This window comes from Sceloporus occidentalis, unplaced genomic scaffold (genome assembly GCF_023333645.1).
Source record: "Sceloporus occidentalis isolate IW3139 unplaced genomic scaffold, rSceOcc1.0.p SCAF_131, whole genome shotgun sequence".
Lineage (NCBI taxonomy): Eukaryota > Metazoa > Chordata > Lepidosauria > Squamata > Phrynosomatidae > Sceloporus > Sceloporus occidentalis.
The window spans coordinates 1,348,992-1,404,523 of NW_028317111.1; the positions used below are offsets into that span (position 1 = coordinate 1,348,992).

The 55,532-nt window shown below is 41.2% G+C and overlaps 2 protein-coding genes across 2 annotated transcripts; one reads left to right on the forward strand and one right to left on the reverse strand.

Moving 5' to 3' along the window:
* The first annotated feature begins 11,405 nt into the window (after nucleotides 1–11,405).
* On the forward strand, nucleotides 11,406–20,707 carry LOC149281491 (opsin-5-like). The gene is made up of 4 exons (XM_089499216.1): nucleotides 11,406–11,475; nucleotides 16,014–16,307; nucleotides 18,204–18,535; nucleotides 20,348–20,707. Exons 1-4 carry the CDS (start codon nucleotides 11,406–11,408, stop codon nucleotides 20,705–20,707), a joined length of 1,056 nt encoding a protein of 351 aa, XP_089355342.1.
* Nucleotides 20,708–23,901: 3,194 nt separating this feature from the next.
* Nucleotides 23,902–46,498, reverse strand: LOC149281492 (methylmalonyl-CoA mutase, mitochondrial-like). Its single transcript, XM_089499217.1, is given in 14 exon segments — nucleotides 23,902–24,030; nucleotides 24,572–24,739; nucleotides 27,490–27,637; nucleotides 29,990–30,121; nucleotides 33,079–33,167; nucleotides 33,169–33,195; nucleotides 37,120–37,235; nucleotides 41,295–41,406; nucleotides 41,761–42,009; nucleotides 42,417–42,588; nucleotides 43,217–43,374; nucleotides 43,657–44,024; nucleotides 45,347–45,790; nucleotides 46,492–46,498. Coding segments are annotated over 14 exon segments (2,319 nt in total).
* Between the last annotated feature and the right edge of the window lie 9,034 nt (nucleotides 46,499–55,532).

Here is a 55,532-nt window from a genome sequence, read left to right on the forward strand (position 1 = left end):
TGGATTGAGGGTATGGTCTGAGTTGTGTTTTATGTGGTTCTACATATGTTATCGTGGCTTTTAGGGCTGTAGAACCCTGTGTTACCCTCGTACCCAGCAAACATTCTGACCTCCTAGAAAAGAGGGACCTCGGTTGCAGTCATTGACTTCACTTTATATCATGGAGGCACAACCCGCGTGAGCTTCTGGTTAAAAAAATAGCTCGGATGTCCCTGTATAAAGCATTCTTTTAAAGAGCATCTCATTCATTGAACTATCCATTTTGCAGGGCCATCTTAGACCTTCTTGCAGATGGCCTGGAATTATGGACCTGGAACCCTCCTGCCCCTCCGCTATAATAAGCAAAGCCCAGCGATGGGATTGTGATTACCCGAGGCATTCCACCCATATCCAAATCCAATCCTTTTTCCGCACACACATGGTGTGGTTTAATGATTATCTTATAAATCACATATTGAGTTTTTATGTAGCAAGGTGCGGACTCTTTAATTTATTCAACATATTTAATATACATATATATAGATATACATCAAATGTGAAAAGTTTACTCAATTTTCCAGTTACTAAAGTCAGGTTTTATGTTTTTCTTGTAGAACTTCTCCTTAAACATGTTGCTAGTGTTACATGTATAGGATGTGACCTAAAGAAAATGTACCTTTGTGAATATTTTAATAGATCTCTTTTATTGAGACATAAGGCTAATCCCAGTATACAGACGGGGATGGGAACAGATCAATATAAGGTGAATCATGAGTCGGTGAAGCGTTTTGTCCTGTGTAATGGGTGGAAAGTGGACAAGGCAGCACTTAATGAGATGGAAAAAGTAGGAAAGGTAGCCATGGGTTACCACATCCTTAACCCAAGTCTCAGGAAATTCTCTAGAACAGGGGTGTCCAAGTTTTTTCTGCAGTGGGCCACTTCATCAGAATTGTATACGTGCGCGGGCCGCACTCATTTTTCACTGTGACAAAAAATATGGCCTTTAATAAAATATGCAGATTAAAATAAAGTAAAATGACACAAAACCTTTACTCTTCCTCTCACTGATTTCTGGGCCTTGAAAGTTTTGCGACTACAAATTCAGGATTCCCTAGATTTATTCTAGGGATGAACTAAAATGAAAATTCTGGACCAAAACATTCAGGGTTCACTTAGCCAAAACCGAAAATGACCCCCACCTTTAAAAATAATAATAAAAACTCACATGTTTAATAAAAGTAGGTAACACACAATTGGACAAAATTAGCAATATGACTTGGCATGATAGGAGTGTGATTGCTAACAGCAATCACACTCCTATCATACCCAGGCAACCAGTAAATGCTGGTACCTAGGCATGATGGGACTGTGCTCGCTGTGATTGCTGTTAGCAATCACACTCCTATCATGTCAAGTCAGCCAGTACATGCTGGTACAGGGTGGCTGTAAGTGATGTGCAGACCCCATACTGCTGGCAGCATCAATACACAAGGGGGGCAGCTAGCCAGGTTTCAGCATGTACTGGCTGACTTGGCATGATAGGAGTGTGATTTCTAACAGCAATCACAGTCCCATCATGCCTAGGTTCCAGCACTTACACATCCATCCACTAAATGCTGGAACCTAGGCATTATGGGACTGTGATTGCTGTTAGCAATCACACTCCTATCATGCCAAGTCAGCCAGTGCATGCTGGTACAGGGTGGCTGTAAGTGCAGACCCCATACTGCCGGCAGCATCACTACACAAGGGGGGCAGCTGGCCAGGTTTCAGCATGTACTGGCTGACTTGGCATGATAGGAGTGTGATTGCTAACAGCAATCACAGTCCCATCATGCCTAGGTTCCAGCACTTACACATCCATGCTATCACACACACACACACACACACACACACGGCCGCATGTTGGACGCCCCTGCTCTAGAATATTCTGTTTAATCATTTAAAGCAACTTTAAAACCGTAAGCAAACATATCCAACCCATCTACACCGATACCTCCCAACAGCCCTTATTTTTGTCACTTGTTTTGGCACTTGGGAGCGTGCGCTGGTTGGGAAGACCCTCCAATCCCTTCTGACCGGTCAATGGAGGAGAAAGCTCAAATATGGTCAGTGCTAACGCTCTACTGAATGGGCAAAAATCCCCACAGAAACTCCCCAAATCTTGCGGAAAACCTTCCCAGAAGAGTGGAAGCCGTTATAGCTGCAAAGATATTAATGTCTGTGTATTTAGAATGTGATGTCAACGAAGTCCCTGTTGATGTAATGGACAGGTGTCCCAATACTTTTGTCCATATTGTGTATTTTCCTTGACCATGTTACAGAAATGTTAGAACCAGAAGGGGGTAGGGGCTTACATGGAAGGTAAGGTTTTACTTTAGATAAGAGGAACAGCCTCCCATCAGAAGTTGTAGAAGCTAATACAGTGCGGGAATATAAACATAAATCAGAAGTATGGTGCTGCTCTCTGCAAATGAAAATATTTATTGTAAAAACATCAAAACCCCATTACGGTAGCCGTGTTTTGCCGGGCCAGCGATACAACAAGGCATCGCTCTGACATTCTCTCACCTCCTCTTCACCATTCATTGCCTTCAACATAAGTCAATGCAATCTAAATGCAAGTGAAATGAATATTTTATTATCCTGGATTTATTTACAAGTAAATAAATGTTAAATAAGTTATTGCTACTCCTAATGTGTGCAATTATTTTTGTGCTGTTCTAAATAATAGCAGTAATCAGTGTTATTTATTTATTCATATAACGCCATCATATTCCACGGCGCTGCACAATGGGTAATGACATCACTTTATTCAAAACAATTTCCTTCTTTTCCAAGGTTGTCATCTATATAACATTTCCTGTTTTTCCAAGATGTCACCCCTATGCAGACAACGTTATATGACCGTTAGATGCCCAACACCTGAAGGTGCCAGGGACCCCTCGTTATCCCCCCAGAATGTCCCAGTTTCCCATCATCTGTCCTATCATCATGCCATCCATTCCTATCAGTTTTCTCCCCAACCATGTTCAATAGTCCCTTTTTTCTTCAACCCATTAATCCTTCAAAGCTTTAATTCTGAATTGCATTGTTCCAGAATGGTCAACAGCAAGAAACAGCACCCATATTCTATGTACGTTGCTCTTTCCCTCTTGATTGTATACCCTCTTGATTCCGGACCGCTCGTAATGGTCAAAAGGATCATTAAAGTCCTTCTAAGATAATGAAGCCAAATGCTCTGCATCCTTATCATTAAATGTAATATACAGTGAGTGGGATGGGTATCTTCTTCTATTTCAAGAACCCTTAGTAAAAACTGAAGTGTTGATAATCTTATATTATTTAGCTTATTATAGCTTTCATTATATAGATATTAGCTTATAGAAGAAGTGGTTTATGGAATTCTTATCTTAAAGTAAAAACATTATTATTATTATTATCTATAGGTACATTGTCTCCTTTCATAAAGAAGGATCAAAGTAAAAATGATAATAATAATTCCTTAGATACAAACAATATGTAGGTATGAATGGAACATATTGATGAGGTCTTCTGTGTCCTAAGCCACCTTCTTAGCATTACCTCAGTTGTCCTTGTCATGGTAACGTAATGTTCTATGTACCCTAGTCTTGAATGTTGTTTTTTTCGTTTGTATTGCATTTTTTGTACAATTGAAAAGGACAAAGGAATGTGTATTATAGAGACGGGGATGTGTCAGAATGTTCCGGTCCTGAGAATTCCAGCATCTCAGCGTCTCTCTTGGATCCTGAATGCCCTCTTCAGGGCCAGGGCCATTGGCTACGTAATATCAAGAAACTGGACCATTGTAAATTGAATTTTACTACATAACAAAAAAATATACGTATTAGTAGGATTCTAAAGCAATCTCCTGCTTGGGAAAGAAAATAAAAATTGCGTGAAGGTTGGACTAATCAACTGACTCCATCTTTCTTAACTCTCTTGATGACACACACCCAAATTGGCTCCTAGGCAGCACAAAATAACACTCAAAAGAATAACATTTCTGAATGTAACTGTTGATAAGCCAAAATTCTACGATTCAATCAAATAAAAAAAGGGTGTCCATCAGGCCCGGGGCACAATCCCAAAATGTTGTCGATGTATCGCCACCAATGATGAGCCATCACAAAAAGCGGGTGAGAATAGATCCACTGATCTTCAAAGATCAGCAAATACAAATTGGCATATAAAGAGGCCACACTAGAGCCACATTGTAACCCATGGCCATCCCACAGATCCATAAATAAAACTTGTCTGCAAGCATAAAATTACTATTTTTCAAAACCAAACATTAGGGAATTTAAACATGCATGGGAAAGCCATATGGCTACTGAATCTATGACGAGACCAACGACTGATTAAGGTCTGAGTCTTTATAATAGGAAAAACGCAGAGACTATGTGGGCCTTATCTGCCAACAAATGTGTTTCTGTCATTGGCAGATATGGGGCAATTGTGTTAGTGTGTGTGTCTGGGTATGTTAGTGTATGTGGGGGTATTTTAGTTGTGAACATGTGTCTTCTGGTACGTTAGTGTGTGCATCTAGGTTTTTTAGTGAAAGTGTGTGTTTGTCTGGGTATGTTAGTGTGTGATCATGTCTCTTTGGATATGTTAGCGTGTGTGACTAGGTATGTTAGTGTGTGAACGTGTGTCTTTTGGGTATGATAGTATGTATGTCTTGGTATTTTAGCACGTGAAAATGTGTCTTCGGATATGTTAGCGTCTGGGTATTTTAGCTAAAGTGTGTGTGTCTCTAGATATGTTAGTGTGTTAACATGTGTATTTGGGTATGTTAGTGTGTGCCTGTGTATGTTATTTCATGAACATGTGTCTTTGGGTATTTTAGTGTGTTTGAGGTTATTTGAGTGTCTTTTATTAGAACATGTCTTTGTTCGGGTATGTTAGCATGTGTATGCTTGTGTGTGTTAGTATGTGTGTGTGTGTCTGAGTAGGTTAGTGTGTGAAAATGTGTTTTTGGATATGTTAGTGTGTGTGTTAGTCTCGATGTCTGGGTATGTGTTAGTGTTGAATATATAGTTGTGTTGGTGTGTGAGTGTCTGGGTGTGTAGGTAAGGCTGAGTCTGTGTGCATGTGTGTTAGCGTGCATGTCTGGTTGTGTGTGTTAGTGCAAGTGTCCGTATATGTGTGTGACTGGGAGTGTGTTAGTGTGAGTGCACCTTCAGTGGTCAGGCTCTAGACCTGCCCCTTGTTTCTGTGTTTATATATAATATATATATAAAATATATCCCCACCTTTCCAAAACAAGGCTTCCTGGGTTACTGATAGATGTGTTGGCTGGTAACAGGCATTGTCATCAGCACCAAATGTTCTCCAATTACCAGATCATGAATGGAAACAGATAATCTAAAGAAGAGGACTCTGAAGTTCCCATTTCTATGTTGGCCCAATAAAAGGCTCTGTTGATACAATTACTGAATCGCTACAATAGATCTTTGTGATGGACTATTAGGGTTGTTATTTGAAGAGCCTCGGGGTCAGCTCATTTCACAGCTGTTAAATTACAGAGCAAAGGTAGCAGTTACATGCAATTCACTAACATGTGCCACCATGATGTCCGCGAGGACTCTATACAAAGCCGTCATCATAAAAGAGCACTTTATTTCCCTTCATCTGACATTCCCAGATAACGCATTTATTTAAGTGCAGGTAGGGTCAGGTCTGCAATATTGTGACACTTAAGGGGGACGTCCCACCAAATGTTCCATTCCTATCAGATTATCAGATTAAAAATATGTTTTCAAAAATATGTGCTGTTTCCTTTAAGAAGAAGAAACAGTTCTATTTTTTTCACAATTTAATGGTTTCAGACAGCCGCATATCAGCCATTTGTATTTAGTTCTCGCTCTGTTATCTGACCCCCAATCTACTAACCCCCCCCCCCCCCCCCCCGACTCCTTATCATACTGCCTGTGGGAAATAATAGAATGACTTATTTATCATACCATAAAGCATAAAGGACGGATCCTTTCATGTGTGGCTGTATTTCCCAGTGAATTAAATATTAAAGTGGTATTGTACATATATAAAGAGAGTTACACGTAAATTAGTTACATATAATCACTTTCAGAAACTTACATTTAGTGTTACATTTAGTGTAATTGAAAACATCTCAGAATGCATTGACTCACACTAACACCAAGTTTTTTTAGTTTTTTTTCAGATTTTTCTAAAATGGAGAGATCTATAGGTGAATTTTTGATGGTTTGGACATCTTTAGATGAAGTGCAGGAGAACTGGGACTATTTAAAGGAAAGGGAAAAAAAAGGAAACCACTGTGGTCTCCGCAGACATAGGAAATATACTGAAGGAGAAGAAGCGAGCTTTTAGGAGCCATAAACAGACTCCAAATGAGGAAGATGGGAGTGAATAGGCAAAAAAACAAACTCATGTTGGAAAAATACCCCATTCTAAAACACCCCCATTCGCAGTAAAAACAATGCAATGGGCAGGGCCGGCCCGACAATGGAGCCGAGTTGTCAGTACCCTCTCGACGCCCCTCTCTCTCTCCTCTGCGAGCCCTCTACCTCGGTCTCGGTGCCGGCTTGTAATGCTGAGCGCCGGAAGATGACGTCATTTCCGGCGCTCAGCATTACAAGCCGAGACCGAGCGGGGAGACTCACCGCAGGACTGCTGAAAGGTAAGTACGGGGGGGGGAGGGTAGATAATGGGGGGGTGGCATTTTAAACTTCGCCCCAGGCAGCATTTTGTCTTGGGCCGGCCCTAGCAATGGGCTTATTACCATTACATTTAGCTCCGGCCGCTTTGCCTTCTAAAAAGTGGGAAACCAGGCAATTTCTCTCCACACCAATTAATTCATTTCTCTAATTAACGTGATTCAAACAATGAACAGATTTCTTTACTAAGTCATTTGTATTATACTGAAAATTACACTGACTTGGCGTCCACGGTCGTATTATAAACAGACCCGCGATCAGGCATGTTTTATCGTTTTAACGTTCCAATTCGCAGCAGACAAAATAAGTCAGAATGAATCATTTTGGACAGCCAGTTGGAAACCGTTGCACTGGCGCTGGCGGGATGTTTGTCTCCATCCAAATAATGAGCATGTCTGCGGAATATGTTCCTTGTCCTTGTTAGCTTTTGATATAACTTATTGATTATTTATTGCAAGTGGCACCCTTTGCGTTTCCAGAGGTAGTGGCGCCTGGGAGGGGAAGAGGAGGAGCAGGCGAAAGAATGTGTGTGTGTTAGTGTATATTGTTAGAGTGAGTGGGTGTTAGAGTGAGTGTGCATGTTAGTATGGATGCATATTAGTTACAGGGGTACCAGAAGAAATCGCGCACCCAGGAGCCACTAACCCTAGGTCCGCCCTTGCTCTCATAAGGTGTGCTTCTGGTGAGGACCATAAGGTGAGGAGATGGGTGGAACATGAGTGGAGCAATGAGCAGGACAATGGGATGGACATCGGGCAGGATGGACATGGGGCTGACTTTTGGGACAGGCATGGAGGCTTGTACTGGGCCCCAAGATTTCTGATGGTGGCCCTGGTACCACATACTGTATAACATACAATGGTAGGTGCTGAAAGAGTTTACCATAGTCAATGACATTATAAAAATCCCCTCCAATTTATTGTATTAATACCTCCCTTAAAAATGACATCATTGATACTTTGTCTTATCATTGATATTTGTCTTATTACAAAAACAGATCTCAATAGATAAAAGGTCTCGCTGATTCCTCACCTCTAACCATACCCCTATAACAAAAGTGGCCCTCTTAGGCCCTTTAAATTGTTTGTTAGGATGCGTTATTTCCCCTACTGCCACCGTGTGTGAGAAGAAAAGAGCCTCCAGCAGGTACCCCCTCTGTAATCAGGACCCCAAACCTATTTTTATGAATTATTTAGATATTTTTTCTTTGACAATTTAACGGGACGATTGTGAATTGAATACCAAGGTCTGCCACTCAACCCTTTAGTGGATTTTTAGTGAATATCCTACAATAGAGATGAAAAGGCCCTTCTCCTCATTAGTCTCATTACCATTGTGTATATCCCCATGTTAATTGGCTTGAATTGATTTTGAGCTGGCTCAGAGGGTCTTTAGCCTCCATGAGTTCAATTTCTAGCCATCTCCCTGTGCGTGGCCTTATGGAATGATGGCAAAAAGTCGACTGATTTCGCAAAAGAATCTGTACATTAAAAATAACATCTGCTTTGGACTATCCTCCTGTTGCGTTTAGCTTCTCCCTGTGTTTGTTCTAATATTGGCGTTTCTCATTTTAACCAAAAAAGGGTACGTTTCTGCCCAATAAAATACTGGAACTAAATAACAATATAATGCTAAGCATCTGAATCTCATGTTGTGTTCATACGATAGTCTAAACTTCCCCCATCCAAAATAAGTTGCGTAGTTTCAATGTTATTGGCTTTTGTATTAATATTGGAAAACAAATCTTTTCTGAAAGGTACGGGGACAGACGGGATGGTACACAAGGGGAATAAACATAAATCCTAACAGGAGTGCTAATTAAGGCTGTGTGAGGTCACATCTAAAATGTAATATTTTCTGGGTTGTGCTGACCAAAAGAATTACATTATATAATTATATAATAATATAAATCTATAAGTTATAAATTATAAAACTAAATAAATATAAATCCATAAATTATAATATAAGTATATAGATTCTTAAACTATGTATGCCTTTCCTGAAAGCAGGCAGTTATTTTGAATTCCCTTTAGATTTTTTTTTTTTTGAAAATGAGGTTTAAGTACAGAGATGCGCCTCATTTCCTGTATCTGTTTGGCGATGATGTCATGGTGCATATCAGCCATCCAGCTGATACAGGGCACCGAATAAGCACAGATTAAGGATTTCGGTTGGAAACTGTAGAGGGGTCAGGCCTAGGGCAACCCCCAAAGGTAGATTCATCACCATATCTGGGAACTTTCCAGGTTTTACCTGGAGACTCTGGGTGAAGCTCCACTTCTCAGGTTCTCCGGGACACTATGGGGGAACTCCGGATTGAGGGAGCGGAGTTGGGGCAGCCCCGCTCTCCTGCCACTTCCCGTCCAACAGCGACGTCAGAGGGACCAACGGCAAAGTCAGAGGAACCGTCCTGCGACGGGACATCCTGCAAGCGGGGGGACTTTCTAGTCACCCTGAGAAAGCTGCTTGTAAGTTTTTCAAATTTTGAGGGGACATTGTAAAAAATTCTAACTTCTTAAAAACTAACCCATAAGTTATTTTGAAGTGTTCTGGAACTTTAAATTTTTTACACATTTTCTAGCCTTAGGAAATTTGGCTGCATTGTTTTAATAACGAAAACAGAACTCTGCTGCCCCTACTGGCAGGAAAGGGGTCTCACACTTATGTTATTATGTAAATATTATTTTATATACGATATAAGTGCGTAGTGTAAAATTAATGCACGTTTTTTTCTGAAATACACAATATTCATAGGGAAAATCGACTGATTCACAGCACTAAGCACAGCTAAATCCATTTATGAAAGCTGCCTATAGCGTGTGTTTCTTTGATTGTCCATTGGTGTAATTGTTTTGGAGATATTTAGATCTAAATGTACTATTTTACCCCATGGAAGGTCACGCATTAACGTACAGACAACAAAATTATACAAACACTTAAACAGAGATACATTGACTTATACGCATCCATACTATCACTGACGGCCTCTCATATATATATAATACAAACACATACAAATTGGGTTATTTTGCATCCTTTAGTTACAAAAATGTATCTTCTGCCAATAAAGTGGCCCCAACCCCTCTATACTGATACCTATTAGATAATTTCTCTCCAGGGGCGCTACTGTAGTGATGATTAGAGCTGAAATAGGATGAAATATTGAAAATCAATTCAGCGTTACCCCAATACATTAACCTTTTCCCTTTATTTCTGTGATGTCACTATTAACTGATGCAATGGGTGATTTCCAAAGTGCAGGCTAATAGCCCCAAAGCAAAATATTAGGTCATACCCCCAAACAGTCCCGAGCCCTTTGGTGTATTTATGTCGGGTTCTGCCCCAGTCCTGTCCCAAGGCAGCGCCCCATACCACCTACCACCCATTCTACTGAGAGCCAAGATATGACATCATATCCCAGCACTCTCTGTACAGGAAATGATGCGATGTCTGCATCTGCATATCCCTTTTGTGTAAATGGGGCAGTTGTGACGCTAGGGAGCCTAATTACCCAATAGGGCAACCCCCCCCCCCCAGTTTTCTGGCAGAGGGTGCGTATTATACCCAGGATTTTACAGGAAGCATTACGTTTTTTTTTTCTCGTTTACATCTAAATATTCTTTTAATGATTTTATACTATAGGGGCATCCCCTAAATATCCTTGCTCTGGGTCCCCAAAACTTATCTTGAATATGCACCTGGGGGAGGCAATCACTAAGGATGGGAGTTACTGTATTTTTTACGGTAGCCTTTAATAACAACACAAACTCCAGAGGCGTTAAAAAGTCTGCGCCTCTCTGTCCCCTATTTAAGAAATAAAAACTCTATTTAGGTAAATTTGATTTCAGTAAATATCTTATAGTTAAGGGTAACTCTGGAACTTTAATTAACCTTACACCGTTGCTGTCCTATTAATTTCTTGTTTGAGACGTGCGGTTATCTCATCAGCCCCTAAGGGCAAATTTAGTAAATATGATACTGAATGGTAACAGACGGCAAACTGTCCACACAACCTGAGATGGTGGTAGATCAGTGGAACAGCATCCTGGCAGAAGCGTTAGAGAATACACATATGGCTACCTTAGAGACCAAGGACTGATTAAGGTTTGAGTCTTTACATAAGGAAAGCAGGCAGACTAAATGGGCTGAATGCTTCTTATCTGTTATCACATTATATGTTTTCTATGCAGTCTATTATTATTCACTTTTATGGTATCATCTTTACCAAACTGGCTCTTTTTCTTCCCAACGCATGCACGGATCAATGCTATACCAGCTCCTAAGGCTTAATGCTCTGGATCACTTTTCTCCTTAGTTTAATATTCTCCCTGCAGCGGCTGAACAATCCCCTCCGCTTTGTATTATCTATCAGCCAGAAAACATTTTTCTTGGACTTGTCTATAAAATTACCCCCCTATCTCGTGGAATACCCCTCCTCCTCCTCGTCCTCCTCCTCGTCTCTCTCTCTCCGGGGTTTCGCTTTATATATAGAGTCTGAAGGACTTTCCAATCACCCTGCCTCGCTCTTCTCGTACATATACAGCATCCCCTCCTGCCCGACTGTTCTTTACGTTCATCTTCATACCCCTGATTACAACCAACAGAAAGGAAGAGAAAATATTGCCCTTTTTTTTTTTTTGTTGTTTTTTTGTTTTCCTTCGCATCTTCATGGCTTAAAAAAAAAAAAAAAATTTCATTTTTTGGATAATGGAACAGTATGTTTCCAAACTACATCCTCTTGTGGATTACGCTGCTGGGATATTTTTGCTGATAATAGGTGAGTAAATCTCTTTGTTACCTTTCTTTGGCTATTGTATTTAGTTGTTTCTGTTATGTACTGTCCTGTCTACCCATTGTACAGCGCTACGGAATATGATGGAGTTATATAAAACAATAAATAAATAATAATAATAAAATCTTTAAAAAAATCTGGATAATTCAATGTCCTGATATATTGTGTTCTATACTGTTTCTCGATCTATCTGCGTATCGTCCAGTTTTCCGCACACATATGATTTTATACTCAGGTTTCACAATAAAATGTAACAAAAGTAGGATGCACATTAATCGACTTTCATGTAGTTTGAGTTTTTCATGAACACTGCAAGTAAAATATTCTCTGATTTTAATACCTGTATAAAATAATAAATTCAGATATATACATGGACAGGGCTGGGAAGGGGGAACGGAGAGGCAATAGCCCACTGGGCTGATCAGATTGAAAGATATTTGGTGACCGTCTGAAGCTTTTTGGGTGTTTATCTGTAGTTCCACATACAGCCACCAGGGTGCCTAGAATAACAATATTTTAGGCAGCATTTACACCCTGACTGGATCCTTATCTTTTTTTTGAGATTTTGTTTGTTTGCTGGTTTGTTTGTTTCTTTTCTGATCAACAATAGCGATAACTTTAGCCAGTGGTCTATGACACCATTATAAAGTGGCTGAAAGTCCCTGATGCAACCAGCCATTGCTTTTGCCCCAGCTGTAAACATTTTTATAGGTACCCTAGTCTTAATATTTTATTTACTTTATTTTTCCATACTGTTGAATTATTGCAAAGCAAAATGATTTTTTTTTACTTTTGCTCATTAATAATACAGCGTATGTTGTCAAAAGCGATAAAACAGTGCATTCTCAACATCTTTTTCCGCAGAAGGACTCAAGAGATCAAACACAGTCCCATAAGTATTTATTTGATGGAAGATTATTTTTTTGTGTGTTCTTACAATGAATAACTTTACATTGCACAACTGGCCAATAATTTAACTATAATTGTGGCCCAGTGGTTAACCTCTTGTTTGTGTATGAATGAATGGATGGTGTATGTTGGTGTATGAATGGATGGAAAATGTGCTTCAGAAAATGGAGATCTGGACAACAAATTAACTTTTCTCCCTAAGTGACAGTTTGTAACTTTTCTTCTTGTCTCGAAACCTCCCAAGGTTGATGACAAGCATGAAATTCATGCTTGTACGTGACCAGGGATTGGCGAAGTGTCCGTACCAGGACACCAGTGTCCATGGCAAGATTTGTAAAGGTCCATAGAACATCATTAAATTGTCCACCCCAGACCCCAGTAAACGTCCACCATGAGCAATGTTGGTGCCAACCTCTGAACGTGACAACCCTACTTTCTCATGACAAGAAACATCATGACATACATAATGTAATTGGCCACAAAAACCTTGGGCCAAAATACAGGTTGTTTTGCGAAAGTGTCTGTGGAGTGGAAACACGACATGCCTCATAATTTTTAGACTATGCCCTACTCATTAGCTCTGTCTTGTCTGTCCTACGGTGGGTCCCCACTTAGGAGCATCTCGCATTTCAGTTCTCTAATTTGAGATGCTCACAAGCGGGGAAGGCACTGTAGGACAGGCAATAAAGCAGCTGTCTGTTTTTGGTGAGCATCTCATGTTCTTTTTGTATGGCATTTTACCCTTCAGGGATCTCTTGGGGTTTAGCCAAAGTGTAAAGGTGAGTCCAGACGTGGACCTCCTTCCTCTCCTGTACCCCACCAACGAGGCCAATGAAGGCTGAACGTCATGGGCGTAGGAACCCCTAAAAATCTGAGGGGGACAGCATTTTCCCCCATCAGATCCCCACTTTATCCCCATCTCTCACACTAGAAGTCACACTCCTATCATACCCAGGCAGCCAGTGCATGCTGGTACAGGGTGGTTGTAAATTATGTGCAGACCCCATATTGCTGGCAGCATCAATACACAAGGGAGGCAGCTAGCTAGGTTTCAGCCTGTACTGGCTGACTTGGCATGATAGGAGTGTGATTGCTAACAACAATCACAGTCCCATCATGCCTAGGTTCCAGCACTTACACATCCAACCAGTAAATGCTGGAACCTAGGCATGATGGGACTGTGATTGCTGTTAGCAATCACACTCCTATCATGCCAAGTCAGCCAGTACATGCTGGTACAGGGTGGCTGTAAGTGATGTGCAGACCCCATACTGTTGGCAGCATCAATACACAAGGGGGGCTGCTAGCTAGGTTTCAGCATGTACTGGCTGACTTGGCATGATAGGAGTGTGATTGCTAACAGCAATCATAGTCCCATCATGCCTAGGTTCCAGGACTTACACATCCATGCTATCACACACACACTCATTCATTCATATACTCATTCATTCACAGATGTATTCCCTCAATCACACATACACATTCAAACACCCTCCCCACCCCCTTACCTGCACTGCAGCTCCTCGATGCCGCTCACAGACTTCAGCAGGGGGCGCGGCCTCCCTCTGCGTTCTCTGGTACTGCACAGAGGAAGCAGGATATGACTCTGCTGGGTTCCACTTCCTCTGTGCAGTACAGAAGACCCTCCCACAGGTAAGTAGCAGGGCTCGAGGTGCGGACCGCGTAAGAGCTGTTGCCCTGGCTGCCGATCTTACGCGGGCCGCACCTCGAGGTCTCGCAGGCCGCATTTGCGGCGTTTCTATTGGGGGGGTTCCTACGGCCCTGGGGGGGATTTCTTCATTATCGGTCCCCCTCGCATGAGTTACTGGGGGGGATCTGTCCCCCCTGTCCCCCCCCGGTTCCTACGCCCATGCTGAACGTACGTCTGGGGTTGTTGGTTCCCTTGTGCAGAGTAAATTTGCTTCACGCTTTGGTTCTGGACTGCCCTTTTGGGTGGGATCAGACTGATATGTAGATGGAGATTTTTCTCCTGTAATGACACAAGAGAGCTAAATTTGAGATGCTCCCAAGCGGGGACACGCTGTAGGACATGCTATGGAGCGTCTGTCTGTTCTTGGTGAGTATCTCATCCTCTTTTTATATGGCGTGGTATCATTGGGCCACGACTGCCCTGGGAGAATTGAGGCAGGGCTGGACTGGCAATGGCGAGGCCGACCCGGCACTTGATGACATACACGTAAGTGTGGTCAACGTCTGGATATGCTCACCTAGTAAGGGCTGGAGAGGCAGGTCGGGTGAGTGTGTGGGGCTGTCGGCCAGTAGCCCACCTGGCATATGCCTATATTGAGGTGTTTTTATCTGAGAAACCAAGCAACGTCCTCTAAATGTTACTCTTGTAAAACCGTCCGTAAAAGGAGCCCGGTGGGACCCCGTTGACAATCAGAATGGAATGAGACAAATGTTTTTCCATCGGTTATGTATGGAAACTGCAAAAAAGCAATATGAAGCATTTTACGGTTTAATTAATTAGCGATAATTAGTGGTGTGAAGTTACGTTGCTCGTGTGTATCTTAGTAACAAAACTAATTAAAAACCAACATTAAAAGGCATTGTTTTACTGGAATTTCTTTTTCTTGTAAATAGACGGGTAGGGCGTTCAGGTGAAAGAAAAATGAATTCATGTAATTTGATGGTATGTACTAATTATTGTTGCTGTGATCCCCTTATGTAAAAGGACCAAGATCTAGAGACTTTTTTCTTATTGGATGTCAGTTTCACTTATTTTGTTTGTGTGACAACTAAAAATAGCAAAAAAAATAATTTCTGTGGTTTCTGACATTTGATATGAATGATAATATATAAAAATAGTCTATTTGACTGCCTACTGGCACCCCGATGCCCACGACCTGGTCTGTTCCTGCTGCGCTCCTTTTAAACCTTCTTCAGGGGTGAGCTAAAAAAGGTGAAAAAATTGAGGGAAAAATGTCTGGGAATTTCCATGTTTTTGAAAGAAACAATTTTTCCCCATGTTTCAGAAATCCAGCGCAGACGGGGTTAATGCTGTAAATGACTATTGTAGCTGGAAACGGCAGATTTTTTACGGAATCTCTTCTTAGGCGTAGAGAGGCTCTTCACTCCTTTATCACTCCCATCACTCCTTTATCACTCCCATCACTCCTGTAACTAAAACATTCCAGGTAACCAAGTGACAGCTTTCTATGAGACAACAGATATTCCTTTAGCGATGTCCCAAATAATTGTGTACCAACAGGCATCATTATTGTTTAATCCAATTATATCAATTTATTAACTTTTCAGGATATCTTCCAAATTTTTAAATGGCCACAGAAGGACATTTTGGGAGTGAAGGAACAGGAGACTTTATAGAGGCTTTTTTGGTGGTTTTATGACCTTGATATACCTCAAAAAAGATTTTCCTTAAAAAGTTACCTGCCAAAGACATGGTAGATTTATACCTAAAATAGCTAATCTGTCAAACTTTGAGGATCATGGGAGTTGTAGTTCAATATACACCTCGAGAGCTGTACTTTAACCCTCATATATAGTATACATACATAGTTTATACTAATGTTCTTCGATGTGAATGTATACGATGAGTTGTATTAGTGTTAATCCTTCATTTTATTTTACAGCTATTTTGACTATAGGGGGCAATTTATTCGTATTGATCACCGCAGTGAAGTGTTCCTCTCACCTGAAGCCCCCCGACCTCCTGTCTATCAACTTGGCAGTGACGGACCTCGGCATGGCTATCAGCATGTACCCTCTGGCCATAGCTTCCGCCTGGAACCACGCGTGGCTGGGTGGAGATACGTCCTGCCTTTATTATGCCCTGATGGGCTTTCTCTTCGGAGTCTCCAGTATGATGACCCTGACGGCGATGGCTGTGATTCGGTACCTAGTGACCAGCTCGCCCATATGCAACCGTAAGTGAAGGCAACCAGGAGTCAAGCTTGGCATCACACCATGCGTTGGGGTTTCATAGCATTCAGACATGGGTCATTGGCTGTTTATAATAATAAATGGGAAGACACCCCCATTGTACAGCGCTACAGAATATGATGGCGCTACATAAAAGAATAAATAATAATAAGACACTGGGATTTCTGCCCAATGATGCAGACATACAGTCATACAGTCAAAAGTATATATATATATACTTTTATAAAAAAGGGCCATTCTGGCATAAAGTGCTGAATATGGTGCAGTCACCATAGCAACCACAGAACTGTACTGAACCTAAAGAGCATTCATTGAACGTTTATGTTTTCATTCACATCAGGCCGTATTTGCCACAAACAGGCACTGGAAAAGATTACTAATGACTTGTTAATATCGTACCAGCGCTAAATGCGTCCGTTATTATCATGCCCCGGAGGGGTTATTATTGTCATTCTTTGTAATTATGTCTGTTATATTTATACGTTCAAATTAACAGAGACCTTGCCGCCTCTAATCATCAGATTTCAACAAAATGGCTTAATTAGCGTAATAAAAAGAGAAACTGTCCCTCAGAGCTGATTGTAACAATGAATATAACACAGAAGATGTACTTAGCACCATGTATTTTAACACGGTTATAATAAACTGTTACGTGTGACCTTTCAGTGTCTTGTATGTGACACATGCTTTCGTTCAAAAGTTTGGGGCCACTCAGCTGGATTCATGGAAAACAAAGACATTTCTGGCTGTGACATCACAAAAAGGTTTTCTAACGACCAATCAGCCTTTTAAGCTTAAACTTGGATCAGCTAACACAATGTGCCATTGGAACACAGGAGTGATGGGAGTGATAAAGGAGTGATGGGAGTGATAAAGGGCCTCTGTACGACTAAGAAGAGATTCCATTAAAAATCAGCCGTTTCCAGCTACAATAGTCATTTACAACATTAACCCCATCTGCGTTGTATTTCTGAAACATTTCATGTCATTTTAATGAGGAAAATGTGTTTCTTTCAAAAACATGGACATTTCTAAGTGACCCCAAACTTTTGAACAGTCTTGTAAAAAAGAAGCCATATTAAAATAATGATCTTGAGTGTTGCTAAGCATTGTCTCCAGGGCAAAGTTTCCAAGCACATTTTGCATAATCACATCATAAATCACTATTGTAGGAGCTAAACCATGAATAAATGAATGAATGAATGAGACAACCCCTCAACAATCTGAGATTGTATATCATTTGGCCTTCACCCTTAGAGTCGAAAGAGACATTACAAAATGATGTAGATTTGCTAATGATTTCATATTATATTTATAAGAACACATTTTTGACGTCATAATTATTTTCTATGTATTAGCTTTTAAAGGGGCGGCCATCTTTGCGGGGTGCTTATGTCCAGATAAATACAGACTTTGAATGGTTTCTATTTCTGATATCAAATAGATCAAACTCCCAAGTGTCTCATTTTCATAGGGCAGTCCCAAATTTACTGCACTCTCTCGCTGTCCTGCATAGCTGCCCCGCTATTCTGCTTTTGTGGGCGGTGGGGATCATGGGATGGTTGGAGAGATCCTCTGATCTTCCTCGACCAGCCCAGGGATCTGGAGAGATCCTCTGATCTCCACATGGCCACCTCGCAATGTTCTGCAGCTGACCAACGTAAGGTGGCGCTTTGGGTAAAATGGGCAGGTGGTCGCTCCACTTAACCACTTACCCACCAGGGTCTGACCATGTCCTTCCTGCGTCTAGCCGCACATAATAATAATAATAATAATAAAAATAATATTTTATTATAAATATATATATATATATATTATTTTACTCTAAATCTAAAATTAGAATTCTGCAAATATAATAAATTTTCTCTATTTTTTTACAGGTAACAGAATAAAAAAGAATGCAATGTATATTGTGATAACGTGTATATGGCTTTATTCCTTGCTGTGGGCAGTGTTACCCTTGCTTGGCTGGGGGCATTATGGTCCGGAACCGTTTGGCATTTCCTGCACAATCGCGTGGAATGAATTCCAGAACACTTCCAATGGATTTTCTTTCATTGTGTCCATGTTCGCCTTGTGTACTGTCACACCGGCCATAACCATCATCACATGCTATACCAAGATAGCGTGGAAACTCCATAAAGCTTATCAAGAAATAAAGAACTACGACAAAATCCCCAACGCTGCAAAATTAGAGAAAAAAATCACTCTGGTAAGATATTATTATTGTTTAATCAATTTATTAACTTTTCAGGATATCTTCCAAATTTTTAAATGGCCACAGAAGGACATTTTGGGAGTGAAGGAATAGGAGACTTTATAGGTTTTTTTGGTGGTTTCATGACCTTGATATACCTCAAAAAAGACTTTCCTTAAAAAGTTACCTACCAAAGACATGGTAGATTTATACCTAAAATATGCAAAATTGAGTAACCTATCAAAGAAGTTGGTACTATTTACCAATTATTTGGTAATATTTACCAATTATACCTGGGAACTCTCTGGGTTTCACCCGAAGACCCAGGTAGAAGCGCTGCTTCTCCAGGTCTCTGGGTCGCCACCAGAAAACTCCAGCGAGAGCGGCGTTGTGACCCACCCCACTCACCAGCCATTTACACCCTAAATAGCTGTGTGTCCTGTGATGTCATCGGAAACGCCCTCTGACGTCAGGGGGAATTCCTGACGCATCCCGCAAGCAGGCATTCTGGCAGCCGGAGCCATAAAGTTCCCAGGTATGCGCCCAACATTTCAAATGGACCACTTATGAACCCAGAAGGTTAGGGAATGCTTAGATGAGGATGACTTGATGAAGGTTATGTGGAGTGAAGATCTCGCGTGAAGATCTCGGTGGAGTGAAGATCAAGGGTGAAGATCTCAATGGAGTGTAGATCTCGCGTGAGGATCTCGGTGGAGTGGAGATCTCGGCTACCTGGCCAGGGTTTACTTGTACAAGGTTGGATTCTAGAGAGGTAGTCAAGCCATAGTTTAAGATTCTTTTGGCGCTAGGGGTTGACAGCTGTCTATCGGGCGCCTCATCAGGTTTTTGGGGGGTTTATGTTAAATTATGTTTGTATGACTTGTTAATTAAGATTTAAGTGGCCTTTTGACAAGCAGATAGGGACGCTCAATAAATCAGGCAGCAAAGGTAGGAGTAAGTGGGTTTCAATATTTTAATTAAGAAAAGAAATGATTTTTTTCTTTAAAAGTACAGACAGTCCAGCATCAGAGGAGTCCTTTCTAACGTATGTTTGTATGTGTGGAGTGAAATAGATACAGAACCCTGGGGCCACTGGCTACAAACCCCACACATGCAGATCGCGGCAAAGGCTACCGAGAACAATCAGGAAAACAATATTATGGCCAGATCCCCGAAGAAAGCACAAAAACCTGCCAATCCCAAGAATTGTCATATCATTTGCATATTTAAGTCAAGGTTGGCCTGGAAGGGATATGCTGCGTTGCGCTGAATTTTTAAAAGTGATAATGCTGGACGTACGAGATAATTTTAAAACGTATAATCTAATGACTCTCTTTATCATATTCTCTTCCTCGTTGTTGCCCAGGGTCACCCCTTAAGGTTTTTTTTATATGTTTTTTTTATAGGTGCTATTACAATACATAATTCTAAGAACTCATGAATATTTATAATACATTTAGCTTTAAAGGCTTTCAAAATGGAATTTGTTTGCATTTTGCTCATAAAAAAAAAAAAAAAAAATAGGGTCCAAATCGCTTGTAAATATCTCATAGTTCCAATTATAATAAAAACGACCCTATATTTTTGTTGAATAAATCACGACACGGTGTAATTTGTCGTCTGTTGTAGATCTGAGGTTGTATTTACCTAATTTGTAGACCTGTTAAACCATAGAATTCAAAGAGGGGCTGAGATCTACCAGTTCATTATACCCCATCCCGATCTGCTGGTAAAGTCCCAGTGCAGGCAAAGTATGCGAAAAAGCGGTAACCCTCGCCCAGTTTCCCCGCGAATCCCGCCATAAACCCTATTTTCTTTTTATTTTAGATGGCAGTACTGGTGAGTTTCGGTTTTCTTTTCTCTTGGACACCCTACGCGGCGGTGAGCTTTTGGTCGATGTTCTACACCAGCGAGTACATCCCGCCAGTGGTGACTCTTCTGCCCTGTCTCTTCGCCAAGTCCTCCACCGCCTTCAATCCTATTATTTATTACATGTTCAGCAAGACATTCAGACAAAAAGTTAAGCAGCTGAAATGTTGCTGTGGTTGGAGGATCCATTTCATGCAACAAGAGAACTCGGCAGAGAATCCGGCGGTGTCGGTGATCTGGACGGGAAGAGACAACGTCCAGATGTCCTCTGTCTTAAAAATAAACACGGGAAATTCCGGCTCATTGGTGACGCAATAAAAATTTTAACGAGGTACTTCGACTGAAACATTTACGATACGACACCCTACAACAGGAACACTGAAAACTCAATAAGAAATCTTGTAATTAATGTGCATTTGTAATGTATTTTTAAAAATAAAACCATATGTATATGTGGCATTAGATAGAGACACAAGAATAAACAATTGTTTACACCAATGTTCTTGACTGGGAACTAAGGGGGACATAAAAACAATTGAAAAAAATTAAATTGTGGTCGATGAAACACGGTGGGAACATGTATTCTTTTTGACATTGATTGTGTGATCAGTGCTACGATGAGCAGTCACAGAAAGGTAAATAGATAACGCAATACGGGTTAACCCTATTTGCTATAATGTATAAGTGACTGCCGCATGTGAACGTTATCATTTATTTATTTTATTATTATTTTGGAGATTTTACATGGGGAAAGTTAACAAATATCGTTATTTTTATTAGTTTTCTTTTAATAAAAGTCTACTGTGAATTTTCTCATTTTTGGCATGAATACCACATTTTTATATTTGCCTTGATCAAATGTGATATAAAAGAATCTGCTTTACTTTTGGGGGGGGGGGGGTGGCAGGAGAGTTGTGTTTTTTTAGGGCCAACACCGGCAGGTTTCTCCAGAAAGAAGGGCAGAGCTGACTGTATAATGTATAATTGAATAGGCGAGGAGGCTTTGAAGTACCCTCATTTAATTATACAGCTTCTGTCGATCTCAGAGGTGCCTTCTTCTGCCTTCTTCTCCATCTGAAGAAAAGACCTCTGAGATCCCAAAAGCTTTTGTTACTTGACATATTTTTCTATGCTGGCACAATTAAGGGAATCAGCTTCAACTAAAGACTCCAGCAGACACATACAAATCCTTAATTGCCCTCCCGATTTATAACCACTCTACCACAGGCTACCTGCGCTAAGTCCACAAACATACTCCATCTCTTAAACTTAGTGGCCTTCATTTTCAAGATAGTCTTTTATGGGCTACTAGGATTTATGTATAAAAGGAAAATCGCAGGCCAAAGCTTAACAAGTTATAACTACGGAAACCAATGAAATATTCCCCTTTATTGGAACATTCTAATCAGAATAATCAGAACATTCTAACCAGCATAGAAGACCGGGGTGATGCGGGGGGTGTCTGCCTTTAGCTGGATCTGTTATTAAAAAAAGAAAGTAATCACCCTAGCGTCACTCATTAATAATCCCTTTGCGTAATATAGTAAAATTACTATAAAGTCTATAGTTAAAATATTGTTAAAATACGGGATCACATTATTTCTTCTCTGGAGAACACGCAAGTCCCCGAGTATTAAAAACCGAGCTCCCGAAGAACATTTCGGTGAATGACATCAAAGCCAAGTGCCTAAGTGACATCGTACATTCTGTCACGTTAGACTTTGGTAGAAGGCCCATCCCTTATCCACCAGTTCCGTGTTGGCGTTTCTTGTAGCTTTCTGTTAACTCCCCTGCCTGAAGCACCAAATAATTACATTGAGTATTAGTGAACTTTGCTATCTTGCCACTATGTCTCATAAAAATATGGAAATTCAAGTTCTGGTTACTTAAGCCCCATGTCCAGCAGGGGCGTCCCCTTGAGCACTGGACCCAGGAGTTTGGATCTGTCGGTATATTGTGCATGCACGTTTGCTTTTAGTATACAAACTGGGATTAAGGCTTTCAAAAAGCCTTCCACAGAGGAAGCTCATTACACATTTCAACTCTGCCATTATTTCTCATATTTAGCAGGAAGAATCTAAAAGTAGTCCACTTTACACTTAATTTGCACAAAAAATGGGACAAAATCAGAAATACAGAATATAGGCAAATTCACTTGATGATGATGACAGATCTCCTCTTAACGAGCTAATAAATCGGCAGCATACTTTTTATAACTCTTTTGAAAGCCCTTAATAATGATGCTCACCATCCAGCATGCATCTTTGTTGGCTACAAAAGAATTCAACAATGACCTTTCACAGAGAGCTGTTAAGTGGTTAAGGAATAATGGTATAGGAACTCCAGAAAAGAGCGTACTATTCAGTGGTAATCAGTAACTTCTTTTCGCTAGTATGTTCTATTCATTTTTTTATTGCTATTTATGGAGTAGGTTGAACATTAAGTTACTTAGAAACAGCCCACCATGAAAGGCAATCAACCTCTAAGCTCTGCAGGTAGCCATCAGACAGAATATTACCAATTATGGTAAATTATATTACATTTTCCTAACTTCTTTTTTTTATATTAAAGAGCAGCTGTCACATTTGAGATAAAATGTTGGAGTCTCGCACTAAAAAAATCTATCATATGCTTCTATTTTTTATATTCAGTTATTCTGCAATATGAAAAGTTTTATTAAGTCGTTCTGTCTGTTTCTTTCAAATTCTAAATTTAAGTGGTTCTATGTAAAGGGTTTGCATAGAAACATAGAATTTGATGGCCGACAAGATCCATTTGGCCCATCCAGTCACCCGTTTTTTACTGACCTTAGTCATTGGTCTTGTCTCGGGTGTCATATGTCTATGCCATGCATATTTGAATTCCCTCACCATTAGTCTCTGCCACTTCTGTTGAGAGGCTGTTCCGCTTATCCACCACACTCCCATTCAGGTACAATTGCCCTACATTACAGAATGTAATGTTCTGACAACCTTTAGGAGAAAATATCCTTAAAGAAGACAACACCGCACAAATAACCAGGATATAAAACTGTCCAATGACACCAAAAAGTGTAAGCTGCGAACAGAACCTATAATTCTCATAAAATCTGTAAAATAAAGGCCACAAAGTGCATCATAGACAGCAGCGGTGGCACTACCTGGTCTTCTGATGGACCAAAAGACCCGAGAGTTCTAAAAAGATGGTGGTCCTGCAACGATGCCTACTACGAAAACCTGCTTGGAAAAAAACTATTTTATAAAAAACACAAAATCAATTACTCAGAAATATTTTATTTTGAATGTAATACACAAATATACATAAATTATATTTTATTTCAACTGCCCAATCAAACATCTCAATGCGAAATTCTGAAACAAAAGGCCAATATGAAAGGCAGAAAGAACAGAAGTTACTTTGGTTTTCAGTGTCCTCTCGGAGAATAAAACACAAAGCAGGTATTAAAATAGGCCTCTGAAATACGGCCAATCATGTCATTCCGGGCAGTCACGTGACCCTCGCCTAATTTGACCTCACATTGACTGCTGTCGCTTGTCCAGACTTCTCTCGATGTCGTCGATCACTTGAACAGCAGCTTTTGGTATACGGGTTCCAGGTCCGAAGACGCTGGATACTCCAGCATCATACAAAAATTCATAGTCCTATGAAAAAACACAGAGCCTATTCATTAAAACACCGCATAATCCCCATCCTACTTGGATCTGATAGCCTGCCTAGCTCTATAGTATCCGGGTCTATATATTCTTGACTCAAGAGTCAGTACTGAGAATTACACGGCTCCACCAAGAGGAACATTATTTAGATTGAACACTAAGCAGACTCAGGAACTTGCCATCGTGGGTGGACTAGGACCCATGTCTCAGAAGTTGGTGGACGGTATCATAATCACAGTGATGTTATAAACCATGAAGGTCAACCACAGCGAGGCTTCTCCGACAAGAAGGGCTGAATATTCCCCTGTAGAACGTGAAGTCGTTCCATGAGGTTTCTCAAGGAATCCCACCAACTTACCACAGAACTGAACAGGGCCAGTTGGGCAGAAGAGGTAGAAGTCGGGCCAATCGAGGTTGGAGCTTCATAAAGAATAGTTCACCTGTTACTCAACAATTCTGCACAAAATAGCTCATCCGACTCATCCGAAACACACGAAGCGCTTAAATATTTATTTCTGTGACCTCTTACCTGTGGTGGGATGACGCCTCCACAAACAACAAGGATATCAGGACGTCCAAGTGCGCTCAGCTCTTTGATTAACTCGGGGACAAGAGTTTTGTGGCCAGCGGCTAAGGTGCTGACCCCCACGCAGTGCACATCGGCGTCTACCGCCTGCTGGGCAACTTCACGAGGTGTCTGGCAAAGGCAGAAAAAAAAAAAAAAAAAAAAAGTTTGATCCATGCAACAGTCTCTCGAAAGTCACCGAGTCATCGAAACATTGATCTATACATGTCAGGTGAAAACCAGTACAACAAATACTGGATATGTTCGCATCAGTACGTCAGACGTGTTAATGTCATTGTTAATGTTGTAGGGCTGAAACAACAAATCGATAAAATCGATAATAATCGATAACGGAAATCGTTGTCGACGATTTCCGTTATCGATTAATCGAGTGATCGATTCGTTGTTGGAGCACTCGGCTCCTTTTACTTACCTCCGCGAGCGTTCCCCGCTTCCGCTACACGCTCTGCACTCTCCGCCTTCTTTTAGTTGCGTGACGGATGTGACGCGTTCCGTTCTTCATGTTCCGTTCCGTTCTTCATGTCTGTGCGATTCGCTCTGTGCGAGTGGCTCTGTTCGCACAGAGCGATTCGCGGGGGTGGGGGTGGGGCAGGCCAGGGTAGGAGACTGAGTGCAGGGCAGAGTGGGGGTGGGGATGCAGGGCAGGAGACTGGGTGCAGGGCAGAGTGGGGGTGGGGGTGCAGGGCAGAGTGGGAGACTGGGTGCAGGGCAGAGTGGGGGTGGGGGTGCAGGGCAGAGTGGGGGTGTGGATGCAGGGCAGAGTGGGTGCAGGGTGTGAGTGTGGGGGAAGGGCAGAATGTGGGGGCAGGGCTGGGTGCAGGGAAGAGTTGGAGACTGGGTGCAGGGGCACAGTGCAAAGTGCTGGGTGCAAAGTGCCAGGGCTGGGTGCAAAGTGCTGGGTGCAAAGTCCCAGGGGTGGGGCAAAGTGCTGGGTGCAAAGTGCTGGGTGCAAAGTGCCAGGGCTGGGGCAAAGTTTCTTGAACAGTAATAGTCCACCTCTTTTCAGAATGTTTGGGGTTATTTTGTTTCATAAATATTGTGTTTAGGTTTTTGTACTTTGAAAATATTGTTTTTTATTACATCATAACAAAATAAGAATGTTAATGTAAATTTTAAGTTGTTTTTTTAACATCCAGTTCATTAAATTATTTTAAATAAACAAAAAATTTGCATATTGTTTTTTTTATCCGATTAATCGAAAAAATAATCGGCCAACTAATTGATTATTAAAATAATCGTTAGTTGCAGCCCTATAATGTTGTATATTGGCAATTTTTATTTCTTATTGTAAATGTTTAATTCTCTTTCCATCTATAGCATAGTCTTGCATATTATCTGGTTAACACATTTCCTTCTCAAAATGTCAGCCTGTATAATGTTTTTATGTTTCTATGTTTTTTTTTTTTTTTCTAAATTAGATGATATTGTTAGTTTATAAAGTTATATTAACTTTCAACACGGTGCGGTCTTTGAGAAGGAATTTCCAGAGCATTGAAAATTGGTTTTGTTCATCTATAATTGGTTGATATCCTTAATAAATAGTTAAAAAAAAAAAAGAATAAAAAATCTGTATCACAGTAAGACAAAATAATAATCACTTATGAGGTGAAACATAGATATAGATATATAGATATTAGAAATGGATGTTTTTTTTAATGAAATCTCTTCACAGGTGTTCAGAGGACCTTTATCACTCCCATCACTCCTTTATCACTCCCATCACTCCTGTGTTCCAATGGCCCTTTATCACCAAGCTGACAAAGGCATACAAATCCAGAGATCTGCTGGGTGGGCAGGAAGAACATGCGCACGCACTCCCAATCCTCTCGGCTACATCCCAACATGCTGGGTACGCCAGCGCAGGTATGCATCAGAGGCACGTTCAGCAAGACATGCAAGAGTCCAGCAATGGACCGCAACGCCCAATGTGATGACCACTGATGTCTGAGTATCATCATGGAGATAGAAGCACTTTTGCAAGCTATTGAAAAAAATGTAATTAGCCGTCTGAAAAGGAAAACAATAAAAAGGGTGACTCGGGTACATAGAGTTCAATTATTACTTGAAACTAACTCGACACGCTCTCAAAATCATTATATCTTCGATTCTATTGCAGCTTAAGTGGGGTTGGGGTGAAGTGGTTTAGTAGATGAAGCAGCACTTTACAGCGAGAAAGCATGACAGGTTGGATGTAGTGACATCATCAGACTCGCTAATACCATAGAAATCAGCGCAGCAAGCGGACATACGCAGAATAAAAAGTAACAATAACCGAACTGCACTTTCAAACCGATCTGTGAAAATGAACATGAAAGAAAAAAAAAAAAACGAAGGATCACAGTGACGAAGAAAAGGAACTTTATATACATATATATTCAATCGCTTTTTAATTATATTATTTATTTATGGTAGTTTGAATATATATAATATATATATATATATATATTCAATCGCTTTTTAATTATATTATTTATTTATGGTAGTTTTATATATATATATATATATATATATTCAATCGCTTTTTAATTATATTATTTATTTATGGTAGTTTTATATATATATATATATATATATATATTCAATCGCTTTTTAATTATATTATTTATTTATGGTAGTTTTATATATATATATATATATATTCAATCGCTTTTTAATTATATTATTTATTTATGGTAGTTTTATATATATATATATCCCAAGAGATTTAGAAAAGATTTCAATCAGATCTTTATAGTGAAAATTCTGCACGGCCTTCAAGAGCTATAGATAATGTCACAACACAAATGGGATTCCAAATATGACCTATCAATAATATACCTTACGATTGTGGAATTATAACTGGAATGGGGGGGGGGGATCACCTGGAATAGGGGTCCGATATCAACGTCGAAACCAAGATCTGCAAACCCCGTGGCGATAACTTTGGAACCTCTGTCGTGGCCGTCTTGTCCCATCTTTGCTACGAGCAGACGAGGTCTACGTCCTTCTCGCTCCATGAAAGACTGGACTCTAGAAAGAAATAAAAATGAGCAGAATAAAACAATACGGTAAATAATATCACAGACTGACGATCTGGAGCGTAGGTTGGTTACTGTAATGTAAATTACACATTTTTGTGTGAAATAAAACCTGGTCAAAATAGAATCCTTTTTTTTTTTTTTTTATTATTATTATTTTCTTCTTTTATATATTTTTTAAGTGAATACCAAAATTGACTTATTATGGAAAATCCACAAAACAATTTAAACAAATTGTTTCAAACCAGGGCTCAATTATTCAAACTCCGTAAAACGTTTGTGATCAGCGTGCGCCTAAACACAAGAAAGATAGAATAATAAGAATAAATTCTAGAATAAAAACAGCTTTTTCTATTTAGACAAACTGTCCTATTTTGCTTCTATTTTTTTTCTAATTTATTTTAATGTTTTTTTGTTTTTTTTTTGCTTAATTTTAGCTTCCATTTGTTTACCGATTTCCACGCACTTGATGCTTGTCATATTTTGTTATAATTCTCGTGATGTCGTAATCCATATAGAATATTTTTTTTTCCCCACCCCTTCCATTCTACAGAAGCGAATAGTCTTACCCACGGAGAATATGGAGATTTCACTTCAAAATCTAAAATGGATTTAGAAGAATGAGCGGCAAGAAAAGCTATTAGTCAGAGACGGCGGACGACGAAGGCGGCTCCATCAGAGACACTTGTCGGAGAATTAAACTGCTGGGACACATAAATCATGGCCAGAATTTCAAAAAAGGATAAGTCAAGAGCCCAGGGCTCACAATGCCTGAAAAAATACACTTATTTTGTACGTATTTTTCTCTAGTTTTTCTCTCTTAGCTCCCACAAAACAGTTTCATTATTCAGCATGACCATCGCAATTACATCACCAGTAATTTTTTATTAAATGTACTTTTGTGTATGATTTCACGCCTTAGTCTTACTTAATGTAACATTTGATTTTTTTTTTTTATTCAGGAAGATTACTGAAATCCTGTAAAATTGTTCAATGGTCTGCACTGATAGCCCAGAGCATTAAAGAGCTAAAGGTGCTCTCCTTGACTCTGCTCTCTCCTTCATCCACTCATTCACCAAATCCTGCCTCCTTCATCTCAAAAACATCCCCCAAATCCGCCCGTTCCTCTCACAAGAAACAAGTACTAATCCGCTCCCTTGTGATATCCCGCCTGGATTATTGCAACTCCCTACTAACCGGTCTCCACAACCTCTCCTCTTAACACTCTCAGCCAGCCTCCTGCCCTCTCTACAAATCATCCGGACCCCATCAACTCATCCCTATCCAAGCCGTCGTCTCCTACTGCTTCACCTCCCCCTCCACCACCAACTAGATTGTAAGCTCCCAAGAGCAGCGCCTGCTTCTCCTTTTGTACCCGTTTCTTCTTGTGTGTGACTTTAAATGATTCAGCTGATTGTAACAGCGCTACGGACTGTGCTGGCGCTATATAAATAAACGTAATGTTTTCTTATCGGTGCGTTATGATGTCAAACCATGCTGCACACATTATTGGGATACCTTTTATGGATACTCGGGGATGTCACCGTGCCCCTTGCAAAACATTAAATTATACATTCTACATGCTCTTACTCGGAGTTGCTTTAATGAATACGAATGTTATTAATTTTTTGCATATACACTACTGTTCAAGTTTGAGGTCACCTAGAAATTTCCATGTTTTTGAAAGAAAAGCAAATTGTGTCCATTAAAATAACATAAATTGGATCAGAAATCCAGCGCAGGCGGGGTTAATGTTGTAATTGACTATTGTAGCTGGAAACGGCTGAGTTTTAATGGAATCTCTTCATAAGCGTACAGAGGCCCTTTATCACTCCCATCACTCCTCTATCACTCCCATCACTCCTGTGTTCCAATGGCCATTTATCATTCCCATCACTCCTGTGTTCCAATGGCCCATTATCACTCCCATCACTCCTTTATCACTCCCATCGCTCCTGTGTTCCAATTGCCCTTTATCACTCCCATCACTCCTGTGTTCCAATGGCCCTTTATCACTCCCATCACTCCTGTGTTCCAATGGCCCTTTATCACTCCCATCGCTCCTGTGTTCCAGTGGAACGTTGTGTTCATTGATCCAAGTTTACGTTTAAAAGGATAACTGATGGTTAGAAAACCCTTTTGTAATTATGTTACAGCCAGAAATGTTCTTGTTTTCCATGAAAACTGCCGAGTGACCCCAAACTTTTAAATGGTTGTGTATCCTGACGTCGGCTCGACACGCGGTGGATTGATCAGTGTATAGCCAAAGAAAGGTGGCCTTGTTTCCAGAAACAACAACATAGACAGCGATTGGCAGGTACATGCGCACAGAACGGACGCTTACCTTTTCAGTGAAGAGGCGATCTCTTCGCTTTCCCCATATTCCTGGCGATAGGCTCCGCTCACCATCCGATCGCTGGCTTTGTGTTCGCCAAACACCTTCTTCATGGCATCGGTTATTTCTCCCACTGTACACCTGCGGCACACAAGAAGATGACCATGATCTCAATCACCTTATTATTATAAAACATAACAAAATCAATTTACCAGAACTAGCTACAGTGTGTGCTCCCCCCCCCCCCCGCAAATCGGTATAAATCACGAAGATCCTGAGAGTAGGAAGTAAAGATGGCTGCTCCCACGGTACACACAAGGTAAGATTTTAGTACATTGCAAATAATATATATTGTTCATTATAATATTTAAACATTTCAAATTCAAGATTTGTGAAAGGAGATAGTTCAATGTAAGTCTTGATGTAAAAATGATTTAAAAAGCCCCCAGAAATAGCCTTCCCAGATCTCTCCTCGAGGACTCATTCATGTTCTTCATAGGAGAAGAACGTCCATAATAACGACAGAAATAAACTTATCTCATGGCGGGTAGCGGGCAGGAGCGCACTGATTAATCCCTTAGCTAATGAAGTCCCCAATTGATCAGTATGTCATTCGTTTAAAGTATTTTCAGAATTGTCAATGCGTGGAATGAAATCATTCTCAACATACAGATCGGAGGCCTTTTCTATCTCACGGTCTCGGTTGATTTTCTTGTTTGTCGCTAAGCTTTGGGAGGTAAAGGTTCTGCTCCAACTACACTGCTGAACTTTTTTTGGAAAATTCCTAACGCCGCTAAATGCCCGAGCGCCAGCAATATGGAAGCAGGTCAATTTTGGCCTCATTCATAATTTCGGGGGGGGGGGGGGGGACACTTTAAAGTCATTCAACGCCGAAGCTTAAAGAAATCCCTTCGCTGACCACCAACCAAAAAACTGATTAAATAATGTTTTTTTCCCCCTGTAAACTGCGTAGAATGTAAGGAAGCCTTTCCAAAGCATTAAAAAAACCCAAGCACGTGGGGCATTACTGTTGTGGGTGTTTTGGGCGGCGGGGTAACGATTGTATTCAGGATACTGTTCGCATAAAAAAAAAAAAAAAAATGGTAAATGGCTGCATGACAAGTGGTAGGATGTCCTTTTGTGAAATAGCCTGATATTAGGCCTACAGTCCCTGCATCCGTGCCGGATTAAGACCCTATGGGGCCCTTAGGCCCCCCCCCCCCAATTTATCCCCTGGTTTTGAAACAGGGGGCCACTGTCCACCTGGACCTGGCACCCTGGGTCTAAGGCTAGGCAACTTAGGCCTGAATACGTCGCTGGTCGCCTTCTAGCTACAAATAGTCCAGCTACTACAATGCCAATGGAAATCATCCATCAGAGCACCAGGGGCCCCTAGGCACACGCTTAATGTGCTTTATAGATACTCAACGGCTGCTTCTCGCACCCATTAATGCATCATCGTACTTAAGCCGTGTCATTAAAAAAAAAATGCGAGTGCATTACTAGACAGCTACGAATACACTCTTACGTACCTATTTGGATATCTAGATTAACACTTTCGGCCCCCTAGGGTTGCGCAGGGCTTTGGACATTCATACGGGGCTCTGTATTCCAGCGCATAAGAGGTTAACCGTAGATGATGATGGCTCCCTGATAGTTTGATGATAACCATTAAAACAATCACAATTGCAAAACTCCACTTAAAATAATTGTTGAAAGGTCTGCGCCTTTTCATTCTAGGCTACATTTATAGTCCTTTAATTAATAACCTATGGCTGCAAACACCGACGAATCCATTAAAAAAAACTACTCCGCGAAAAAAGTAATCTGGAATTGCACGGATGTGAAGATAAGAGGAGCGGCAAACAGCAGGGGGGGGGTGGTGGAAAATTGCAGAAGAGTTATTTCTAAAGGGCAAAGCATTTCACAAGAAGACACAGTATTTTTCCACGACTCATTACGGTGTTTCCAAACCATCCTTGGACGCCGTATATTTTGTACGTAATGGTGGAACAGGACAATGTTTGACTTGTCCGCCCCCGTCGAAAACGTTACTTAACGTTTTATCTCCAGCCTTCTGTTCTCACATTTGCTCATTCATTCGCTTTTCCGCCGCTGTACCCATCCTTTCAACCCTTCTTCTGAGACCCCTCCCTTCTTTTTACAGACCCCATGCCCCATCTCTGTGGACTCCTCGCCACCTCTCTCTCTCTCCCCCCTCACTCTTTTAACCCGCAAGTAGTGATCTCTTCTGTATTAAAAAGTCCACCACGAAGGGATAAGGCAAAACATCCAAAACGAGACATACAATCCATCAACTCTTCATCTGCAATATAACGGCACTTTACGCCTCGCACTCTCTAAATGCCGGGTGCAGCCTGTGACACAAACCGTCTACTTTACCGATGAGAGATTACATTGTACGTGCCGTCAGCCATTACCTTCAGTTACCATCAGATATAGGTTGAGCACAAAAAAAAAGCCAATAAATGTAATTGCGCTGTCATTTTTCATCATTGGCTTTAAGAAAATGTCAAATGTGAACACGGAGAACACGCTGATGATGAGGATGACGGGAGGGAGCTGTGCCGTTTTGTAGCCCTGGTGTTATCTCTTATCTCATGGGCGCTATTCGGCTCTGGGAAGCCTTTGTAAAACTAATTATTTTTTTTTTACATTTAATCGGTCTTTGAGGTCACGTCTTGCACAACGCCGAACATCACAGAATGCCGATAGGAACGCACAATGCACAAAGTGCATCGAGTCACACTGCTTGCATAATAACAACGTGAACATGAGAATTAGGAGAATAAAGGAAATCAGTTAATTCCGATCACATCTGGCCATATTTTCTTGGTGAAGAAAAGAAAAAACGGCAGAAGCGTTGGGTCCTTACTATGGCCAGGTCACATGGATGAGGCATATTAAAGAACATTATGTAACTAAACGGTTTTGTTACTTAGTTTAAGATCTATACTGCCCTACATTGGTTATTGTTTTGGTGAATATCATTACATTTTTACGTATATTAGGCGTCGGGAACCATGCAGGATTCCGGGACGTGACATCCCCCCCCCCCCCCTCCTGCCGTTACGTACCTTGCACGGGCCGCCTCGACCGCGAGCGCCAGGATGTTTCCGTTGCCGGAAGCCGCACACTCAGTGATTGCAGCTAAACATCGCTCGGCCCGCTGCTTTGTCTCTGGTAGCCTTCACCTGAAAGCAAGAAGGTACACTATAGTTCATCGTGGAGTTTTATGCACTGCTGAACGTTTTCAAAGGAAGAAGTAAAGCAGTAAATCTAGAAGCTCTAGAAGGTGGCCGCCTCCAGCTGCTGCGGAATAACAATACCCAGCTGGCCAGATACTGACAACAGACTTAGAGCGCACCCTGTCCGTAACCTCGTCTTAAGCAATTAACTAAAAGCAGAACATAGAATAGATATGATTGAAACTCTTTATTATTTATATGCTCATTAATTGCAGTCATCACAGATACCGGACCCTCTGACTTCTGTTAAAAGACAATTGCCCACGTCTTCTGGCCGAGTCTCTGATGCCAATCATGTTGAGTTACACCAGGAAAGGTTAAATATCTGACTTCCAGCACCTCGGGTTCCTTAAAGGGGGTCTATTGTTTTTAATTGCTAAAAAATACATTTAAAAATAGGGCTTTTTCAATAGTTCTAGTTTTTGGCCAACAACATAACGTTTTCAAAACAATAGAATGGCAGAGTCTTGATTACCCAGCCAGACTCTAATGAAAGTCTATGGATGAACAGCAGGAGCTCCTGTGTGACTTTGGGCTTTAAGTGGGGGATACAAGTCAATTAAATGACTACCTAATAATAGGTAGTATTTGTAAAACTGCAATGACATAAACATTTAACACGTAGCATGAAAATAAGTGCGGCCCAAAGGTGCGAGTGAGAACACACGAATGCACTTAACTGTATGCATGCAGCACCCTATACTTGCCACTTTCACCACGTTCTTGGTGTGAAAAGTGCTTTTAATTTGCAGTAATGGTTATGCTTCATCTACTTTTTAATTAAAAATAAAAGTAGAAAAAAGGAAAGTTAATTATTAAATAAGTTTAAAAGGATCAGATAAAAAATAAATATCCCCCACAGTTAGGGGATAAGGTCTAAAAAGATAGAAGTGACCCAAGTTTCTCTTCATACATTTACTTAAAAAGTCATTTTTCTAAAGACTTATTTGTTATTTCCTCCGCATCCGCATCATCATCACCATCACCACAATGTGAATAAACAACACAATAAATATCGTGCTATGAAGCAGCGCAGGGCAACGGCGGCATCCGGTGTCTGGTGGCACTTTAAGGCCAGCAGTTGGCAAAGACCTAAGCGTGGCTGTCATTTTATACTGGGGTCAGCATGGGGCTGGACATATCCCGGTATGGAGCGCTGTCCACCAGCAGCCCACCGAGTATTTGCCCCGGTGAGTCAGATGGCCAGTCCGGGCCTGGCATCATCCCTACAAGCCATTCATCATGCGTATCATATAAATACTGCAATGCAACTAACGTACAGCACGTACCCCAATCATATAGTTACGTCAAATTGCAAAAATGCATAAAACATGATTTCATTCTTCAAGAAAAGCCCTGGGAAACAGGATGATGGCGTGATGGTATGTGTCTGGGGCTGAGGTGGTGAAGATAGGGGTGCGTCTGGGGCAGAGATGGATGGAGATAGGGGTGCATGTGGGGCAGAGATGGATGGAGATAGGGGTGCGTGTGGGGCTGAGGAGGTGGAGATAGGGGCGCGTGTGGGGCTGAGGTGGTGGAGATAGGGGCGCGTGTGGGGCTGAGGTGGTGGAGATAGGGGCGCGTGTGGGGCTGAGGTGGTGGAGATAGGGGCGCGTGTGGGGCTGAGGTGGTGGAGATAGGGGCGCGTGTGGGGCAGAGATGGATGGAGATAGGGGCGCGTGTGGGGCTGAGGAGGTGGAGATAGGGGCGCATGTGGGGCTGAGGTGGTGGAGATAGGGGCGCTTGTGGGGCTGAGGTGGTGGAGATAGGGGCGCGTGTAGGGCTGAGGTGGTGGAGATAGGGGCGCGTGTGGGGCTGAGGAGGTGGAGATAGGGGCGCATGTGGGGCTGAGGTGGTGGAGATAGGGGCGCTTGTGGGGCTGAGGTGGTGGAGATAGGGGCGCGTGTAGGGCTGAGGTGGTGGAGATAGGGGTGCGTGTGGGGCTGAGGTGGTGGAGATAAGGGTGTGAGGTGGGACTGGTCCTTCTCTACTAAACCTTCCGTAAGAAAATAGTCCTTTAGCAGTTTGTGGATAAGTCTGTGAAGGTCATGGACTGGAAACTCATACATGGCACGTTGGGCGACGAGCAGCTTGATCTTTGTGTGAACGGAAAGAGTCTAACAGTTAGTGGCAGGATAGGTGCTCGCTCTACTTCAAGACAAAGTTTTTGAGCTCCTGCTCCAAAGCTCCCACCACGAGAAGCGAAGGAATGGCTTTTGTTTCATAACGCACTCAGTCTCCCAAGCAATGCAGGGTAAACTCCAGGAATCAGCTGACGAAGACATTTGAGATGACAGAAAGGAAAAAACACTTTACATGACATGTTCCGGCATGCCTTTGGTGGATTTCAAGGCTAAAAAAATATAAATCTAAGCCACCTAAAATGACAACTTATATAAATGAAATCACTTGCGATAGATGGTCTTTGTTGCTGGAGCCGGTTCTAGGTTTAACTCATACGCGGCAATTCCAATTTAGAGGAAGGTCCCTTGGACCAACACAGAACAATGAGGAAAGTAATCGTAACAACATGGAAAGCTACCAGCTGTCCCCATTGTATCACACAAAAGGATCAAAGAGCACATTGAAAGGAGAGAGTAACAATATATCATCCCCCGAGCCCATATCGTCCCAATATTGAAAGAGCGCATCCTCCATTGTTATACGTTTAGACGTGAATAGCTCGCCTGCGTTTCATTTTGCCCGTTCCTTATAAATTATTAAATCACAATTCAATTTTGTGCAAAATGTAACACCTTATTGGCTGTTAAAGAGTTTGCCGGATTTTCTTCTATTAAAAGACTGTGAAATGTTGTAATCAGTTATCCGATGCACTCAACGTCTGACCACTTAACAACAAATAGTGCGTTACTAAAGCGAGTAATGGAGACATTTTCACCCTCTGTGTTATTTTATAAACATTTATCTTTCCCAATTGTTCTCACGTCTTTTTTAAGCAGATCTCTTGATGTGTGAATCGATACAGAAAAGAGAAGTCATAGATATTGTTCATAACGGCATGGCGGAGAACGCTGGTCTAGAACGTCGTAACATCTCCTCTCTTTGCAGGCATCTTAAGATTCTTTTTCATATTTGTTACTTTATGAAATGACGCGGGATTGTTTTGGTGGCAAGCATGTGGAAATTATTACTTTTGTTTGGAACATTAGTTCTGCTCGCATTTGCTTATGAAAACCACTTGACCGCTTCCACTTGACTCCATCACAGAGGTCTTGGTCTACTTGGGTTGTAAGGAAGGAAAACCCAGTGGCCGACCATTCTCTGCAACTTAAGGAATGAGTTAAAACATCAGCCTAATCCTCTACACATTCTTCTATTCCTCTAGGGCCAAAGAATCCCTAAGGACAGCGAGACCTCTACATCAGGGGTGTCCAACCTGCGGCCCTCCAGCTGCTGCAGGACTACATTTCCCATAATGCTCTTTCAGCTAAGGGGCTGGCTGAGGAGGATGGAAGATGTAGTCCTGCAGCAGCTGGAGGGACGCAGGTTGGATGCCCCTGCTCTAGATCTTCTTTATGGAGGTTGGTGGTTTATGTCAAGAACCTCCGAGCAATAGATTGGTGGAGGGTATGTGGTCTTGCCAACAACTGGAAGGCTGCACTTTGCTTTCTCTTCATTGCTTTGTACTCGATGACCATGTGGAGACCATAAACCTACATAAGCCAGTATTTAAAATGGCTTCGCCACACCCATCCCGACTGGGGGGGTCTAACAAAACAAACTTTGTTCAGGAAAATAAATCATCTAAACGTCTTTCCTGTCCCTTGAAGAACATATTCTGCAATAAATACCATAAATGTTCTAGCGGAATCCTATCACTAAATAGTATTTCCGTTTAGAACTCCATACCGTGTTGAGTTTCTCGATTTGCTTGTTGCGTACCACCGTGTTATCTATGGCCAGGACCTCCACGCTCTCTTCTTTTTCCAGCTGGTACTTGTTCACACCGACAATGACCTCGGAACCTACATGTTAAATGGGAGAAGGGGAGAGATTCATGGACCCACGTGTATTAACATAAACACAAACACATAATTCCACGAACATCAGGATTTAAACGGACAGTTCCCTGTCACTCAGACCCCCCCCCCCCCCCGGTAAAGAATAATGTCTATTACTAAAATAATCCGTAAGCACTGCTACTGTGTATTCTTCCAAAAATAAAATAAAGCACTTATCAGACACAGGAGATGCAGCCTCGCTGCAGCAGCTGCCCTTTCATGCCCCAACTGTTCTTGTCACTGATTGGCTGCCTTTAGCAGCCTATACATGGCAGGAAAGTGCTCCCATTGAAACCATAGAGAGAGGCCATTGCAATAAAGAGATGAAAGTGTAAATTGTACGTTTTTTATTGCAATTTTTCTTCAATTTAAAATAATGTATTTTTTTATCCGATTAATCGATTAATCGACAAAATAATCGGCCAACTAATCGATTATTAAAATAATCGTTAGTTGCAGCCCTACATAAAATATATCTAAACAATGTTGTAATGGAAATCTCTACCGTGTATATAAGCCGTGTCGCCATTATTTGACTGTAAAGCCGACATCCGCTTCCTGCAGCTTCCTTGCTCATGCTTTTAACGATAGGGGCAGCTAGTAATAATATATTAGTAATATGACATTTTGGGGAAAAAAATGACAGATTCTTAACAAGTAAATGTCAGGAATCTGATCAGCAAGTTACCCTCTACCATGTTTTTTGTGCAGCGTTCAGAGTGGGATGACGGCAAGGTTTAACTTGACTTCTAGATTGTGAGCTCCTTTGAGCAGGGCGCTCCTTACTGCTTGTTTCTGTAAGTCATATTGTTATGTGATGGACTACTGGTTATGTCCTGTTTACCCATTTGTACAGCGCTTGCGAATATGACAGTGCTATATATAACAATAAATAAATAATAATAATACACACAAAATAAATAAAAAAAATAATGGCACTAGAATATTAAATTCATATGAATTAAAGAACGTATTAAAGACCTCGGACAACTGAAAGCTTCGGCGTCGCACCACGAAAAGCAATTAAAAAATAATGACGGACCAGTCACAAGTAGCCATCTAAACCAGTATATAATGGGTTCCTGGACAATGGGATTTCCACGGGTAAGCTGTCTCCGGGCTTTATCTCCAAGTCATTTTCCAGTTGACAGACAGTAATTACCGCCTAATGCACGGCCCCGCTTTCTATTTAAATTAACCCAGGGCTTAAGTCTTTGGGATAAGGCGATTCGGGAAGCGCTCCATCGGGTTAGTGGGCTTCTTCCGAGCACTTTGCCTGCTAAATCCCTGCACATAAAGACATCAAACAATGGGGAAAATACATGAACAGCGTGACCGTCTCTATCGATATACAATTACTGTGTATAAGCACAATGAATTACACTTCCTATATAGAGTAATAAAGGGAAGCCGCTCCTATTCAATGCATCTCCGGTTATTACCATAAATGCATTGCTATTCACGAAGAGCCTCACTCGCACAAACATTAAAATTGATAGCCATAATCTTTATGTCATGCGTGTTTACATTCCCTCACTGTATTAACCTCTACGACCTTCGCTGGAAGACTGTTCTACTTATCTACCACTTCTTCAGTGAAGCAAACCTTCCTTACATTAAACCTTGAAGGCCAGCCTTAGATGTAGACTATGACCTTTTGTCCTAGCAGTTCTACTCCTTTGGGATATCCTTTCCTCCTGCGCTTCGTTACATCTCTTTATGTATTTAAAGGTTTCTATCACATCTCCTCCTCCAAGCCGTACATACTAGGATCCTTCAGTCTTTACTGATCTTTATTAACCTGCAAACCGTTCACTATTTTAGTTGACCTCCTCTGAGTCAATCTATAATCAATAATGTATCAATATGCTTATGGAGTTGGGGTCTCCAGAACTGTACACCATACTCTAGATCAGGTCTGACCAGAGATCTGCTATTAATGCCACCGGCCATACAACCCAGCACCCCACGACGATGTTTCTGCTGCTTTTCTTACATCGCCTGCCAACCTTTAAGTCCCCGACGCGCACACAAATTGTCCTCAGGAAACAGATTACCTACTTCACACTGCTTGGTCATGTGACATCGTTACACAACGTGATAATACTCCTTCCCAGTGAAACAATATTTTTTGAAAAAAGGGGGAAATAAACAAACTGTCATTATTTGTCATGAATTGCAAGCTTAACTTTTATCGGTAATAATCCAGGAAAAACGTAAAAATAAAACATTGGTCCAATATAGAGAATTCTTACAAGCATACATGGAGTGCACTTTGTATAAGTGTTATACACACAGTCGCCAAGTACAAGAAGTCAAAACATCTCTCTTTCAAAGACTGCCATCCGCTCTAGGAAGGAATGCATCATATAGTATAATCGGCATAATGGAACCTCACCAATTTAACTATACATTTTATATATATATATACATATATACATACACACACACAATATAGGGTAATATGTAAGGTATGTGGCCCTCGAGTTATTTTTTATTTTATAATAGAGTAGATTTTATAATAAAATAAATGTAATTATCTGCTTTCATATGGGTTTCCTGCATATTAGCACTCATAATCATGTTTTAATTAAGGCCATACTTGCCCTGTGAAAAGATTATGTCTAATTTGCGTGGGTACATCAAATATTGAAAAAGGGCACTAATGGTTAAATCTATGGCGAAAATGGCAAAAAAAAAAAAAAAAAGACACTCTTCAGGGTAGGAAACGTCTCAAAGGGGTTAAAATGCGTAAAAGTTCCAGGAGTTAAAATGTTGTCGCTGCAGAACAAGATGGGGTCATATAAATCAAGGTATACAGAAAACAACCGACTGCGCTTCCTAATAAAGCTGGCAACAAATATATAAACATAATATAAATGAGAGGTTTTTGTGATATATTATATATATATATATATATATATATATATATATATATATATATATATATATATATATATATATCACAAAAACCTCTATATATATATATATATGAGAAGCACGGGCGGTTTGTGTTATTTGAGCCAGGGACTAGCCTAGTGCAACGACATCCCCCGCCCCCCCCCCCCCATTGCTCATATAAATCTCAAAAAAAAAAGTAATACCTGAACCTATCGGAAATATTTACAAAAACCCATTCAGTGATTTATTTGCAGGTACAACACCGCCACCTACTGGACAGTGTAGTGATTTCAGGAGATAGTGATTTCACTGACATAGTGAACACTGTCTAAGTCTTTCTAGGGGTTCCAGTTGGATTTACCATTCATGAATTATGACAAAATGTGTACGTTTTGGAAAAAATAATCTTTAGTCCAGCACTACCTGTTGGACTTCAAAGCATGGCTACCAACAGCCTCAAATTTGCTAGACAGTCCCAACAAATCAGGCACTGGTCTGGACGTTCCTTAATGTCAAGCCGCCTCAAATGCAATACGGGCTTTTTATGTTGCCTCCAAACAGTTATCCCTCACCTCCTCCTTTGATCTCTCGATGGACCACTTCAGCTCGCCTCCTTTGATCTCTCGATGGACCCCTACACCTCGCCGTACCTTCCACCCGTACTCCACAAACCTAAAGAAATCTCTGTGATCTTGACCCACTACAACCAACACTCCATCCCTGCGTTTAAGTTGCCTCCGGGGAGGAGAAGAGAGAGAACTGCATGGCAGAAAATTGAGATCATCAGGAGGTTACCTTTACCCGAGAACTTTCCAAAACAATTACACTGATTGAAAAAACAAAAAAGCACACACACACACGCGTTTACCCCGTCCGCTGCCATGACCTCGGTGATCCCACCCCTGCTGGTTAAATGGCCAGGTCACACAATCACCTGCAGCGGCTGGCCAGTTAAAAACACTCAAAGCAGGGAATGGGAGCAATAACGCCTTTATCAGGCAACAAACAACGGCGTACCCCTTTTTTGTAATTCGTATCACGAACCTGAGTTATTACCCTAGCGGCGGAGTAGCTTGGTAGCACATATCGTATATCTGCCTCCGGCCGGACCCCGCATCTCACCTGAATCGATCCTCGCCTGCCTTCGTGCCGCACATTCTTCAATCCGGAGCTTGGGGATTCCTTCCGCCACGGCCCGCGCCATTCCACCCATCTCTTCAACTTCGTTAATAAGCTAGCCGATAAAACAACGATACAGGGGGATGACGCTACGCAACGACACGATTACATTTAACGAATGGAGAAAAATCTTAATGGATTCCTCTGAATTCTTCTAGTATTAAGACAAGAAATTCCAGAAGTGAGACCTCTCACCATCATACCATTTCCTGGTTTTAGGTAATAATGCCCAACACGTGCTTATGCATCCATCCATATTTTTTTTGCCCTTTTTATCCAAAGCAGTAAAGAGTTTTGGGTTCTTTTTATATTTTAATACATTTCCTTAAGTCTGGTTACAGACGGCATGTGGATCTGGTCATAGGTTGACGAGTTATCTTTTGTGCCCCTCCTGAAACGAAACCCTCACCTTTAGAGCTGCTTGATAGACCTCTTCAGTGAGCCACTCCATCATGTACGACCCTCCCCAGGGGTCCGCCACTTTGGGGATTCCCGACTCCTCTTGGATTATGATCTGCGTGTTTCTTGCTATGCGGGCGCTCTTTACGGTCGGCAAGCCGAGGGCTTCATCAAACGAGTTGGTGTGTAAGGACTGCGTGCCTCCGAACACAGCCGCCATCCCTTCGATCACTGTCCGGACAACGTTGTTATAAGGGTCCTGAAAACAGAAGCCAATGAAACAAAACACAAAGAATAAAACAAGCCATTATAATCAAACGGCCCACAAACATATGTCCAAAAACCTCACTTATTCCCCAATTATCTTTATATGGTAAGTAATACATATGGACCTCACAAGGCTCTTCTCAATATGTTATTTTTTAAGAATAAGTATATCCTACATGCAAACATGTAATATCTTAGTGGGGTCAGGAATTCTGGATACTTTCCTTCTCTACCGACACTTAATAACATAGCAGAAATATCTCCATGTGTCGGTGGGAGATATCAGAGACCATACCATATGTTGGGTGGGAATTTCTTTCTTCCAGGGGGTGGTTTTGGAAGGGGGACAGGGGGGACAGGACTCCTCATGCCCAGTTTGACATAAGGCATTGCGTGTACCTGTTCGGTAAGGGACCACCCCGACGTCTGGCAATGGGCTCTCAGAAGAAGAGATTTCTTCTCTTTAGGCTGGAAGTTTTTCTCGATCAGGTGTGCCCATAGCCGCCTGCCAGCTCTCATCTTTGCTATTTCCATGTAGAAATTCATTCCTATTCCCCAAAAGAACGACAACCTGCAGACGGGGCAAAAATACTTATTATGCCATAAAACTGTTTGTTTAAAAAAATTAAGAAAAAATACATAAAAGTGGATTATTTTCTGTTTTTAAACATAAAACGCTATGATTATTCTTAAACCATTTTAATTGAATAGATACCAAGGTGAGACTTTCCCTTAATGCCAATTTTAAATAAAACCTCAAATATATAAGAAAAATAATCAGACTCATGATGGTAAATTAATCGTTAACTAATGATCGTATCAATTAATGGATAATATTATTATTATCTTTTTTTAAATGAAAAAATAAAAGATCCAAAAGTGGATTATTTATCTGGGTCTCTGTAACTCTCTCCATCAAGAAATGCCACTTCTATTCTTAAATGTAGTTTCAAAGTAAAACATAAGACAAAACAATATCAGCTATAATTTCCTTTTAGAATATAAGAAACTGTAAAAAAAAAAAAAACAAACAAAAAAAAACAACACAGAGAAAAAGGACTCACCTGAGTTTAAGAATTCAATGCATTCCATTTTTATTTATATTTAAGGCTATAACATTTAATATTTTTCAATTATTTTGCATATTGGAGCAGAATACTGGAATGAAAGAAGGGGATTTTTAAAAAAGATTTTTGTACCTGGGAGCAAATTCGTCGATGGTAAGACCCGCTTTTAGCCCCGTTCGGCAGTATTCTAACCCGTCTGCCACGGTATATGCCAGCTCCAAGACAGCATCCGCTCCGGCTTCCTGCATGTGGTAGCCGCTGATTGAAATGGAATTAAATTTTGGCATGTTCTGTAAAATAAGTAAACAACATAAATAAAATGAACAATTGATAATAAGAAAATATAAAATGAAAACTATTGCTTTCCTCTGGACCACTAAAACCTCAGCTTCAATAAAATAAAGATAAAGATAAAAATCGATCAATTCCACTGAGATTATAAAATATTTAAGAAAAGATAAATATGATAAAGGATAAAGAAAATTGGGTATTCTTGAAAAATAAATAAATAGGAACTTTTTTTTTATTTTTATTTTTTTTTAGGGAAAAAAAAAAAATATCAAGCAGGGTACCTGAGATGTGTACTGAAAAATATCAGCAATAATCCGCATGGAGGGTTCTGGGGGGAATATGTACGTGTTTCTGACCATGAATTCCTTTAATATGTCGTTCTGTATGGTCCCGGTCAGCTTCTCCTGCGGAACTCCTTGTTCCTGTCCGGTGACAATAAACATCGCCAGGATGGGGATCACCGCGCCGTTCATGGTCATGGACACCGACATTCTCTCCAGCGGGATACCATCGAAAAGCATTTTTGTGTCCTCCACCGAGTCTATGGCGACACCTGCCATTCCCACATCTCCGTGGACCCGAGGGTTGTCAGAGTCATAGCCACGATGGGTGGCCAGGTCAAAAGCCACGGACAGCCCCTGCTGGCCAGCTGCGAATAAACAATACACACTTAGAGAAGGGAGAGTAACTTTCGGGGGCATGCTGGTCGAGGTCATGATGTATGTTACCATTCTGTGCCTTAGAAATAAGAAATATTACGGCTGGTCTGCCAATTTCATTTAACCCCACGGGGCTTGGAGTTAACTAAACGGAATCAGCTCATTAATCGTCATTAACCCACTTCGTATAACATGAGGGCAGCCACCTTCCCTATTGTAACGGGGTTGCTGTTGAGAAGAGAGATACATAAACGCGTTGATGAATGTGCCTGCTCTTCAGGTCATTTTGGCGTAACTACAAATGGATACTATAGGATATTAGAATATAGCAACAATTTGTTTTTCGCTAACCAACTGTCCTCTTTAGTGAACAGTCCCTCCGTCATGTGCCCCTCTATGTTCTGTTCCGCTACAGTCATCTTGTAATAACTTGTTACTGTGTGTGCTTTTGGATATGACGTTTTCAGACATTTCACCATTAAACTTGTCAGATAGCAAACTTCACAATAACCAATAGTTAATATGCTAATAAGAACTTTAAGAACAAAATACAGCTTATTTTTTTTTCTCTGCCCTAAGAGTGTGGAACCCCAGTCCTCAAGGCAGATCGGGTAAGTACAAGGCGAGGTGAGCCAGCGGCCCAACGGGCATTTATCCAGTTTGCCAGGTGGTCAGTCCGTGCCTGTAAAGGGCAAGTAGGGCTTAGCTGGCCCCTTCTAATGCATAGTTAAATCACTGACGTGACTTTCATGAAATCTCCCCACATTAACTATATAGTTTACAGGAGAAGATCACTGGAGTCGCCACATTGCCTGTTAATAAATCAAATTGGTAGTACTCTCCAAAAGCAAACATGTCTCCTCTGCTTAACCTGATGGTCATCAGATAACAGGGAAAAGAAAAAATGTCGGTGCGCTAAGCTAGTCTCAGGCTCAAATAATACAAATGTATAATATGAGGCCTACCAAACAGTGTGAGCATGCTGCAAAAACAGTGTGTTGGCTGTACAATGTATACAAAAAACAAAATACTGTCTGCGCTTCTCACCCTAATAAAGTTGGCAACAAATATATAAACATAATATAAATGAGAGGTTTTGGTTATATGAATTGGCCAAAGCATAATTAAGCTCACCCACCACGTCACGGGTGAGCTTAATTATGCTTTGGCCAATTCATATAACCAAAACCTCTCATTTATATTATGTTTATATATTTGTTGCCAACTTTATTAGGGTGAGAAGCGCAGACAGTATTTTGTTTTTTGTGGTCATCAGATAACGGCAGGGAGATTATCGTGTGCGAGGACTTACCCTTTATGTTATCCCTATAGAACTTGTTGCTCTCCTCCACTGTGCTGAAGCCAGCGTACTGTCTTATGGTCCATGGCCTGTGAGTGTACATAGTGGGATACGGCCCACGGGTGAAGGGTTTCACTCCTGGCAGCTCCTCGGGAAGATCCTGTGTGTCTCTTTTGGTGTAAAGGGGCTTTATCACAATGCCCTCCGGCGTGTGCCATCGCAGGCTCTCTGGGTCTTTCCCCTTGAGCTGCTTCTTGGCTAGGGCTGCCCATTCTGGGTGCAAGGTGTGATGGTGGAGGAGGCGCGAGCAGGGGCAGGGGCTGCAGGCTAGTGTGAGCAGGGCTGGTAGCTTGGTGGGACTCGGACGTCGTCTTCCATACGCGCTGTTCAGCAGCAGATGCTGCAGTCTCGCTCCCAGCATGGTCTGGAGACGACCAGAAGTCTGAACAGTCCGAACTGGCAAAGAAGCACAAACAGGTTAAGCTCTACGATGACCCACATTACATAGCATTAAAAAACACCTTATTAACAACTAATAACAATAAATATATTTTGATACAATTTACACTATTGTACTGCGCTGTGGAATATGAGGGCGCTATATTTAAATGTATAGCCAGTAACGTTCTAAAACCAACACTTGGACTTCAAATACAGAGGCCAACACACCACCAGTCTTCAACCTGCGCAGGTACATCAGGGGTACTGGCATTACGTCCATCAGACATATTGTCCTGGCGAGTGTGAAACGCATTTTATCAAACATCCCATACATTGTTCCGCACACATACGTCCAGCATTTTTATTTACACAAAGCTTAACTGTTTAAGGGGCCAGCAGTGGGCCATTGCAAAGCCTGGCTCTCACAGGGTTAAAGGTTATATATCTGCCTTCCACAGTACGACCAGCTGCCCCTATAACAAAAACGCACACTCACAGGCACATCGACTTACATAAACACTTTTTATCTTTAGCGTTCGAAGCGGTTGAGTGTTTGTGGATTTCCACTCCCAAAGCCCCCCGGCCAGAACGATGATGTAGCCTCGGGCGACCCCAGGACCTCAAAGGGTTAAACTTTAGTAAATAAACCCAAGGGACCCCTGAAATGAAGTGGGGTTCTCCCAAAGCTGCCGCCTTTATGAATGAGTAGCTAATACCCGACATGTTTCCCTATGGATACGGTCAGAATGTACGAGACCCCCTTTCCCCTGAGCGATTTCGTCCGTAGGTAAAGAGGGCAGCATTTACTGCAGCGATTAAACTGCCACTGCAGATCTGTCTGCCACACCGGCTGCAATCGCCAAAAAAACAAATACGACACGCAGGCGCTTTAACCCCTAACAACGCTTTCGAAGTTGCTCTAGCACTGAAAGGGTTAAGCAGACACCCTACCTGCAGCAGCATCCTGACACATACGCCGTACGCTCCTGAGACATGGGGACCCCGGCCGCAGGGAAGCCGCTTCAGAACGGGACAAGCTTTTTAGACCGATGTATTTAACCTGCATATCCGATACTAACTGCAACTGTACTCCTCCGTCCCAAAATTAAATTAAACTCTCCCAAAAAAAAACGACGACATCATGTCATTTCCATACAGGATTTCAGCCTCTACGTTATTTACATCTCTGCTGGGGGTTGGATGCATGGCTTATGAGAAGGCGATGCCTTGTGAGCAATGCCTTGGTCTGGCTTATTAAGGGTTTAACAGAGAAAGAACCTCAGGATATGAAATGTGTCAGGACATGTATTCGCCAATTATTTTATTATTATATTTTAATTGTTATTTATGTCATTATTAATTACTCTCTAATTAATAAAGACTCTAAAAAAGGCAAAAAAAACCAGCGAGCTTCTGATGCAGAAAGAGCATGGCTGGCCCTGTATACTGTATAGGAAAACCAATGAGATTTCTTCATAAGACTCCTCACTCATTGAATTATACATTATGCCGGGCCGGGCCAGCCCTTCTCACTGGAGGAACTTGCCAGCGTTGGCCCTTTATAATGAATAGCGCAGTGAAACAAGCCCCAAAGTGTCACATTGTAGCGAGCCACGTCACCCATACATCGTGCTAACCCCGGAGAAGGCGAGCACGTAGGCGAAGGGTCTCCGGACGGAAAGCTTTCATATTGTTAGGATGCTTACAGCACGGAGATAACAGCCACGACCGGCGAGCCGTTCATTCAATTGTTGTTCTTAAGCGTATTTACTGAACGTTGAAAACCAACCACCTTCTTTTGCACTTTTTGCCACCAAAAAAACTTTGTATTACCCAGCGGTATAGACACAGATCTGCACCTAAGCCCAAGGTTGCGCCATACGTAGCAGTGTAAACAGCAAGCATTAACATTAAAAACACACTACCCTGGTGGACCACGGCCCCGGTGGACATGTTCTTACAGGAGTATCGGAGGGGGGTGGCATTCAAACGGGACAATTGCCTCCACCGAGGAAGGGGGCAGCATGCTCAGGTCGGAGGCATTTAGAGATAAAACCCCAATAAATCCAGACTTTCCTCTTTATTGCCTTAATTTCAAAGGGGGGATGGGGTTCAGTGGGGTCACAGTGCGTGACCTCATGGTATTAGTCTGCTTATGCCTGTGTGCGTCTGTGTCTCAGTATGTTAGTGTATGTCTGTGTCGGAGTATGTTATTGTGTGACTGTGTATCTGTATCTCAGTATGTTAGCGTGTGACTGCATGTGTCGGATTATGTTAGCATGTGACTGCGTGTGTTGGAGTATGTTAGCGTGTGACGGAGTATGTAAGTGTGTGACTGCGTGTGTCTGTGTTGGAGTATGTAAGTGTATGTCTATGTCTTAGTATGTTAGTGTGTGACTGTGTGTGTCGGAGCGTGTTAGTGTGTGACTGCATATGTCGGAGCGTGTTAGTGTGTGACTGCGTGTGTCGGAGCGTGTTAGCGTGTGACTGCGTGTGTCGGAGCGTGTTAGCGTGTGACTGCGTGTGTCGGAGCGTGTTAGCGTGTGTGACTGCGTGTGTCGGAGCGTGTTAGCGTGTGTGACTGCGTGTGTCGGAGCGTGTTAGCGTGTGTGACTGCGTGTGTCGGAGCGTGTTAGCGTGTGTGACTACGTGTAGGAGCATGTTAGTGTGTGACTGCGTGTGTCAGCGTGTGACTGTGTGTGTGTACATTAGTGCGTTTTATCTTGGAACCCACACAGCACAATGTCCTGGGCCGCCCTGACACTATGTATATTAATTTTTGATGTATATTTTGGTATATAGTTTAATATCATTTATACAGCCGAGACAGGAAACATCATGTGCTGCATTCTGTAATATATTGTTACATACCGGATATACAGCTAAAGTCTCGGTACTATATTATTATTATATTATTACTATGGGAAACGAACGCACGTAACCCCTATGTAAAAACACTGAGGGGGATTACACTGACAGGGGGAGTGATCCTGCAAGCCATGCCTCAAGGTGAGAGGGAGAAGTTGGGTAGTTACGCTGCACTCCATGTTTACAGGGTCGCCATGATATATAATGGCTGCAGTCACCAGGGGCCCAGTCTAATCCGGACATTAATCAGATTTGCCCTTCTCACCTTACCTTCGGTGTCGCGCAGATCGCCACAAACTGGTCTTGATCTCAGTAAACTACAACCCCCAGCATGCAAAGTAATGAAGAGAACTTCCTATGTCCGTCGCTTTACGCGTCCCATAGAAACCGGATGTTGTGTTTGACGTTCCACATCACTGCTCAGCGCTAACACAAACCACGAGCTTTCCATTTTAGGAAACAAACCCCTTTTCCCTCACTGATGTGTCTGGTTTTTTAAGGGGCTGTATATATGTATATATATATAATGTCTATATAAACAGCAGACATGTCTTTATGACGTATTATGTGAGTTTTTTCAAATGTGATTGTGATCAAAAATGGCATCTGTGGACGTCTTAAAGACATCAGTTTTATAAAATGATAGAGTGTATTTATAGTAGTTTTTTTCCACTGGTTGCTGACGTAGTTACAAAAAAATGGAAGCGGCAGAAGGATTTTAATGGGAAAGCCTACATGCTTAATATATGTTCCTAATGAGTGCAATGTCAAGAGTTACCAAGGTGCCAATGATGCTGGAAACAAAAAAATGAACAAATACTTAGGGAAGTGTAGAGATTCTAAAGTGCAAGAACTTAAGAATTAGTGGAAAAAAAAGGCGGGTAAAGCGCCACATCTCTGGGTCACTGAGGGTCGCCCAATTTGCCGCCCCACTTCCCCTCCAAAAATGGCATGTGTCCTGCAATGCCATTTTTAATTTGCAACCTGTTTTCTGATAATGTCCCAAAGATTCCAAATATAAATAATTTTGAACAATATGTTTTCTAATGCTAAACTTCGAGGATTCTATCAATATATGGTGTTCCAAATCATCCAAAGGTCCTGCAAGAGTTTTGCCCGCGTTTTGTACAACGTACATGTGAGAACATGCAGCGCTGTGAAAAGAGTATTTGCCCCGTCCCGATTTCTTCTATTTTTGCATTTTTGTCACAATTCAATGTTTCAGATCATCCAATTGATTTGAATGTTAGACAAAGATAACCCAACACAAAGTGCAGTTTATAAATGAATTCATGTTTAGAAGGAAAAAAGATATCGACTCCATGTGAAAACGTTATTTCCCCCTAGGTTACTAAATAACCAAATTACCACATTTTATTGATAATTCAATTTCACGAGAGACACTCAGGTGTGATAACTGGCAACCCTGTTGAATCTAAATACCAATTAAAGTGAAATTGGCTACAAGGTCTCAAAGAGCAGCACATGATGCCGCGATCTAAAGAAATTCAAGAACATGGTGGGTAAAGTTGACGGAAAAACCCTTCCACTTAAAATTTAGGGGTATGTAGAAGTATTATTAAAGACTCATCTACAGACACCAGACGAGCCAGAAGGGTTGTTTTTCCCTCAGAAATCTCATGGTGCTTCCACAACCACAAGGGATTCTGGGTATGTGCATGTAAACACTTTACACTTTATACATGTAAACACTATAACCACTTTATACATGGATCCCTTGAAAGTAATTACCCGCTGTACAGGACAGCTTTTAGAGAAAACTCAGCCATATCACCCCTCATGGACAGCTGTTTCATCCTTAATGGGACTCATCAGCATGAGGTTGTGATACTGGCTTAATACTTGAGGCTTGGGGGAGCACAAGAAATACCAATAACAAAAGATATGGTGGGTAAAGGGGATGGAAAATCCTTCCACTTAAAATTAAGGGTGTAGTAGAAGTATTATTAAAGACTCATCTACAGACACCAGACAAGCCAGAAGGCTTGTTTTTGTTCCCTCAGAAATCTCTGGAAAAGATTACAAAGCCATTAAGCAGTGGCATCTCCAGCTTTCATATTTAGGGGGGCACATGGGGGGCCAGGGATCAAAGTAGGGGGGCTAATTATAAAACGGTACATATACACTATATATATATATATATACATACATACATACACACGTTAGACGTGCATTTTTAACTACATAATATGCACTTATATCTTTGAAGCAAAGACCAGCTAAACTGACAGTTATTTTTCATTCTTTAATATTAGCCCCTGCTGACAATATATATAAATATTAGACCCTGCTTCCGATATATAGAAATATTACACCCTGCTTCCGATATATATTAATATTAACCCCTGCTGCGGATATATATTAATATTAGCCCCTGCTGCAGATACATACTTATATTATACCCTGCTGCCGATATACATAAAAAGTATACCCTGCTGCCGATATACATAAAAATTATACCCTGCTGCCAACATATATTAATATTAGCCCCTACTGCTGATATATATTATTAGCCCCTGCTGCCGATATTAGACCCTGCTGCCAATATGAATATAAATACTAAACCCTGCTGCCAATAAATATTAATATTAGCCCCTGCTGCCAATATATGTTAATATTAGCTCCTGCTGCTGATATATATTAATATTAGACCCTGCTGCCAGTATATATTATTAGTCCCGGTTTCCGATATATATTAATATTAGCCCCTGCAGCCAATATATATTAATATTAGACCCTGCTGCCAATATATTTGCCACATTGACTGCAGATCAGGGGAAGACAGTGAGAGTCAGTGCAGTGTTCCCTCCTTCTGACTGCACCGTGACATTGAGAGGTCCTCTCCCCTGTAATCATCCCCAGAGTCCCCTCATTCACTAAACCATAGCGCTCTTTTACTTACACCCTGTAGTTCAGGTATAGATCAAATAAACAACACATGGAAACAGCACATGCAACTGAATAAGACAAAAAAAAACCTGTATTTGCAGGTATACATAAATAATGTATGGAAACATAGCGTAGCAGATATAGATCAACAGAATTTGACACACTATTTGACATCCAAACAACTATAAATCATTCTTTTTTATCACATTATTAAAATCCCAGAAATCAAAAAAGTTAAAAGGCCCAAATAAATTAAGGAGATTAGACATAATGGAATCAAACATTTGCTACTGCAAAAATTTTTAGATGAAAAAGTCCAGTTTTATTCAGCGCAACAAAACAGTGATAGCATTATTCTTAACAATATTCTTGAAAACGAAATATGAAACTTGTTAGGGATATTAATGAGACAAAATAGGCAAAACCAATATTTTGTCACACGCACAAAATAACGACGCTACCAAATATTGTAGTACCACATCCACAATATTAATTTAAGGAGATACCCTATATTTTATCTCCGATCCTAAATTCTTTCAGATCGCCGGAAATTATAATTCAAATTAGATAGATATCGCCACCATAGTCAATCAAAAATATTTATTAATTGTGAATACAATTTATAAAATCTATGTATGAGTCACACAGTTCATAATATAAAACACAACGTTCTTAAAACATGTCAAAATTGAATCAATTCAAATACAATATATTATCGATAGTTATCAATATGAATCATTATTTTATGAGTCTAACACACAATTAATTTCCAGTCCACTCAGCAACCAAAAATTGATAATAATCCGGGCAGTAATAAAGATATCACTATTTCTCTTATATTAGTTTAACTAATATGACAAATTAAAAAGTAATTTAATAATGTCTACAAGTATTAGTGAAATTCCTAATAGATGCAAATGATGTCAAACTTCATCTACAGGTAAAAATACCTTTTCATTATTGTTATTATCACGGGTTATAAGCTGCAGTCTCACAAGCCGCCATATACAATAATGCAATATATTATTTCCCAGAAACAGGGAATTCTATATGAAGAAGACAAAATTCATCTCTATTCAGAATAATAAAACAATTATATTTACCACCACTTGTTGCTGTTGTCCAACTGGTCCTTGTAGAGATTAATCCAGGTTCAGTGGCAAGAAATTAAGTGGGCAAGAATATAACTTTCTAAAAGTTATATAGGTTAGAACTCCAAGTAACTCTAAGAGTGAAATATGGTGCCAGGATCTTTAGATTCCAATTCTCTGGGGTAAATTTGGTGAATCAGTCCGTCCTTTTCCTTTTTCTTTTTTTTTTTTTAATTATCCAAGACATAAGCTTAAAAACAGAGCTTATTATCATAGCCTCCACCTCTTGATTGGAATTCTCCAATCATAACGGTGGGTTTTACCCATTAAAATTAGGATTTCTACTCATATTTACACCGTTGTAATTTCTTAATTTACCTGTGAGAGATGCTCAGAATTAACTTAAAACCATTACATATGTGTTTGGAATTTATTCTTGGTCACCCTAATCGCCAGGTGTTACCTCCTAGATAGTAACTCAGGCCTTGGTAGTCTTACCATGGATCCCCCATTCCAAGTTACATTTCTAAAGATATGCAGCGTCTACTCCTTAACTTTCTCATGGAAGATAACATTAATTGGATCATACATACTGAAACATCTATATACATGAATACTTCTTTGTTCTCTATTATAGAGGGAACAAACACAAAAAGAAATCATCACTACATGATTAAGTAAAATAAAATGGCTCTGACTCCATTTTGTGTTCATGTAAAGTACAGAATATATGGAATACATGTTTTCTATGATAAAATATCTGACAAACTTCAACAAAACTTTTAGCCATTAATGCAACACAACCATCTTAGCGCTGCGTCACCAAATGAACACCTCATCACAGATAACACAATGCATACAGCTGCATATAACTAAGCTGAATACCACTTGGTCTCCCTTAACAGGGAAGGACTGTGAAACCAAAGGGGAATAGCGTCCTGTATAACGAAATCAAGAATTGAGTTTCACAAACTCTGAACCAACATCTACGTTTCCTTTTTAATAATATATCCAGATTGAAATAAGATTAAATAACACAAAACCTTTACTTTTCCTCTCACTGATTTCTAGGCCTAGAAAGTTTTGTCCTCTGAAGTGACCACAAAATCTGGATAAATAAAAATTACAAAGTTCTATTTAACCCTCTACAGCAAGTAAAGTGCCAGGAAACAGATGACCAAACACATACCCCAGGGCAGGCTCTGCTGCCACATGGACCCCCACATCAGGATGGGATAACCTACAAATATTATTAATTATATACTACTACTAGTATAAAAAAATGTCTTCCACATTGCTTTGTTGTTTGTGTGTATTGACCCTTGTGTATTTGTGCCCCCCCCAGCCACCCCCCTTTGTGCATTTTTGCAATACACCCTTGTGTATTGATTTATTTGATGCCCCCAGCCAGCCCCCTCCCTTGTGTATTGATTTATTTGATGCCCCCAGCCAGCCCCCCTCCCTTGTGTATTGATTTATTTGATGCCCCCAGCCAGCCCCCCTCCCTTGTGTATTGATGCAACAACCCCTTGTACTGGTTTATATAATGGCCCCCATACCCATGTGTATTAACCCCCCCGTTTGTGTATTGATATATGTGACATCCTTCTAACCACCCTGATGTGTAATTATGTTCCCAGCTACCATCTTTGTGTATTATTTAATTTTCCCAATGCAGCCCCCCTTGTTAATGTCCCTCCTTCTGTCACCTCCACTATTTATTTAAAATAAAATACTTTTTTTGCTGGCCTTCATTCTTCCACTGTAACACCGCTGCTCTTCTCCCTCGTGCTCTTCTCCCTGTCAGGCAGTGACAAGCAACTGTTCCGTAAGAGCCCGCCCCCTTCAAAGGGGCGGGACGAAGAGCCTCAGTCAGTGATCGGCATGCCGGAAATCCGTGGCATGCCGATCCGTGGCCAGCGGAGGTGGTTTTACAGCTGCCTTGAAACTGTCAGCCGCATCGGCTGCAATTGGAGCTTAGTGTGCCGGCACACCGGTAAATGTCCCGGTTTCCCGGCGGTGGGCCGGGTCAATGGTATAGCGTTTCAATTGGGGGGGCACACTGGGGGGCACAGCATAATGTAGGGGGGGCCATGGCCCCCTCTGCCCCCCCCCCGGCGACGCCACTGTTTCTAAGGCTCTGGGACTCCAGTAAACCGCGGTGAGAGGCATTTTCTACGAATGGAGAAAACCGGGAACAGTGGTCTTCCAGCCAAAATTCCTCCAAAAGCACATCAACGACTCACCCAAGAGGTCACAAAAGACGCCAGACTAACACGTTAAGAACTGCAGGCCTCACTTGCCTAAGTTACAGTCAGTGCTCACGATTTCACAATAAGACTGTGCAAAAATAAAATCCATTGGTGAGTTACATGGTGAAAAACCACTGCTAACCAACAAGAACACAAAGGCTTGTCTCAAATTTCACAAAAAAACATATACATGACCCTAAAGATTTTTGGGGTAATATTCTATGGATAAAAGAGTCAGATGTGGAACTTTTTGGAAGACATGGGTCCAGTTACATCTGGTGTGAAGCTGACACAGCATGCCACAGTGACAACATCATACCAACAAGCACAGTGGTGGTCTTGCGATGGTTTGTGGCTGCTTTGATGCTTCAGGACCTGGATGACTTGCCATAATTGATGGAACCATGAATTCTGCTCTCTACCAGATGGTCTATTGGGACTGCTTGCAACATTGAATCTGTAGCACCTGAAAAGTGAAGAGGTGAAGTGTTCCATTTGTGGAAGGGCCCGTAATGTAGCAACGGGACCATCCGTGATATCAAACACACTCCATTGTCTGGGTCTGAGACCCAGAAAAGTATGATTTTTTTTGTTTACAATTACAGATTAAAGAAGCACTTAAACTCAAATAAGCCA

Excerpts from the sequence above, each read along its gene's own strand:
- LOC149281491 (XM_089499216.1), top strand. The coding sequence starts at position 11,406 with ATGGAACAGTATGTTTCCAAACTACATCCTCTTGTGGATTACGCTGCT. Across the intron at positions 16,308-18,203 it reads CAGCTCGCCCATATGCAACC|GTAACAGAATAAAAAAGAAT; the intron begins GTAAGTGAAGGC and ends ATTTTTTTACAG. Across the intron at positions 18,536-20,347 it reads TAGAGAAAAAAATCACTCTG|ATGGCAGTACTGGTGAGTTT; the intron begins GTAAGATATTAT and ends TTTTTATTTTAG.